Source organism: Macadamia integrifolia, unplaced genomic scaffold (genome assembly GCF_013358625.1).
Source record: "Macadamia integrifolia cultivar HAES 741 unplaced genomic scaffold, SCU_Mint_v3 scaffold1310, whole genome shotgun sequence".
NCBI lineage: Eukaryota > Viridiplantae > Streptophyta > Magnoliopsida > Proteales > Proteaceae > Macadamia > Macadamia integrifolia.
Window position 1 is genome coordinate 50,457 of NW_024868155.1, and position 72,089 is coordinate 122,545.

General features: G+C 38.9%; 4 protein-coding genes and 1 non-coding gene across 5 annotated transcripts in view; 2 read left to right on the forward strand and 3 right to left on the reverse strand.

The window, feature by feature from the left end:
• LOC122063400 overlaps positions 1-96 on the reverse strand; it is a 3,362-nt gene extending 3,266 nt beyond the window's left edge. Inside the window, exon 1 of the mRNA XM_042627109.1 lies at positions 1-96. This exon is cut by the window's left edge and continues 153 nt beyond it. Within this exon, the coding sequence (XP_042483043.1) occupies positions 1-96 (96 nt within the window).
• A 3,016-nt stretch (positions 97-3,112) lies between these two features.
• LOC122063404 lies at positions 3,113-3,219 on the reverse strand. The gene has a single exon (XR_006135324.1). It is a non-coding gene; the product is annotated as a small nucleolar RNA R71 (small nucleolar RNA).
• Positions 3,220-37,346: 34,127 nt separating this feature from the next.
• On the reverse strand, positions 37,347-40,855 carry LOC122063401 (probably inactive leucine-rich repeat receptor-like protein kinase At5g48380). Its single transcript, XM_042627110.1, has 4 exons — positions 40,715-40,855; positions 40,432-40,625; positions 39,025-39,966; positions 37,347-38,653 (listed from the first exon to the last, which is right to left on the reverse strand). Exons 3-4 carry the CDS (start codon positions 39,889-39,891, stop codon positions 37,637-37,639), a joined length of 1,884 nt encoding a protein of 627 aa, XP_042483044.1. The 5' UTR covers positions 39,892-39,966; positions 40,432-40,625; positions 40,715-40,855; the 3' UTR covers positions 37,347-37,636.
• A 151-nt stretch (positions 40,856-41,006) lies between these two features.
• On the forward strand, positions 41,007-46,045 carry LOC122063402. Its single transcript, XM_042627111.1, has 5 exons — positions 41,007-41,284; positions 41,592-41,632; positions 41,726-41,815; positions 45,241-45,583; positions 45,684-46,045. The coding sequence occupies exons 4-5, from the start codon at positions 45,251-45,253 to the stop codon at positions 45,933-45,935; spliced, it is 585 nt and encodes a 194-aa protein (XP_042483045.1). The 5' UTR covers positions 41,007-41,284; positions 41,592-41,632; positions 41,726-41,815; positions 45,241-45,250; the 3' UTR covers positions 45,936-46,045.
• A 65-nt stretch (positions 46,046-46,110) lies between these two features.
• Positions 46,111-47,490, forward strand: LOC122063403. The gene is made up of 3 exons (XM_042627112.1): positions 46,111-46,257; positions 46,639-46,890; positions 47,006-47,490. Exons 2-3 carry the CDS (start codon positions 46,639-46,641, stop codon positions 47,246-47,248), a joined length of 495 nt encoding a protein of 164 aa, XP_042483046.1. The 5' UTR covers positions 46,111-46,257; the 3' UTR covers positions 47,249-47,490.
• The last annotated feature ends 24,599 nt before the right edge of the window (positions 47,491-72,089 follow it).

Below are 72,089 nucleotides of genomic sequence, written 5' to 3' on the forward strand. Positions count from 1 at the left end.
AATGAATCTCTCTATATTTTCTTCTTTTATTCGAGCCAGTTCGTGAGCTTCGATCCACTTCGTAAAGTAGTCGATCACCACTATAAAGAAATCCATGCTTCCTTTTCTAAGAACAAATTGTCCCAAGATGTTTGTCCCCTACATTGCGAAGGTGTGAGGGTAGCGGCCAGAGATGAGATTATCTTCTCTCTTCCCCTTTTGGGGGGGGGAAGGACTTGCATCTCGTCCTCTCTCCTCTCTTTCTCTTTCATGAGGGAGGGGTGTGTCATGTGTTGATGAGCACATTTATGTGCGAAATCTAGGGTAGTGAATCATGCATTTTACATATTTAGAATGGAGCTACCTTGGGTTTTACTCTCTTTTTGCAGGTTTTATACTTTCAATGCCTTAAGGACTATCGGGTACTATATCTCCAATTTTACACGTAAAGAGGTCCTATTTCTTTTCATGGTTACGAAGAGGACAAAATTCTGAGCAAGATGGATGTGTTCAATTAAAAGTACACATTCGTTTGGTCAACCATACCAGTGATTATTCTTTTCGGGTAAGAAAAAGAATAATAGAACAGAACTGAACCGAGATGCAGAACCAGCCCGTCTGCAGTTGTCCCTAGGGTATAAGGAATATTTCAAATACCAACAAGGATCAATGGATCACATCCTTAAGTGAAGATTCGTTTTTGGTAACAACAACTACCTAGCGTAGTTGGTGAGTTGTGGTGTGCAAAATCTCTTCCTTATTAGGAGGTCTCAAGTTCGAACCTCTTAGCTGCTATTTTGTTGAGGTTTGTTTTAGAATATTTTCTCTCTCCTACTCATCACTCAAAGGAGGTCAGCCAAGATAGTTGTACGCAAGTTTGAAGAAGAGAGAGAAAATAAAGACAAAAAATAGGAAAGAAGAAAAAAAAGGAAAAGAAAAGACAAGGGCATGGATGGAATTTTCCATTTAAAATAGAATATTGTCCAAATCCAAGCAAGGAAAATCGGCCAAGGGGGGTTTCTTGTGCAAGAAGAGAGAGAAAAATAGAAAAAAGAGAAAAAAAATAGGGAAAAAAGGTAAGAAAATCGTGGGAGATCTCTCCACACGTTTTCTCTCTTCTCTCTCCTCCACCTCACCACAAAATCGTCCAAGGGGATCCACCCTTGGACGTCCTTCTCTCTCTCCTATTCCCTATAAAAGGGAGTCCACGAAACTCTAAAAAATTGTCCCTCTCTTCCTCTCTAATTCATTCTTCTTCTAGGGTTTTTTTTTTTCTTCTCTATCTCTTTCTCTAGTTTTCTCATTCTCTATCTCTAGTTCTAGGTTTATGCTTTAAACATGATTGTAAGTTCTTTTATTCAATTAATGCAAGCACTTTTTATTTTGATTCAGTCTTTTATTTTTATTATTTAAGTAATTGAAGTTGTAATTTTCAAGTTCTAGTTCTAGGCTTAGTTCTAGGTGACAAGAACAAGCTATGAAGCATGTCTTTCAAGTTCAATTTTTTTCTTCAGATTTGTTTTCTCTAGTACTAGAAATTTCAGATTTGGTTTATTCTAGATCTGGTTTTTAGTACTGGTAGTATCTCAAATCGATCAAGTTTTCAGTTTAAGGGTTGAAGTTCATGTAAGTAGACTCCCTCAATAGTCTTCTCTCCCCCCTCTCATTCCCTCTTCTGACTACCCTTTCTTTCTTAATTTAGGATTTTAATTTCAGTCGTTACATTATTGCTATCCCTTTCCCCCAAGGTTCATGGTTAGTGTATGTGTTGGCTTTGCCCCTCCTAGCCATAGAACCATCAATTTATTGCTTTTATTTTAATTGTCTCCCTTTCTCTAAAATCAAGTAGAGTAACCCTTGTAAGAGTGCCTCTCTGGTCAAGTAGGGAAGCTCATATTATGATGCATCCCTCGGGCTAAGTAGAGAAACCTACCTGTGAGTCTCTCTCTAGTTTTCTCCCCTTTCTTTTACTTTATTTTTATTTCAGCAATTTTTTTTTCTTTATTTTTAATTGCGTGGGTTGTTTATTTTCACTTATTTATTTATTTAATTTTAATTGCGTGGCTTGTGTCTTTAAATTCTTAGATGACGAATGGTTAGGATGTTATTTTAGATACATATGTTTAGGATGGCAATTAGAATTAGATCACAACCATTAATAGGTTCACTTTTGCATTATGAAAAGAAAAAAAAATAAAGTGGCTGCTCTCCCTGAGTTTGACCCGTAGGTACACTGATCCATACGCTTGCGGTTACATTTAAAATCTCAAACAAGTTTTTGGCGCCGTTGCCGGGGAAACAATTCCATGTTATTTTTCACTTTCTTTTGGTAAATCAGAGTGCTTTGTTTGCTTTTTTTTGTTTTTCTTTTTCTTTTATTGAATTCCTGAGAAGAACAACTTGCAATAATAGTTGTATCAGTGGAGGTCGCCATGCCTTACAGTATGATACAGATAGGTTTCACCCTGTAGCAATACCTTAGGAATTGACCTGAGCAACCCCAAATCCCTGCCGGTAAGCTCTAAAAGAAAAACAAAAAAAATCAAAAAAATAAAAAACAAATCATTAAAAAATCATAAAAAAAAAAGTTTTTGCTATCCATTCTTTTGTGCTTGTCTTACTCTAGTTGTGGGTAGTTTTCTGTTGCATGAGTGTTAGGTGGGTACGTAATACTAAGAATCGGTTAGAAAGAAGAGATCCAACAAGTAGTGACCCTATACGTTTGCTCTCTTTAAAACCCTTCAATATGGGAGACCAACAGCAAAACCCTTCACCTAAATCTCTGAAAGATAGGTTCTACCCTGCTAGAACAGCCCAACCTTCCTGCATAGTTCTACCACAAGCCCAGGGCAATAATTTTGAACTCAAATCTCAATACATCACTATGTTGCCCCACTTCCATGGGTTGACCTCTGAGGATGCATACCTATTTCTAAGGGAATTTGAAGAGGTATGTGTTCTAATTAAGATCCAACAGCTTTCTGATGATGCTGTTAAGCTTAGGTTTATCATTTTTGTATTGAAAAACCAAGCTAAGAAGTGGTTATATGGGTTACCCACAAATTCCATAACCTCATGGGAACAGTTCACAGTTGTCTTCCTTAAGAAGTTTTTCCCAACTCATAAGACCAATAAGCTTAGAAGTGATATCCTTCAGTTTAGGCAAAAGCCTAGTGGGTCATTTTCCAAACTTATAGAGAGATTCAAGGATCTACTCCAAGAATGCCCTCACCATGGCCTAGACCTATGGCATTTATGTCAAATAATTTATGAGGGAATTGATTACCCAACTAAACAAATGATAGAGTCTATGTATCCTGAGGGATTCACATCCTTTACAGATGAAGGAAAGGCATGGGAATTCTTACTTGACTTAGCTGACAAAACTCGTGAGTGGAAATCAACCCAAGAGAGTGAAAGAACCATAGGAGAAAAAGGATATTTTGTGGATGGGATAGTAGCCAAGGAAGCCCATTTGGATAGCCTAATCCAGAGAATTGAGACTATTGTTCCTAAGAGCTATTGTTCCTAGAGAGCCATCATCAGTCAATTTGGTTAAGATTTGTGCTTGGTGCCAGTCCCCTGGACATGTCATAGAAGAATGCCCCAACACCTCTGGGGGCACTTCTAATGATAGTGTTAATGCCTTATACCAGAATAATCCATATAGTAACACCTACAATCCAGGATGGAGAAATCACCCAAATTTCTCTTGGAATCAGGGCAACCAAACAAGGGCCTTCCAATTTCCATAATCAAGGTCAACCTGGACTCCAAAGGCCTCCCTTTGCACAACAATATTTTTCTCAAAATACTTTACCTAGGTCAAATGTAGGACCTCAGGCTAGTTTTCCTAGGGCCCCTCTCCTATCATCTTATCAGCAACCCCCTGGGTTTACCAACACTGAAGAGGCAAGTAGAATAAGTGACTTGAAAAAAAATATGGCCCTCCTCATGACAAGCCATCAAAATCTTACGAGAGAACTCACTCAAATTGTCTCAATTATGCGTGAGAGGGAGAAAGGAACTTTACCCAGTCAACCAGAGCCTAACCCTAGGTATCATCAGCCTGTTAGTTCACAAACATCAACTAATGCACCACTGAATATAGTACAAGGTCAGACCCAACAAGGGCCCTCTAACCAATGTAATGTTGTTTATGCCCTTAGGAGTGGTAGAGAGTACCAACAGAGCGTTCCTAAATCTTCCTCATCTATTACTCATGTTAACTCTCCTTCCGTTGAGGACACAAGTGTGCCTCTTGTTTCAGGTTCGTCTGATGAACCTAAAGATTTTTCTGAAACTAAAGATGATTTAGTTGAGGAAACCAAAATTGATTCTTCTGAATAGGGGCAAATCCCTAACAGTCCTTATGTTCATCCTGTCCCATTTCCTAATCGCTTGGTAAACAAAAGGAAGACTGCTTCCATGGATAAAATTTTAGAAGTCTTCAAAAAGGTAGAAGTGAACATCCCCCTTTTGGATGCCATATCCCAGATCCCTGCCTATGCAAAGGTACTGAAAGATTTGTGTACTCACAAACGTATCACTAGTGTACCCAAAAAGGCGTTCTTGGCAGGTAACATTAGTTCCATAATTACTCAGTCTATAGCAGCTAAGTATAAGGATCCAGGGAGCCCTACCATATCTTGTGTCATAGGCAACACCTACATTGAGCATGCCTTACTTGACCTTGGCGCAAGTGTGAATCTTTTACCTTACCATGTCTACAAGCAACTTGGATTGGGAGAATTGAAAGCCATTGGAACTACTCTTTAGTTGGCAGATAGGTCTGTTAAAATTCCTAAAGGGATGGTTGAGGATGTCTTACTAAAGGTGGGGGAATTTATTTTTCCTGTTGATTTCATTGTGTTAGATACCAAGCCCTTCTCAACCAAGGATGAGATCCCAATAATTCTAGGAAGACCATTTTTGGCTACCAGTAATGCATTAATCAACTACCGGAATGGTTTCCTAAGATTATCTTTTGGTAACCAAACTGTTGAGTTTAACATGTTTAGGATAGGCAAGCAACCACATATGGAAGAAGAGATTAATATGATTGAGGATTTTCTGGATTTTTCTAATGAATTAATTACCAACTTTGATATTAATTTTGATTCAGAATTCCAAGAGTGTATGGATGAGTTGGATGATGATAGTGAAAATTTCTTTTCTGAAGTCTTGAGTCTTCACACACCTGTGGAGCCCTTAGGACCCCTTTCCAATTCCATTCCTAAACCCTCCATAGTTAAGCCCCCTAAGCTAGATCTTAAGGAGTTGCTATCTAATTTGAGGTATGCTTTCCTAGGGCCTGACCAGACTCTTCCTGTAATAATTTCTTCAAATTTGACTTCTAGCCAGGAAAATGAGTTACTTAAAGTGTTAAAAGATAATAAGGAAGCCCTAGGTTGGACCATGGCTGATATCAAGGGTATAAGCCCTTCTATTGTGCAACATCATATACATTTTATGGAGGATTCCAAACCATCCAAGGAACCCCACAGAAGAGCAAACCCAGTGATGATGGAAGCTATTAAGAAAGAGATCCTAAAGTGCTTGGATCATGAAATAATTTATCCTATTTCTGACAGCCAATGGGTAAGCCCAGTTCACGTAGTGCCTAAGAAGTCTGGTGTGACTGTAGTTCCCGATGCCAATAATGAACAAATTCCAACCCGTGTCCAATCTGGGTGGAGAGTGTGCATAGACTACAGGAAACTTAATGTGGTAACCTGGAAGGACCACTTCCCATTGCCATTCATTAACCAGATGTTAGAGAGGTTAGCTAGACATGAATACTATTGTTTTCTTGATGGATATTCCGGCTATAACCAGATCCCAATTACTTTAGAGGACCAACATAAGACCACTTTTACATGCCCATATGGAACATTTGCTTACAGGCGTATGCCTTTTGGGCTTTGTAATGCCCCTGCTACGTTCCAACGATGCATGATGAGCATATTTTCTGACTTGGTCGAAAAATTCTTAGAAGTATTTGTGGATGACTTTTCAATTCATGGGAATTCCTATTCTGAATGTCTTCATCATCTTTCTCTAGTTTTGAAAAGGTGCATATCTAAGAATTTGATTTTGAATTGGGAGAAATGTCATTTCATGGTTAAATCTGGTATTGTTTTAGGCCATGTAATATCTAAGGAGGGAATTAAGGTAAATAGAGCCAAAGTAGATTTAACTGATAATTTATCACCTCCTCAATATGTTAAGGATATCCGATCTTTTTTAGGGCATGCAGGCTTCTACAGAAGGTTTATTAAGAACTTTAGTCAGTTAGCTCGACCTCTCACTTCATTACTTGCCAAAGATCAGACTTTTGAGTTTTCCAAAGAGTGCCTAGAATCCTTAGCAACTTAAGAAGGAGTTGACCAATGCACCCATTGTTCAACCACCTATTTGGACTGAACCTTTTGAACTTATGTGTGATGCTTCGGATTTTGCCATAGGAGCAGTTTTGGGTCAAAGGATTAATAAGTTGCCCACTGTTATTTACTATGCTAGTAGGACCTTAAATGATGCACAACTCAATTATACAACCACTGAAAAAGAATTTTTAGCTGTTGTGTTTGCATTAGAAAAGTTTCGGTCTTACTTAGTTGGTTCACATGTGGTGGTGTATACTGATCATTCTGCTCTCAGATACTTAGTTCAGAAGAAGTATGCCAAAGCCCGTCTCATTAGGTGGGTTTTACTTTTGCAAGAGTTTGATTTAGAAATTAGGGATAAAAAATGAGTTGAAAACCTAGTTGCAGACCATTTATCCCGGCTTCCCAATTCCTTACTGTCGATTCTCTAGTCAAGAGAACTTTCCAGATGAACTTATTTGCAGTGTCCAATGAACCATGGTTTGCTGACATTGCCAACTTCTTAATTTCAGGTGTGACTCCGGATCACTGGTCCACCCAAGATAAGTATAGATTTCATTCCCAAGTTAAGCACTTTTTCTGGGATGATCCTTATTTGTTTAAGATATGTTCGGATCAGATTATTCGACGATATGTTCCTGATCATGAGCAACATTCTATTATCTCTTTTTGTCATGATCATGCATGTGGTGGACACTTTGGACCTAAGAAAACTGCTGCAAAGGTTCTCCAATGCGGATTTTATTGGCCCACTCTTTTTAGAGATGCTTTTGATTTTTGCAAGGCTTGTTCTGCCTGCCAGTCTTTTGACCATATCAATAAAAGGAACATGATGCCCCTCAACCCTATTTTGGTAGTTGAGATCTTTGATGTTTGGGGCATCAATTTTATGGGACCATTCCCTAATTCCTTTAGGAATTTGTACATACTTTTGGCCGTTGATTATGTTTCTAAATGGATAAAGGTCATACCTTGTAAAACTAATGACCACAAAGTAGTGGTCCAGTTTCTAAAAGAAAACATTTTTTCCCACTTTGGTGCACCACATGCAATAATTAGTGTAATCGACCTTTTGAGGCCTTAATGAAAAAGTATGGGATCACTCATAAGTTATCTACCCCTTATCACCCCCAAACTAGTGGCCAAGTGGAGGTGTCTAATAGACAGATCAAACAAATCTTGGAGAAAACTGTTAATCCCAACCGTAAGGATTGGTCCCTTAGGCTCATTGATGCATTGTGGGCCCATCGGACTGCATTCAAGACCGACCTTGGTCAGTCTCCCTACCGTTTGGTGTATGGGAAAGCTTGTCACTTACCAGTTGAGTTGGAGTATAAGGCCTTTTGGGCCATCAAGAAGCTCAACTTTGATTTGCCTGATGTGGGAATTCATCGTAGGCCCCAACTATCTGAGTTGGAGGAACTTAGGAATGATGCCTATGAAAGTTCTAGGATTTACAAGAAAAAGACCAAAGCTTTCCATGATAAGCACATTCTGCGTAAATCTTTTACAATTGGTGATAAGGTCTTATTGTACAACTCTCGATTGCATCTTTTTCCTGGTAAACTTAGATCCCGATGGGATGGCCCATTTATTGTCCATAATGTATATCCCCATGGGGCTGTGGAGATTTTGAATCCAGGAACAGGAGTAATTTCGAAGGTTAATGGTCAGCGTTTGAAACCGTTTCTCGAGTTTCCTACTACTAGTAGTGAAGAGGTCATGAATCTCCATGAACCTCTTTACACTGATGACTAACTTTTAATCAGGTATGACCCCCTTGCATTGTCTTCGTTTTTAATTCTTTCCATGCATTGAGGACATTGCATGACTTAAGTGTGGGGGAGGGAAACCAGTTTTTGTTTTTTTCACTTTGTTTTGTTTGTTTTTCTTTTTATTTTTTTTGGAGCTTGCTAAAGGATGAAGTCCTACTTTGGCTTTTGGCTTTTGTTTAATGATCATACCATTTGGTTGCTTGATGTATGAAAATAAAATTTTTGACTAAGGTACCCATTTTGAACGTATAAAAACCCTGTTGAGAAGAAAGAAACAAGCATGTGTCTTGAGATGGGACTTTCTTTTGAAAAATAAGAGACCCCTGTTTTATGGTGATGGACCATATGTAAGTCTGTGGGTTCCTTGTACTTTTGATTTGGAGTTGAGACCTTCTTTTTAATTTGGCATGGGTTGACAAATGCACAATTTTAAATGAAATGTGAAATGTGGTATAAAGAAGAATAAGAGTTGATTCCCTTGGAACTAGACAGGGCATTGCGCCTCAGGAAGCATGGTGTCTTGATCGAAATTCCTTGGGAGGAAACTTCTGAAGTAACTCTAGCATCATTGTCTTTGTGGGCATATGCAAAAAGCGAAGCTACATAGTAACTTGGGTGTCTGGTGTTTGCTCCACCATGTCATTCAGGCCAAAAGTAGTGGAGTAGAATAGAGTTTAAGCGAAAAAAAAATGAGAAAAAAATGTGCAAATGTCATTAATGCTTAGGAATATGTTTTGGTCAAAAACACTCCAACGCCTTAGTCATTGGTTCCCTATTTCTTCACAAGTGGTTTTGCCTTAAGATAAGGATGTTTTGGAAGAGACGAGGTGAGTTCCAAATTAAGAAATATGCTAGTGCCTAGAATTGATCAAGGGTAATAAAAGTTCAAGTGTGGGGGTCCCTTGTAAGAAAAATTATCTTTGCTTTAGATCAATATGAGCCTTACCTTTAGCCAAGGTTGGGATTTATTTATTCTAAATTTTGGGTGTATATTCACTGCAAACACCCACGAGACACAACTTGTCCACTAGGGTAACTTAGGGGTTTAAAGGCTTGTTGCACATGCTAAGTGCAATCGTGATTCCTACGAAAGTGAGTTAGTTTTTTTTTTTTTTTATTCTTTTTCTTTTTGTTTTGCTCGAGGACTAGCAAAGTCTAAGTGTGGGGGAATTCTAATGAGCACATTTATGTGTGAAATCTAGGGTAGTAAATCATGCATTTTACATATTTAGAATGGAGCTACCTTGGGTTTTACTCTCTTTTTGCAGGTTTTATACTTTCAATACCTTAAGGACTATCGGGCACTATATCTCCAATTTTACACGTAAAGAAGTCCTATTTCTTTTCATAGTTGCGAAGAGGACAAAATTCTGAGCAAGATGGATGTGTTCAATTAAAAGTACACATTCGTTTGGACAACTGTACAAGTGATTATTCTTTTCAGGTAAGAAAAAGAATAATGGATCCGAACTGAACCGAGATGCAGAACCAGCCCGTCTGCAGTTGTCCCAATGCTATAAGGAAGATTCCTTTCTGATTTAATCAAGATTGCAAGATATTGGTTAATATTGCAAGGAAGGAATAGAATTTGTTAATTTTGGAAATGGATTTTCTCTTTCCTCACACAATGTCTCAGAGAATGAGGATTTTTTTAGAATATTTTCTCTCTCCTACTCATCACTCAAAGGAGGTCGGCCAAGATAGTTGTTTCCAAGGGGGGTTTCTTTTCTTGAAGAGAGAGACTTGTAAAAGGAAAAATAGGGAAAAAAAGGTAAGAAAATCATGGGAGATCTCTCCACACGTTTTCTCTCTTCTCTCTCTCCTCCACCTCACCACAAAATCGTCTAAGGGGATCCACCCTTGGACATCCTTCTCTCTCTCCTATGTCCTATAAAAGAGAGTCCACAAAACTCTAAAAAATTGTCCCTCTCCCTCTCTTCACTCTCTTTAGTTTTAGTTCTCTCTTTCTCTATTTTTGCTTTAATCACTTTTGTAATATTTTTTTTATGTCAATTAATGCAATCATTCTTTTATTCTTATTCAGCCTTTTATGTTTATGATTTATGCAATTGAGTTGTAATTTTCAAGTTCTAGTTCTAGGCTTAGTTCTAGGTGACAAGAACAAGCTATGAAACATGTCTTTCAAGTTCAATTTTTTTCTTCAGATTTGTTTTCTCTAATATTAGAAATTTCAGATTTGGTTTATTCTAGATCTGGTTTTTAGTACTGGTAGTATCTCAAATTGATGAAGTTTTCAGTTCAAAGGTTGAAGTTCATGTAAGTAGGCTCCCTCAGTAGTCTTCTCTCCCCCTTCTCATTCCCTCTTCTGACTACCATTTCTTTCTTAATTTAGGATTTTAATTTCAGTCGTTACATTATTGCTATCCCTTTCCCTCAAGGTTCATGGCTAGTGTATGTGTTGGCTTTGCCCCTCCTAGCCATAGAACCATCAATTTATTGCTTTTATTTTAATTGTCTCCATTTCCCTAAAATCAAGTAGAGTAACCCTTGTAAGAGTGACTCTCTGGTCAAGTAGGGAATCTCATATTATGGTGCATCCCTCGAGCTAAGTAGAGAAACCTACTTGTGAGTCTCTCTCTAGCTTTCTCCCCATTCTTTTACTTTATTTTTATTTCAGCAATTTTTTTCCTTTATTTTTAATTGCGTGGGTTATTTATTTTCACTTATTTATTTATCTAATTTTAATTACGTGGCTTGCGTCTTTAAATTCTTAGATGACGAATGATTAGGACGTTATTTTAGATACATATGTTTAGGACGGTAGTAAGAATTAGATCACAATCATTAATAGGTTCACTTTCGCATTATTAAAAGAAAAAAAAATAAAGTGGCTTGCGGTTACATTTAAAATCTCAAACATGTGTGCTTTTCTTGCTGGCCCTACACCACCATATCGCCTCCTGGAGATACATGGAGGCCTATTTCGTAAAAGTGTAAAGTTTGTCATTCGAGACAGGGATTTGATGATGGTCCAATACGGGGATTGGGATCATGCAAAAGGAGTTTGGAGTCACCACCTAGGATTATGGCCCTAAGACCCAAAGGTGGGCCCAATTCTTGAAAAAAGGGCCCGAATGTTAGTCTAGTCCAGAGATTTTGGGTAAGTGTCAGGTTATAAAATTGGGAAGGTGTTAGGCACCCAATCAGCCCGATTCAACCGGTCTTCCTACTAGATGCTTAAGAACGAACATTTTCCACGGTTATTCCTATTCCGTATGCATGGCTAAGTTATCACACATATGTACACTGACTAAATTTAAATGATTATATACATTAAAACAAGGTCAATATAAAGTGTACATTATGCTAATTTGGGTAAGAAATTATACCTGAGCTTGACCCCTGTTTCGGGTCAAGAGGGGTGGATCCCCTGGTTGATGCTAGTATGAACTGGTTTCTAGATTACCCTGGCTCAGGGGAAGATGGTCTTGACCGAAACTTCCTTTCTCGAGAGATGCTAACTACGATAATATTCGGGCAGATTTCTGGCTAGGAACTATTACTTTTGATTTTGAATTCGTACAGAGCTTCGACTAGGGAAGGCTATTTCCAGGCTTAGGCTGAGGTGATATTCCGATAGAGCTTCCGCTAGGAATGTGCTACTTCTGGGTTTTGGCTGAGGTGGTATTCGGACATAGCTTCCACTAGGGATGAGCTACTTCTGATTTTTTGCTGAGGTGGTACTCGGACAGAGCTTCCATTGGGGATAGACTATGGGAGGGCTAGGCTGAGGTGGCACTCGAATAGAGCTTCTGCTGTAAATGGCTATTTTTGGAAAGATTCTAGGGGCACTCAGGTAGAGCTTCTGCTAGGAATGGCTATTTTTGGAAAGAAATAGATTAACCTAAAAATGGATTGAAGATCTCCAAAGGCCCGAAGAACACTTTGAAGATCCGAACAGAACTCCAGATCTTGACAAAGATCCCTTCATAGACCCGAAGAACCTCAAGTGGGGAGGAATTTCTACTTCTGGCAAAAACCAAGAACACTCAAAGGAGGGAGGCTAAAAACATACTATTTTTTTATGAGGGATGGGAGCTGGAATCCAAGACCATCTAATACTATCCAACTTATACAGACTTGGGGGGCACTTCCTCCTTTAGAAAGGCTACACCATATGGATTAGGACAAGGTGGTTTGGAAAGGAAATTCCAAGGGGAAATTCACCATGAAATCAACATGGGAAATTATTAGAAATAAGAGGAAAAAAGTAGACTGAGTGAACTCCATTTGGTTTAATGGTAATATTCCAAGGCAATCCTTCACATATTGGAGATGCCTTATGAATGCACTACCTACTAAAGATAATTTGGTAAAAATAAATGACGGGATTGATAGTACATGCATCTTCTGTTAGGCTGGTGTTGAAAGTAGGGATCATCTTTTCTTTCAATGTCAGTTCAGCTCATCCATTTGGAGAAGCATTATGGCTTTATGTTCTCAAAATGGAATACAATCTTTAACCATCACTAGCATTGTTGTTTGGATAAAGTATGAATTTCATGAAGATGATGATTTCAAGGTTGTTGGGAGGTTAGGCCTATGTGCTACAATTCAGCATGTATGGTAGGAAAGAAATGCAAAAATATTCAAAAGGAAGGTACGAACAAAGAACCAGATTGTATCATGTATTATGGATGATGTGATAAATAGGTGCAAGGCCATTGATTTCAAAGCTATTTGCAATGGTAAAAATCAGCTTTTGGTGAATAGTTGGAGGTTGAGTATTACATGGACTAGTATATTCCCAAGAACCTGTCAATGGGTACTTCCATCAGATCAAATGTGGGCAATCCATTGTGATGGTTCTCTTACAAAGGTGAGGGCAGGCTATGGTGGAATAATAAGGGACAGCAGTGGACAATCGATTCTGGCATTTGCTGGAAAGGGGGTATTAAAATTTATTTTATATATGGAGCTAATGGCAATACTAAAGGTGGTTGAGTTATGTAGAGAATTGAATCTTACGCATATATCAGTTAGATCGGACTCAAAGGTAGCTATGGAGATCATAAATGGTCAGGTTGAAGGACCATCGGAGATCCTATAATACCTTTGATTTTTTTTTTTTTACCTAGTCCAACCCTAACCTGAAGTGATGAGTCAGCTGATGATGGGGTAGTCAAAGTTAATGTCTGTAATGGATGACATGGTCGTCAAAATGTAAACTTGTTGACCAAAGTCCAAAATTCTTTGGCCTTGTCACCACTCTATTTTTGGTAAGTTTTTAAATATTTTTAAATAGCAAAATTTCTTTTTTAGACTCATACCTTTTATGGTAACTATGTGGTGAGGCATAACTGTCTTTTTGGTTGTCGGTCACTTATAGAAACTCCTATTTTTACCTTAAAATTACTTGCCTATTATAAATCATATTAAATATGGTATTTTATCTTCCCACCTCACATTATTTCTTTATTTTGTTTATATACTTAAGGTTGATTTTCAAACCACCCTACCTATTAAGCTAATTATTCAAATTCATGCACTTATGATTTGACACCTAGATTAATATTCTTTTAATTATACTAACTTAATAATGTATTTTTCCCCTTCTTGTGAGATTCAAATCAAGAGGGACAAATTATCAAATCAAGAGGGGTAAATTGATTATCCTTTTTCCCCTTTCTTATAAGACTCAAATCAAGGGGGGGAAATTGCATAATCAAGGGGTATATGGACAACACTTTTGGCATTTCCTCTTAGCCTTGCTAAGAAAATTGACAATGGGGAAAGATGATTGGCCCTTAAAGATTTTATTCTTTCTTTAAATTAGGAAGAGAGCTTGGGAAATAAAAAGAGAATAAGGTAGGTTGGTATTAGGATTTAAAATGTAACACAAGCGTACGGATCAGTGTAGCTATGGGAGAACACAAGGAGAGCAGCCACTTTATTTTTGGCTTCTTTTAATAATGCGAAAGTGAACCGATTAATGGTTGTGGTCTAATTCTAACTACCGTCCTAAACATATGTATCTAAAATAACGTCCTAACGCAACTAAAAAGCAATGAAAGAAAAAAATTACTGAAATAAAATAAAGTAAAAGAAAGGGGATAAAACTAGAGAAAGGCTCACAAGTAGGTTTCACTACTTAGCCCGAGGGATGCATCATAATATGATCTTCTCAATTTGACCAGAGAGTCACTCTTACAAGGGTTACTCTACTTGGCTTTAGGGAAAGGGAGGCAATTAAAATAAAAATAATAAAATGATGGTTCTATGGTTAGGAGGGGCAAAGCCAACACATACACTAGCCATGAACCTTGGGGGAAAGGGAAAGCAATAATGTAATGACTGAAATTAAAATCCTAAATTAAGAAAGAAAGGGTAGTCAGAAGAGGGAATGAGAGGGGAGAGAGAAGACTATTGAAGAAGCCTACCTACCTGAATCAATGCTTGAACTTGAAAGCTTGGGCGATTTGAGATACTGCCAACCCTAAAAACCAGATCTGGAAAGAACCAAATTTGAAATTTCTAGGCTTGGAGAAAACAAATCTTGAAAAAAAAAATTGAACTTGAAAACGAGATGCTCCACGGCTTGTGATCTTGTCACCTGGATCTAAGCCTAGAATTATAACTTAAAAATTACAACTCAATTGCATAAATCATAAACATAAAAGGCTGAATAAAAATAAAAGAGTGTTTGCATTAATTGAAATAAAAATCTATTACAAAAGCTATTAAAGCAAAAACAAAGAAGAACTAAAACTAAAGAGAGTGATAGAGGGAGAGAGAGAGCAACTAAAAAAAACCTAGAAGAAGAATGAAGTGTCCCCCCCTCCTCTCACATGAATTGTATTTATAGGGAATGGGGAGGTAGGGTATCAAATTTCTCTTTCCTAAAAGGGAAAAACTCACAATTGGTAAGTGAGATCTTTTGAGACTAAAAGTGCTAAGGTGGAGGAGAGAGGAGAGAGAAGAGAGAAATAAACTTGGAGAAATTTCATATAATTTTTTTGCTTATTTTATTTCCTTTTTATTTTATTTATTTTTCTCTTCTTTTTCTCCCTCTCTTCAAATCTTGCGCACAACCCTTGTTGGCCAATTTTTTTTCTTTCCCTTGGATGATTTTCCTTCTTACTTTGTGTGATTTGGACAATCTTATGATGATGATGTGGAGGAGAGAGAAGATTTGGACAAGATTTATTTCTCCCTTTTTTTTTCTTTTTTTTTTTCTCTTCTTGCTTCTAATTTGATGTAGAAATCCCTTTGAAGATTTGGACAATCTTCTAATTTGATGCGAAAATCCCCTCCATGCCCTTAGTGCTTTAAGTGAGTGAAAAGTAGAAAATTTTCAATAAAATTCTCCAAAAAAAAGACAACCATGAGATTCAAACTTGAGACCTCTTGGTGAGCGAGGGAATTTTTCACACCATAGCTCACCAACTACACTAAATAGTTATTGTTAAAGAGATATGTCGCCCGATAATGCTTAAGGCCTTTAAAATACAAAACCTGCAAAAAGAGAGTAAAACCCAAGGTAGCTCCATTCTAAACATGTAAAAATACAAGCTTTACTACTTAGATTTCACACATAAATGTGCTCATCAGTTGGCAGCCTCTCACAAGGCTGCAGATTTTGAAAAGAGAGAAGAGAGAGAGAGAGAGAGAGAGAGTGCGACACCCGCATCTTTTTCCCCTCTCTTGGTGATTCAAGTAAGAAAGAGAAGAAGAAGATAGAAAAAAAAGGTTCAAACCCCCTTCCCTTGGCTTCGCTTAATTAGGAGGGAGACGTTCGTTCAAGACCTTATATGTAAAGGTTTTTTTTACCTTCTATGAAAGTTCCATAAGTGGTTTAATTCACTCTCTACACATGATTTTTTTTTTCTTATAATTATTAATATGTGATATAGGGAATTAACTTGTATGTTTATATATTAAATGACTTGTTTTTTTTTTAGAATTGTAAATTTAGTTCTCTTGAAATTTCTATCTCTTTAATGGGTGTGGCATTTCACACTTAATAAATGAAAGCATATTAGAAATTCTGATTTATATTTATTTCATTTTTTTTTTCGGATTTGTGATTGTCACATTATGTCTCTATGTGGATTTTTGGATGATGTATGTTATCATTGAGCACATTTTGTTTGTGCGAAAACCTCACTAATGATCAAGGTCACAGTATGATGTGAGCTATAGTATGATACGGGACGATAGGGTGTGTATTACGCCTTATAAGAACCAATGGTCTGATTGTAATATCTTGCATATGGGATGGATGTGGATCATGGTCACAGTATAATGTGACCATAATACGGTATGAGGGCAAATGCCATTCCCATATGTCTGAACTATAATTGAGATTACGAATTACGTAAATGGGTTAACACATCAATCAAAGTCATAGTACGGTTTGAACCATAGTACGGTATGGGATGGTGGTTTTAAATTTCATTAATCATGATTTATGATATCTATTATTGTTTGAATGACTCGTTAATTTTTTCTTTATTTTCATAATAGTTCACATCTCATTCAAAAGAGAAAACTTTATTTCTTTTGTTTTCAAACTTCTATAAATTGTGATTTCCGCCATTTACTAAGCTTCCCCAAAAGCTTACCCCTCACAACATTTCAGATGATGGGATTGAGATTCATGGAGAGGGAGATGAAGAGCCTATTACATACCTATGGTCTAACAAGGATGAGGGTGGCTTTGACTCAGGCAGAGGCTATTTCAAGTTTCTTGATGATTCTATTTTCTTTAGCATTTTCTTTAAAGTCTTTTATAGGGCTTATTGACTTTTAATGTCATCTTCATTTTAAACCTTCCAATTGGGGAAGTGTCTTTTATGTTGTTATTTATTATTTAAGACTTCCGTTGTACATTTCTATGAATTAATTACATCTTTTATTTTTTTTATATGTTTTTTCACATGATTTGTGAAAATTCATACCGATTTATTCCCTAAAATGAAATCGATCTTGGACGGCCAACGACCAAACTCCTAGATCGGATTTGGGGTCGTTACAATATGGTATCAGAGCAAAGTTTTAGGGAATCCATGAATCTACAAACCTATTTTAGGTAAGTAGATGTTCTTACCTATTTTGATTTGTAGGGATTTTGAATATGATCCTGATTTTTAATCTTGTGGTAATTTTCAAATATTACACAGCACGACCTCCCCCAAGTAGAGAAATCCTCACTTGTTTACTCGAGGATCATAGCACAAGTCACTTGTATTTTCAAAATTTTATATATACTTGATTTAAAAAAAATAATTATGATTATTCACCTTGGTAGCTACTTCCTAGGCATATGCCTGATATTTTATGATTTATTCGACTATTTTATAAATGTATTTACAAGCTGAAAATTTTATTGTAGTTGTAAAATTATGTTAACGTTATCTTCATAAAATTACATGAAGTTTTAAAATGTTTTGATAGGCCAAATAATTCCATGATCAGAGAGATATGTACTGTTTCTGGAAAAATTTTGTACCTAGGAATGAGGAGGTTAGCAGAGGCATTTAGAAATTTATTTTTGGACTGATTTTTTTTCTTTTTTTTTTTTTTACCATAGAAGCATTAATAAGTCTTCTGTTTACCAAAAAGAAAGAAAGAGGGGAACAATTTGAGTTGGGAAAGTTAATTTTCACTTAAAAATACAGCGAAAGGTCCGAAACTGGCAGAATTAAAACAAAGAACTTTAAGTGAACAAAAACCAATTTTATAAAAGTCAAAATGATAAGATCTTTTACAGTAGGTGAAAACTATGAGTTGGGATTTCGTAAAATCTAATTTCACCTAAATTAGAGTTCCAAAAGTATTTATTTGGTATTTTACCTCAAAATATGGACAGATTCAATAGTTGATATCCTAATAAACAATAATGATTATGTCACCATTATAAACTTTATTAAATCTTTACAACTTATTTAATAGGCGAAGAGCATCACCTTAGTTTTCACATGATTTAAATTGGTGATATATTTCGAAGTTAGATTTCAAATCCAAATTAGAATAATTTTGACCCCAAAAATAAGCAACATTGAATGGACCAAAGATGACACACCGGTTAGAGAAATGGCGTGCCGGTTGGTCAAGAACTCCAAAAGTCTCTTGAAATGGCATGCCGAATGAGAGCCGGTTCAATCCAAAAACCTTCTATTTGTGGATGTAATTTCATAAGCACTAAAACACGGCAGTTATAAAATGTCACGTCGGTAAAAAAATATATATATATATTAATATTAATATAAATAAATAAATACATAAATAAATGCTACCTTATATGCTCTTGTATTTTGGAGTCCCTTTATTCTTAGTCTGTACTCTTACATAGGAGTCATGAACACAAGGAGAACTAATTGGAACAACACCAATGGTCAACCCGAAAGGAGGCAACCAACATCGAGGAACACTACACGTAACAGAATTGAAAGGGAAACACAATTGCCACCCTATTGACTTCATGGGAGCTTTCACTCAATTCTTGAATGTCATGCAACAACAGGCAACTGCAGGTGGCAATAATAACCCTTTTCATAACAACTAGAATGACCCCCAAAAACCTCAAGCTACTAGGGAAGACGATCAAAGCATAGTTCTAGAACGGTTCAAGAAACTCGGTCCACCAAGTTTCAAGGGCGTTAGCACTGATACTCTCTAGCCTTCAAGATGGATCCAGGAGATGGAGAAAATCTTTAGGGCTCTAGTCTGCACTGACTCATAGAAGGTAGTTTGTGCGACCTTCATGTTACAAGACGAAGCATACTCATGGTGGATGACACATGAGTAGATCTTATCGGCCACAGATTCGATCATTACATGGGTGCGTTTCACCACGGCCTTCTTTGACAACTATTTTCCCCACAATATCAGGGAGGCCAAGGAAACTGAGTTCTTGCAACTAAGGAAGGGACCTGGCTCGGTAGAGGACTATAGGAAAAGATTTGAGGATCTTTCCATGTTTGCACTTGAACAAGTGGATACAGAAAGTAAGAAGGTGAGGCGATTCCTGAATGGGATGAACTCGCACTTGAAGGGACCTCTCTCTACACACAACATCACTGCCTGTACAGACTTATTATGGAAAGTCCTAGCAATGAAGGAGAATCTAAAGGATCCAACAAGGGATCTTTATGGAAAGGGGAAGAGACCAATGGGAAATCAAGCTGCTAAAAATGCTCTACCTTAGAAGACTCAGCAGACTTATGAAGCAGGTACCAACTCACAGCCTTCCGTACCTATAGTAGATTTCACGCGGGACCGTGTCGGTATTCAAATATCTCCTACTATAATTGTGGAAAAAAGGGCCATACATCCAAGGTTTTCCATAAGCCTAAAAGATTGACCCCACTACCCCCTCGGACAAATCAGCCACCAATTCAGGGCTAGCCTCTACGCCAACCTTATCAGGGGCACCTACATAATTCACTTGCACTAGGAAACCAAGCTCCTAAGGCTCTAGCCAGAGTCTTTTCTCTTTCAATGGAGGAAGCGTAGGAAAACACTACCGTGGTGACAGGTACCCTTACTCAATTTAAGTTTAAAAGTTTCTCCTTATTGATTGAACATAGTACCATGCAACTAGGAAACAACTGTACTTGCACTAACAATCAAACAGGAACTATTTTTGTTGCTTCTCAACCTGCTTATGCACTTTTTGATACTAGAGCAACACACTCCTTCACATCAAAGAGTTTCGCTCAAAAGTTATCCTTGAAGCCAAGCCCCCTTGAACATAAACTAGTTGTATCTCTACCTTTAGGAGAGATTTTAATTTCCGACAAGATGAATGCATCTTGCCCTATCCAATTAGGAACAAAAACTCTAATGGTAGACCTGGTACTGCTAGAAATGAAAGACTTGGACATAATTTTTGGCATAGATTGGCTATCCACTCATAGGGCAACAATATTATGTTGTGAGAAGGAAATCTTGTTTAGACTCGATACCGGGAAAGAATTTAAATTCTCCAGGGTGAAGAAAGGCAAACCAACCCCGCCTATCATTTCAGCCGTGAAGGCAAGGAAGCTACTCACTCAGGGATGTCAAGGATTCCTAGCGGCTATAGTGGAGCAAAAGAAGGAAATCAAGATAGAGGATCTTCCCCGATGTCTTCCCAGTAGACCTCGATGGTGTACCATCAGAAAGGGAAGTTGAATTCTCAATAGACCTGATCCCCCATACGGCACCGATCTCAAAGGCACCCTACCGGATGGCTTTTGCAGAATTGAGGGAATTGAAGGAGCAACTACAAGAACTGTTACAGAAGGGATACATCAAACCGAGTGTATTGCCATGGGGTACACCAGTCCTATTCGTGAAGAAGAAAGGCGGGACTATGCGGTTGTGTATTGACTACCATGAGCTAAATAAGGTCACGATAAATAACTGATACCCGTTGCCAAGAATTGATGATCTTTTTGATCAATTGCAAGGGGCGAGCGTATTCTCTAAAATAGATCTGCATTCTGGGTACCATCAACTTCAAGCGAGGAAGGACATACCAAAAGCGGCGTTCGGAACACACTATGGACATTATGAGTTTGTAGTTATGTCATTCGGTTTAACCAATGCACCAGTTGTGTTCATGGACCTCATGAATCATGTCTTTCATGATTACTTGGATTATTTTGTGATAGTGTTCATTGACGACATCCTGATCTATTCCCAGAACAATGAGGACCATGCTGAACACTTGGAGATCACATTACAGAAATTGTGGGAGAAGAAATTATATGCCAAGCTGAGTAATTGAGACTTCTAGCTCAATCAAGCGATGTTCTTAGGTCATGTGATCTTTGGAGAGGGAATTTCAGTCGATCCTGCAAAAGTCAAGGCGGTAACCGAATGGGCTATACCCACCTCAGTGACTGAGATTTGAAGCTTTTTAGGAATGGCTAGATATTATAGAAGGTTTATTGAATGCTTCTCCAACATTGCCATACCATTAACCACTTTGACCAGAAAAGGGACAAAGTTTATCTGGACGGAAGCATGCAATAAAGCCTTTGAGGAGCTGAAGAAAAAGTTGGTGGTTGCGCCTATCCTAACCTTACCAAAAGGGGGCAGGTGGAATGATGATCTATAGCGATGCGTCCTTGAGAGGTTTAGGCTGTGTGCTGCTGCAGCATGGAAGGATTATAGTTTACACTTCTAGGAAACTCAAAGACTATGAGAGGAATTATCCTACTCATATCTTAGAATTAGCGGTAGTAGTATTTGTACTGAAGATTTGGAGGCACTACTTGTATGGTGAGAGGTGTGAGATATACACGGATCACAAAAGCCTCAAATACATTTTCACTCAGAGGGAGTTGAACATGAGGCAGCGTCAATGGCTGGAATTGATCAAGGACTACGATTGCGACATCCTATATCATCCAGGAAAGGCTAATGTGGTTGCTGATGCACTCAGTAGGAAACCACAAGGGTTGTCCGCAGCTCTGTTGGCTAAACGAGCAAAATTGAAAGAAGAGATTGATGACTCCGAATTGGGCTTGATTGTTGGTAGACCTAAGGCCTTATTTTGCCACTTGGTTATCCAAGAATGGTCTTTGATGGACCAAATCAAAGAGGGATGTTTGAATTTTAAAAGTAACAGCAAGCGTACGAATCAATATAGCTAACGGGTCGAACACAAGGAGAGCAGCCACTTTATTTTGAGCTTCTTCTAGTAACGTGAAAGTGTATAAATTGATTAATTGTGATCTAATTCTAACTACCACCCGAACACAAATGCATCTAGAAACATCCTAACCAACGCATCTAGGGAAATTGGAATTGAAATTGCAATAAAAATTGAACGATCTAACCATTCACATCTAACCCTAACCATTCGTTGTTTAGGAATTTAAATACTCAAACCACGCAATTAAAAAGCAAATAACTGAAAGTAAAAGTGTTGAAAAGTAAATAAAAGTGCAAATAAAATGGACAAAGTCAAAGAGAGGCACACAAGTAGGTACCTCTACTTAGCCCGAGGGATGCACCATAAATAATATGAGCTTCCCTACTTGACCAGAGAGTACTCTTACAAGGGCTTTTCTACTTGGCTTTAGGGGAAGGGATGCAATATAAATAATCAAAGTAAAAGGATGGTTCCATGGCTAGAGAAGGGCAAAGCCAACACATGCATCTAGCCAAGAACCTTGGGGGAAAGGGAAAGCATCAAAGTAAAAACTGAAATTTAAATCCTAAATTAAGAATGAATGAGTAGCAAGAAGAGGGAATGAGAGGGGGGTGAGAAGGCTTATGAAGAAGCCTACTTACATGAACTTCAATACTTGAACTTGAAAACTTAGTTGAGATTTGAAATACTAGCAGCCCTAAAAACCAGATCTAGAATGAACTGAATCTGAAATTGCTTAGCCTAGAGAAAACAAAACTAGAAGAAAAACTTGCACTTGAACAGAGATGCTTCAAAACTTGGGTCTTGTTACCTAGATCTAAGCCTTGAACTAGTAAACTAAAATTATTACAACTTGAATAACTTGAATTGCATGAACAATAAAAACTTGAATAGCATAAATAAAGACTTGCATTAATAAAAAAAAAAAATTACAAAAGTGTTTGCATAAAAAAAAAATCTAAGAAGAAGAACTAAAGAGAGAGAGCACAACTAAAAACCTAGAAGAAGAGAGGAAGAGAGGGACACTCCTTTAGGGGTTGGACGATCCTCTTATATAGGGGATAGGGGTATTTTAGTTTCCTAAAAAATGGGATTTTGGACAATCTATTGTGATGAGGTGGAAAATAGTAATTAGGAGAAAAAGGGAGAGAAAATAGGGGAGAAAAGAGGAGAATGCCCAAGGGTGGATCCCTTGGGCGATTTTGTGAGGTGGAGGGGAGAGAATGGAGAAAAAAATAGGAAAGAAAATAGGAGAGGGAGAATCCCATGATTTTGCTTCTTTTTCCTTTTTTTCTATTTTTTCTCTCTTTTCTTCAAACTTGCACAAAAACTCTCTTGGATGATTTTCTTGTCTTGCTTTAATTTGATTTGGACAATCTTTTATTGGAAATTCTGCCATGCCATTGTCTTTAAATAGGTGGAAAGAATCTTCAACAAAATCTCCTAAAAGATAGGAGAGAGTATAAATTGCACAAGGGGAGGAGAGAGAATGCAACGCCCCATGTGGATCTCTCCATCCTTGTTGGCATCTTGAAATATCTCTTATACCCCTGGAACAACTGCATACTGGCTAGTTTTGCATCTCGGTTCTCTTCTGGTCCATTATTCTTTTTCTGGCCCAAAAAAAAATAATCGTGTGTATGAGTGTCAAAATGAATGTGTACTTTTAATGCAATACATCCATCTTGCTCAGAATTTCATCCTCTTCGCATCCATGAAAAGAAATGAGACCTCCTTACGTGTAAAATTAGAAATACCTCACCTAATAGTCCTTAAGGCCTTGAAAAGACAAAACCTGCAAAAAGAAAGTAAAACCCAAGGTAGCTCCATTCTATATATGTAAAATACATGTTTTACTACCTAAGATTTCACATATAAATGTGCTCATAAAGGGTCAATTGAAGGATGAGAGATTAACCAAAGTTAAGTAGGTGATTCAGGAAGAGAAGGTCACACCATTCAACATAGCCACCAATGGCATCATCAGAATAGGTGACCGACTGTGTGTACCCGCCAATGAAGATATAAGGATGATGATTCTAACCGAAGCTCATAGCACACCTTATTCCATTCACCCTGGGAGCACCAAGATGTATCGTGATCTGAAAGAACGATATTGGTGGGACAATATAAAGAGAGATGTTGCCAACTTTGTTAGTGAGTGTTTGACTTGTCAACAAGTGAAGGTTGAACATCAATGACCTTCTGAACTCCTGAAACCATTATACATTCCACAGTGGAAATGGGACTCCATCGGAATGGACTTTATCACTACATTGCCCAAGACTCCAAAAGGTCATTATGCTATATGGGTTGTGGTGGATCGTCTAACTAAATCTGCTCATTTTATTGTCTATTCCATGAGGTATACAGTGGAGATGATAACTCAATTGTATGTTGATCAGGTATTATGCTTACATGGAGTACCCTTATCAATTGTATCAGATAGAGATGCCAGATTCACCTCTTGATTCTAGAAAGGGGTGCAAGAGGCTATGGGAACGGAGTTGAAGTTTAGCATTGCTTTTCATCCTCAGACAGACAGACAGACAAAGAGGTTAAACCAAATCATTTAAGACATGCTTCGGGCCTATGCTTTAGACCTGAAGGGTAGTTGGGAGAAGCATCTTCCTTTGATGAAGTTCGCTTATAACAATAGCTTTCAAGCAACCATTGGAATGGCTCCTTATGAAGCCTTGTACGGGAGGAAATGCCGCTCACCCTTGTTTTGGGATGAGGTTGGGGAAAAGAAGTTGACCAATCCTGACTTAATCAATGAGTCACAAGAGAAAGTCCAACTTATTTGGTTGAGGATCAAAAAGCAGCCCAAGACAGACAGAAAAGCTATGCTAACACTAAAAGGAGAGAACTGAAATTTTCTGAGGACAATAATGTGTTCTTGAAGATTGCACCGATGAAAGGAATAGTCAGATTTGGGAAGAAAGGCAAGTTGAGTCCCCGCATATTGGACCTTTTAAAATTTTGAAAAAGGTTGGAATTGTGCCATACCAGCTCACTCTACCACCCGCCCGATCTGGAGTACATGATGTTTTTTATGTGTCTTTACTACAGAAGTATGTAGCAGACCCATCACATGTCTTGAGTTATGAGTCGCTGCAATTGGACTCCAATCTGACTTATAAAGAGTTACCTATACAAATCCTGGACCGCAAAGACCAAGTGTTACGATGACATACTATTTTGTATGTGAAAATTCTCTAGAAACACCATGGTACTAATAAGGCTTTGTGGGAACTAGAAGAGGATATGCGAGCTAGATATCCACAACTATTTGGTGAACCAGGTAAACTTTAAACCTAAGTACATATCTCAAATTACTGTTACGCTCAGGCTAAGTTAAATCTAAGTGTGTCATACCTTAATAGATATCAGCGACTTAAGATCTATAACAATCGAGGGAAGAGAGGAAGATAGGATTCAAGCTATGGATCTTGAGGTAACTTTTTTTTCTCTAGAGAAATTTTAAATTTCGAGACGAAATTTCTTTGAGGAAGGAGGTATTGGTGTACGATGTCTTACATTCCATCATAGTTTAATCCAGGAAGTACTGGTACAGTGCCTCGACAGGTAAGATGGCAGTCCCGCTATCCGATTAGCAGGCCATGGGGTTGCAAGGGGGCAGGAGGCCCCCCTGCATAGCGGGGGTGTAGGGAGGTACAGCCCCCCGCTCAAATTGTTTATTTGAAGGCAGTTGTGTACTTTTCGGATTAAGGTTTTTCACTATATATTTATAGCGAGGGTTTATTTCTCTGTAATGCAAGCATTACTAAGAGGTATGAGGGACGAGCATTGTAAACCTATTCTCCATTAATAGTGAAGCAAGATCTTATCTCACCGAGGATGTAGGCAATCTTGTCGAACCTCGTAAATCTGTATGCATTGCTTGCTCTTGTTTTTCCATTACTTTTTGCATCGTTTTAGGATTACGTTTCTACAAGAGGATAGTAATACCCTTGATTTTTCTTTGACTTAGTCCAACCCTGACCTAAAGTGATGAGTCAGCTGATGACAGGAAATCGAAGTCAATGTTTGTAATAGATGACGTGGCGGTCAAAATGTAAACTTGTTGACCAAAGTCCAAGATTGTTTGGCCTTGTCACCACTCTATTTTTGATAAGTTTTTAAATATTTTTGAATATCAAAATTCCTTTTTTAGACTTGTACTTTTTATGATAACTATGTGGTGAGGCATAACTGCCTTTTTGGTTGTCGGTCACTTATAGAAACTCCTATTTTTGCCTTACAATTATTTACTTATTATAAACCATATTAAATATGATATTTTATCTCCCCACCTCACATTATTTCCTTATTTGGTTTATATATTTATGGTTGATTTTCAAACCACCCCACATATTATGTTAATTATTCAAATTCATACAATTATGATTTGACACTTAGATTAATATCCTTTTAATTATACTAACTTAGTGATGTATTTTTCCCCTTCCCTGTGAGATTCAAATCAAGAGGGAAAAATTATCAAATCAAGGGGCGTAAATTGATTATCCTTTTTCCCCTTCCTTGTAAGACTCAAATCAAGGGGGGGGGACAAATTATCAAATCAAGGGGCAAATTGCATGATCAATGGGCATGTGGGCAACACTTTTAGCATCTCCTCTTAGCCTTGCTAAACAAATTGATAAGGGGAAAAGTTGATTGGCCCTTAAAGATTTTATTCCATTTAAATTAGGAAGAGAGCTTGGGAAATAAAGAGAGAATAGGGTAGGTTGGTAGCCTCTCACAAGGCTGTAGATTTTGAAAAGAGAGAAGAAAAGAGAGAGAGAGAGAGAGAGAGAGAGAGAGAGAGTGGAACACCCCTATCTTTTTCCCCTCTCTTAGTGATTCAAGTGAGAAAGAGAAGAAGAAGAAGAAGAAAAAAAAAAAAGGTTCAACCCCACTTCCCTTAGCTTCGCTTGATTAGGAGGGAGGCGTTCGTTCAAGACCTTATATCTAAGGGTTTGTTTGGCTTCTATGAAAGTTTCTATAAGTGGTTTAATTCACTCTCTACACATGGTTTTTTTTTTTTTTTATAATTATTAATATGTGATATAGGAAATTAACTTGTATCTTTATTTATTAAATGACTTATTTTTTTCTTAGAATTGTAAATTTATTTCTCTTAGAATTTCTATCTCTTTATTGGGTTTGGCATTTCACACTTAATAAATGAAAGCATATTAGAAATTCTGATTTATATTTACTTCATTTTTTTTTTTTCGGATTTATGATTATTACATCATGTCTCTATGTGGATTTTTGGATGATGTATGCTATCATTGAGCATATTTTGTTTGTGCAAAAACCTCACTATCAATCAAGGTCACAGTAGGGTGTGAGCCGTAATACGGTACGGGATGATAGGGCGTGTTTTACGCTTACAAGAACCAATGGTATGATTGTAATATCTTGTATATAGGATGGATGTGTATCATGGTCACAGTACAGTGTGAGCCATAGTACAATACAGGGGCACATGCCATTCCCATAAGTTTGAAAAATTATTGAGATTATTAATTATGTAAATGGGTTAACACACTCATCAAAGTCATAGTACGGTATGGGACGGTGGTGTTAAATTTTATTAATCATGATTTGTGATATCTATTATTGTTTGAATGACTCGTTAAATTTTTCTTTATTTTCATAATAGTTCACATTTCATTTAAAAGAGAAAATTTTATTTTTTTTTGTTTTCAAACTTCTGTAAATTGTGATTTCCGCCATTTACTAAGCTTCCCCAAAATCTTACCCCTTACAATATTTCAGATTATAGGATTGAGATTCATGGAGAGGGAGATGAAAAGCCTATTGCATACCTATGGTCTAACAAGGATGAGGGTGGCTTTGACTTGGGTGGAGGCTATTTCTAGTTTCTTGATGATTCTATTTTCTTTAGCATTTTCTTTAAAGTCTTTTGTAAGACTTATTGACCTTTAATATCATCTTTATTTTAAACTTTCCAATGGGGAAAGTGTCTTTTATGTTGTTATTTATTATTTAAGACTTTTGTTGTACATTTCTATGAATTAATTACATCTTTTATTTATTTTATATGCAATCCCATGGTTTGTGGAAATCCATACCGGTTCATTCCCTAAAATGAAATCGATCTTGAACCGCCTACGACCAAACTCCTAGATCCGATTTGGGGTCGTTACAGATCCAAATTCTTAAAAGTAAAATCTTACATTTGCTAAAGGAATTTGGAAGGAAAGAGGTAATGTATGTGTGGAGGGAAGTCAAAAGTCCAGCTGACTTTATGGCTACATATGATACAGGAAAAGGTGAAGTTACCATTCGGCTAGAAGATTTTCTACAAGATTTGTAAAGTTTTGTGCACTTGGATGCCAGCTACACTGTTTACTTTAGGAAGTAATGTAATGAGGAAGTGATGTATAATCTTTTACATTGTATTATGCAGGGTTTATCGCTTGTTAAGGGACTTCCCTACCCCTTTTTAGGTCTGTCTAAAGGGGGAAGGTGAGGTTGCTTCTTTTTGTATTTCTTTCTTTCTTCGATACACAAGGTTACTTATCAAAAAAAAATCCAAGACCCCCTCTTGTTCAAAGTATTGGGGGCAAAGAGGGAAGTGTGTGGAAAATATCTCGCCTTAAGAATCTGTGCCCTTGGGGAGGAATTCTCCTTAAGTAGCTGCCAACCCAGCTTAAGAAGGAGAGCTTTATTTTGGGTCTAAGCATCTCTCAACCCCAGATCACCAAAAAAAGTAGGAGAACAATTTTTTTTCCACGAGATAAGATGAAATTTCTTTGAAGAAGAATTCGATCCATTCCAAAAATGAGAACATATAGAGTTAATACATTGACATGTCTTTTTAGGAAGAGCAAAGCAAGACATCAAATAGTTAGGGATCAAATAAAGAACAAATTGTATCAAAATCCTTCTACCAGTGAAAGATAGAAGATTTAGATTTCCAAGTGGACAATCTTTTATCCACTCTGTTAACAATATTCCGGAAACCCAACACACGACATCGGGGAAGAAGAAGATTCATGCCCAGATAAACAAAGTCCTTACTCATTTCCTTGATACTAAGGAAATGAACAAAGTCGGGTTTTATCAGAGCTGGATAGATTGCTACTGAAAAATAAACCACTTTTGAAAAATTAACTTGTTGACCCGAAAGATCAGAAAACATATCAAGCACCGCTTTAGTAGTCAAAAGATCATCTGACATGGCACGACAGAAAATAAAAAGATCATCTGTAAACAAAAAGTGGGAGACCTCAGGAGCCACGAGCAATTTTGATTCCTTTGAATAAGTCAAGCTCTCTATAAGCCGCAAGAAGACAAGAAAGGACTTCCATCGCACAAATAAACAAGTAAGGGCTCCACGAGCAACCCCATCTGATTCCACTAGAAAGTTCAATGAAGTCAAATGATGGTCCCTCCAATTTAATAGAATAGGACACCAAAGACATTAGATAATAAATTCAATCACACCAAACCCTTCCAAAACCGAAGAAATAAAAAATAGCCTTGGTAAATCCGCATTCAATTCTATCATACGCTTTGGCCATATCAATTTTAATAGCCACATACCTAATCTGCCTCTTTTTTTCTTTTCCAGATAATGAAAAATCTTATAAACAATGACAATATTGTCCAATATTTTCTACCAGGTAAGAATGCTGCTTGAGAAGGAGAGATAAAGGAAGATAGATGGCTCTTCAGACGATTAGCCAAATTTTTTGCAATAATTTTATAGGATACATTACAACGGTTGATTGGGCAAAACTCTTCAACCCAGAGGCATTTTCCGACTTGGGATAAGACAAACCAGCGTATGGTTAGTCCCAAACGGAAGAGAGAAATTAGTAAAAAAAATTATGAACAAATTGGTAGACATCATTACTAACAAGGTCCCAATATCTTTGGAAGAAACAAACTTGGAAGCCATCGATTCTAGGAGCCTTGTAAGACCCAAGCGAGAAAACTACCCTTTTAATCTCTAACATCTCTGGGATTGGACACAAAGAATTAGCACAATCCTCCAAGAGGATTCGAGGAAAGAGACACTCCACAAAGGAGGGATCCAAAGGCTTAGAAGAAGAGTATATATTAGACAAATATAGAGAAAAGACCCGTGCATTATTCTGAGTTCCTTCAACTCTGACACCATCAAGGTCCCAAATGAAAGCAATGTGTCACCTTCTATTATGATGTTTGGTAATTGCATGATAAAATCTAGTATTGTGATCACCTTCAGAAATATAAAGATGTCTCAATTTCTGAAACCAAAAGGTCTCTTCCGCATCAAAAATCCATTTCAAGTTACGATTTGTATCAAACAAGGAAGAAAGGCAAAAAGAAAAGTAGTCTCCATTATCAAAATTATGATATTTGTTGAACAAATCATCTTTAAGAATATTAATATGGCCAAAAACATTCTTGTTCCATGTTGCCAAAAGATGGCCAAAACTAGCAAACTTGTAGGCAAGATTGGTTGATGGATCATAATCCCAATTAGAAAAGCAAAAAGGTTTGAACTCCGAGTGAAAGGACCAATCATCTTGAAAATGAAATAATTTTTTAAAAGATGGTCTAGATCCAATCAAGGAAACAACAATAGGGTTATGGTCTGACCCAGTAGTTGGAAGTCTAGAAATGGAAGCATAAGGAAACAAGACAGACTAAGACGGGTTACTGAAGCAACAGTCCAAGACCTCTTTCATCAGTTTGGGAGGTTTTTGTCTGTTAGACCAAGTAAATCTAGAACCATAGGGTTTAATCTCACTAAGATCAAAACAAGAAATAATGGGCAGCAGCAGAAGGGTGAAACGGGTTACCACCCAACTTGTCATCACCAGAAATCACTTCATTGAAATCGCCAATTAAAAGGAAAGGACAAGTAAGAGAATTGAGAAACTGGAGAATATTGTGCCAGCAAGTAGCGCGAGAATTAACTTGTGGGGGAGCATAAACACAAAGTAAGCACCAATTCCCCCATTTAGAGTCCATAATGTGCATGGCAATAAAGTTAATGAAGACATCAACATTATGAATAGTAAGAGAATTGAATGACAAAAGGAGAAGACCACCTTTACCCCCTATCACCAACACTATCAACAAACCAGCGAGAACTAAAGATGTCGAGATCTTTGGGCAAAGTGAATGCAGCGTGGTCCTTGCACTTAGTCTCGCAAACAAAACCGAGCTCAGGATGCCATATTTTGCAAAAATACAATAGGCATTTTTGGGTAAATTTGCCATGTAGGCCACGAACATTCCAAGAGAGAATATACATTAGAAAAAAAAAAAATTAATACCAGAAAAAAAAATTAAAAAAAAATAAACCCCATAGAACAGGGGAAAAAACAAATAAAATAAAGATAACTAGTTAAAAGCACCAAAGTCTAAAATAGAGAAGCAGTACAATAAACAAAACAAGAATCTAAAGTTGACCACTTAACCTAAGCCAGCGGAAAGAAAGACCAAGAAGAACAATAAAATGGAAAGCAGAAAAATTAGTAAACGAAGATGGATAAATGGAAGATGTTACCCGGTCTGGTAAAGCTGCATCACCCAATTCTCCTGTCGAGTCAAAACCCTCTCTAGCCCGATTCACTGAAGCAGTAGCATTACCCAAAGGAGAGGGGTCATTTCCAGGCAATAGTTCAGCGATCCAAATTTTGAGAGCAGAAATAAGCACAGCAGGTTTTGAAGAGCTTGAAAGGTAGTCCAGAATCAGATTTGGGATGGCTCGAAGCTTAGGTTCAGATTGTGTGCAAGGGTTACATCCCTCTTGCGTTTCTTACAAATCCATGTCGGGTGCTCAAACAGGTTGTTGCCCAGGCAAAGTATCAAACAAAGCACCCCATGTAGGAGGGTGATCGATATTACACGTGGCTGCAGGTTGAGGTTGACCAGGCGAGTTCTTCACAGGTTGAGAAGAGGACCCTTGCATAGTTGAATTCCCCGAATAGAAGTGCTGATGGATCGTCACTGAAACCGGCTGGTCAATCTTAACTCAAGGAATATCAGTGTTCTTCAAAATAGAAGAAGAATATGGTTGAAGAGTTCCAAATTGATTCAGCATGGGAACTGCAGATGTAGTAGCAGAAATATTACCCAAGGGGGGAACCGAACCAAGAACCATATCATTGCATCTTGAAGCATCAGATATAACAGCAGAAAGGAATAAAACCATCTCAAGAAGGCCCTTGGCCACAGTCTTCTGAGCAGCATCTAATTTAGACGCTGATCCAACATCAATTTGCACAGGAGAAGCATTTATGAGAGAAGTCCAATCTTCATTCCATTTCCAGAAATTTGCCATCACAGGGAGGGGGAGGGGGAGGGGGAGGGGGAGGGGTGGGGGGGAGAGCATCATTAAAGTAACCCTGTGGTGGCAAACGTACAGCAAGGGACTCTTTCACAAGAGGGAAAAATTCCGTATTGTGGTATATACGACCACAAGCTATGCATACAGAATAAAGTTCATACTTAATAGCCACCGATCTGACTTCACCATCCAATTTTCTAAATTTAGTTGTCAAACATACAGGTCGCTTTCTTTTGAAAGAAATTTTAACTCGAGCAGTAAAAGGAGGGAGTCCTAGCTCCACAAGGTTAAGAAACACCTCAAGTGGTTTTTCAACATTTGAGATGACAAATTTGATGGTGTTTTCAGTAAAACAACATTCCGGAATATCAAAGATTTGAATCCAAATAGGCAGGAACTCCTGTTCTAGATCATACGCATCATCATCCAGGGAATGCGACACAATGTGCATAAGAGATTTGTTAAACCACCATAAAGCGGCGTCAAACACCAAATTACGGACTTTACTGTTCCAGAATTCCACAAAGAAACTCCCTTTCTCAAAGCAACAAATGTAGGAAGCTCCTCTCGGTTCCCACAGAGAGACATGAAAATTTCTAAGATCATCCCTACTTGGTTTAGGGAAGCCCACAATATAGCCAAAAAAAGAGAGAGGAGAGGCAATGCATCCTCTGATCTGAGAAGAACCCACAGCAGCCAAGCCGGAAGAAGAAGATCCAGCAAGATTACCTCCAGCACCAAGCACAGGCGAGAAGGAAGATTTCCATATAGAGCGAAAAGCCCTGAAACGTGAACCAGTGCGACGCGATCTGCTGCCAGAAGGTATCAACGCAGCAGAACCACCAGGCACAGGGGCAGGTGATGATCCCAGAATACCAGTAGACGTCGGCACCGACGACATGATAACCAGACAAACACACTCGAGCGAAGAAGAAGACAGGATGAAAGCACCACTACGATAGAACCTGAGATAGAACCAGGACAGATAAAAAAAAATGAGAACCAAGAGAGACACTTAAGAGAAGAGGCAACAAAGAGTAACAGGGAGGAAAAACCAAGAGAAATAAGGAGCTGAACGTCTCAGAGAAAAACTGGACAGCAAGAAGAGAAAGAGAGGAGACAAGGTGTATTAAGCAAGGTATTATGTGATTGACGGAAATCCATTCAGAAAACAGCTAATATCAGTCAGAAAAATGAACCGGTAAGAACAAACAAAGGAGTAGACCAGTAAAAAAAGAAAAAAACGAACCCGGAAAGATGAGAAGGGTGTAGAAGTTTCAGTGCTCCCCAAGAGATCAAAGGGACTATTGCCAGAAGAAAATCGACAGGAGAGTAGGGATGCAACTCACCAAGACCGAGTAAAAGGAGAAACACTACAAGAAGAAGAAACGAGGGGAAGGGAAGGGAACCTGTTGACAACTAGGGAAGAAGAAGAGGCTCACAGGAAGGAGAAGAAGAAGAGAAAAAGGACACGTAGCTCAGCTACGACTCGGGCAGAAGCAGCTATGACCATGCTCAAGAGGGCCTGCTGCCTATGTATTGGGATCAACATCCGGTGCGTTGGTCTTAAAGTTGTCCACGTGTCACGTTCTACAAGTAGCAAAACAAGGAAAAACAGGGATGAGAAAAACAGAGGATTATTTTCCTATATTATTTTGTGAGTCGCATTTCATGGCCGATGTGCGCATACAGCAGGCCAACTACTGTGCCTTATGGCTTAATTGCACCCCAAGCCCACTCACTCGTGATAACGTTTCCCTGTGTGCTTTGTGCACATGCTGCCCTCATCATCCACGCTTCTACTGCTCATCCTTGCAAGTTCCGACCCTTCGCTGCCATGAGATGGTATTCCAAGCCATAGCAATGTATCAGCACCCAACTGTTGGCTTGTATGACCATTGTGGTTCTGTTGGTTCAGCATGTATTTGGATTTCGAACAATAGGTTTAAAATGAAATAAAATAAACGAAATTGGCTGTAGGCCATGAGGCAGAAACTGGTTTGCACCATTCACCCACAAGACACGGAAAATAATCCTCTGTTTTTCTCATCCCTGTTTTTCCTTGTTTTGCTACTTGCAGAACGCAACACGTGGACAACTTTAAGACCAATGCATCGGATGTAATAATCCTCACCCGATCTTGACCGTTGGTTTCCTTGTTGTTCACGTGTCGCTTTCTGCAAGTAGCAAAACAAGGAAAAACATGGATGAAAAAAACAGAGGATTTTGATCCAACAATACATCGGGCCTGCTGGTGCTTGCTACGGCCAGCAGGTAGAGACCCTACCCAATTTTTTATTTATTTATTATTTTTTTTTTAAATGAAAAGCAAGGATCACTTGAATGAAATATGGAACATAATTAAAATATTCATTGAAGACCCCCCAACTAGTAAAGAGGCTCTGATACCCCATTGTTAGTATCCGTGAAAGCGATTTTGATCGTCCTACTGATAGGGACAACCATACAACAAATAATCAATACGAGAGTTTCAATGGTTACCTGAAACTCCACGTGTGCAAAGACTCTATGTAATCTTAGCCTTTTCCAATGATTTCTTTCCCACACATACAGCTTTGCGTGCCCTTGGATCTAAGTTCCTCCACAAGTATCAAGATTTTTACAAAACCCTAAACCTTACACTCAATCACTCAAAGAGGGAGGGAGAGAGAGAAGAGGAAGGTGGCACGATTAAGGAGGGAGAGAACCGTGAGAACTATTCTCTTATGTTATATCAAAACTAGAAAATCCCTAGTAAGTAGAGTTTTTTTATCAACCTATTTTGTCATAGGTTTCCTAATTATAGTCAATTACTCACCAACAAATCTTATCATAATAGATAAGATCTAAAATTATTAGGAAATACATATTTTAAAATTCTTTTTCCCAACAACCTCTCAAGAAAAAAAAATTAAATAAATAAAAAGAAATGCATGTTTACTCATTCACAAGAAAACGGCTACAAAGAAGGCCACGACTTGACTTTGGGATCCTTTAACAGAAGCTGCATATCATTTATGAATGCAAAAACCCCAATTAATTTCTAGTTACCGTCACCCATTACTTGCAACTGTTTGACCAGCCTAGGGATTTTGGCCATTGAAACAAAAGAAACTGCTGTAACAGTTCGAATCACCAATGAAGAAATAACCCACCAAGTAAAGATCCTCTTGAAACCAAGTATAAAATCTTCTATGGCCCACCGAAGAGGTGGCAAAGACAGTAGACATCTGTATTTAATAATCGCAGATCAAACGGCCCCAGAGTCTCTGAAGAGCGAACTTTGCTCTGTGATCCCTCCAAGGGATTGTATTTGTGACCCCCTAATCAAGTAACTATTTCAAAACCTCACAACTTGTAACATCCGTTTATTCATTTAGGTTGATAACGGATCATTGACCTCGAACGAGGACACAAAATCCAGTCAATAGACCATAGAACGCGACCATGTATACCAAATAAATGAACAAAGAAAATATCAAGATGAGGGTCAACTTCAATGGAAAAGGGGAAATCGCCGTTTCACAGCCAACCCCCCTCTACAACTACCTTTCGCCCTGATGAACAAAGACAGAAAATTGCGTAGATATGAGGACCAAACGAACCAACCCACTTGTCCTGATTGGAACGATTGCAAGGACAAATACACTCCCTCGTTTGCCAACATCAGATCTATATACAGTCTGGGTAGAAGTGATGGGAATGAAGCTAAATTACTAAAGCAAAAATGAATAGAATCTTTCCTAATTATTTCTAACAAAGATAATGGAACAAACTCAAAAAAAAATTATTAGTCTACTAATTCAATTTTTACTACAACCGTTAAGCAGTGTTCCTTGGGTTTAAATATGAAAATTATGAATCCACTAGAAAAGTTCATTTACCAAATTTGAGGCATTCTAGGTTAGTATTACACACGCAATCATGATTACAGAAGTTTCAACTTTTAATTAATAAAACTTCCCTTCATTTCCCTTCTCCGTGAAAGCATAAATTTTCCACATCCATTCAGCCCTGAAACATCTCACTAGCCTCCGATTGTAGTCAAAACAAAACTCTCTAGAAAACAAAAATCAATGCTGCACAAATACATCAGGATTCAACAGCTTTGCCAAAAGGACACAAAAAGGGTTATAATCTACCAGGTGTTTCAATATCAGTCACATGTCACATAATAATTCAACAAAACAACCAAACAGGCTAAAATACAGCACAAGGAGAAGCTACCAGCTCACACAGAATCTGCGACTTTTCAACAGACATTAGCGGATAGGTCCATTACCATTTGCAATGTAAACCATTATACCCAAATAGTTACTGCTCAAAGGACCATCATCCAGCTTAAGCAAGATCATTGTGACAGTTTAAAACAGTCAGTTGCAGGTGGGAGTACATAATATATAATTCATAATCATAAAGACGTGTAAACAGTGCAGTTCAAATTCAATGATTTCAGAAACACAGAAAAGCACAAAAGAAGTCCGAACAATATTACCAATGAGATATTTGTTGTTATCTTATCAAATACTACACCATGTCATACCTTTTCAGATTCAACAGTTGGGCCTGTGACTGCCAAGCCGCAACAATTTCAAATGCACTGTAATGTACAATTTGCAGTGAAATAAATTTAGGTGTTTTACACCCTCATGAGTTCCCTAATTATCTTTCAAGGCTATTGGACAGGGACGCTATAGGATGTGGATATAAAAGCTGTAACCTTGCTGCTTGAATAAATTCTTTTCCCACAACCACAATATAAACCACCAACAGAAGCAATATCATAGCTGGTAAAGATAACAAGAATAGATCATTTGTATCAACCTTTTTTTTTTAATAAATTTCAACCATAAATCAACAAAAATTTATGAAATAAGGACACACCTACTCTTCATTTTCTGGCCGACTCCAAAAGCATAGGACAAATACTCATGAAAACACTGTATTGCAATTCATCTTTTTATTACATAAGAAATGAAAGAACGAGAGGGAAGGAGTGGGGAAGAGAAAAGGAGCTTGCCTGTAAAGGAAAAAATAATTATATGTATTGCATAAAAAAAAAAAGGGGTATGTGAGCAGGGGACCATCGGGTCTACCTATCCACAAATTTGGGCCCGATCCAGTCTGCCACGTAACAGATATCTGGGCCACAAGGCCATTCTGGAAATTTTTGCCCTAAATATATGCCTGCACACGTTCTTGGTGTCAGGTTATCAGATTCTCCATGATAGACAAATCATAACTATGTCCATGCCACACAACAACAAAAAGAGGAAAGAGACTACCTCTCTACGATTCTTATAGGTATCTCTTACACAAAAAGACATAATGGGACCAGATATACATGTTGAGAAGCGAATGTATAATCTCTCAAGGCTGCTGGGTAATTAGAAAATATACAAGTAAGCTTCCAACTTCAGAAGGCTAAAAGCAATACTTAAGACTCTATAAACATAAGGGGCATAAGCATCCTGTTGAAAAGCTACACCAAGGACATTATGCATTGATTATGGAGTTTCCATTTGTCATCTAGAACTACATTTTACTTTATCGTACCTTCTCAGTGCAGCTCTTTCATTTCCCGAGCGACAATAAGCTCATCAGGGTAATCAGTATTACTCGTGTCAGATGGCACAAATATCTCATCATCAACTGTGAAATTGTATCTCTCCCCAATTGCTCTAAGAAGCTGGTAAACTTCAAACATCGTAGGTCTTTCCTTGGGAGTTGGCAGGACACAATTGCGTCCAACTTTAAGAAACTGGAATAGCTCACCCTCAAAACCCTTCCCAACCAACGACTTATCAATGGCCCCCTGGAGATTAGAGTTATTGGACAACTGAGTAACCCACTCCGCCAAATTCCCTTTGAAGCTTTCAGGGGCATTAGCAACATGGGTAGGCTTCTCACCAGTAACCAATTCAAGAAGAACAGTTCCAAAACTATAAACATCCCCCTTAGGAGTAGCAACGAGTGTCCGCGGGTACTCTGGAGCAACATAGCCCAAGTCCCCAAACTCCCCATTCACAAAAGTGCTCAAATGAGTGTCAATTGGATTCATGAGTCTTGCTAGCCCAAAATCAGATATTTTCGGCTCAAAATCCTCATCCAATAAGATGCATTTTGAGCTTATGTTTCGATGAATAATGCGGGGATTGCAGCTGTGATGGAGCCATGCGAGACCTCTGGCAGCCCCTATCCCAATTCTGAGCCTTAGGGGCCACTCCATAGCCCTCCCCTCAGGTGGCACGACATGCAGACGATCATAGAGGGTCCCATTTGACATATTCCTATAAACCAGAAGCTTCTCCTTCTTTGCCATGCAAAAACCCAAGAGTGGAACCAAGTTCCGTTGTTTCACATTCCCCAGAGTAGTCATCTCAGAAATAAACTCTTTCTCAGACCGTTGAGAGTCTTGCAACCTCTTAACCATTAGGGCAGAACCATCTGGAAGCATTGCCTTGTACATTGTCCCAGTTCTTCCTGACCCAATGATATTGTCTTTGCTGAAATTGTTAGTAGCCTTCATCAGATCACTCAACCTCATTTTTGAAACTGACCTCTCGAACATGGAAACCTGAAAAACACAACTTCCCGTTCAGCAATTTGTAGTAAAAGTATCTGTAGGGGGGAAAAGCAAAAGAAAAACATAGATAAATAAGAAAAGAACCTCAAGTACCAGAAAGCTTCTTTCCTTTGGTTGTGGAATGTGTGTGGGTGCATGTGTGCACACGTGCTTGTGCTTGTGCTTGTGCTTGTGTCTGCGTGCGCGCTCTCGCGCGTGCGTGTGTATGTGTGTGTGTGCGTGTGTGTGATTTTTTATTTATATTTCGAGTGTGTGCGTTTGTGTTCCCATGCGCATGTGCATTAAGAAGGTAGGGGTGGATGTAAGCTGAAAAAACAATAATCTTTAAAGGATCCTATGAGATACAGATTAGATCAGCTTACCTTGATGCCTTTGGTTCCCTTTAAACTCTTGGCCCACTTGTTTCCTTCAGGGTCATCATCTCTCTTCTTAATAGACACTTTACGCAACCAGAAGATAAGGACAACTCCAACAACAAACAATGTAACCGCCACCCCCACAATTACCGATCCAACAATTACTGCACCATGAGACTTACTCTGAAGCACCTTGCAGGGATCCAAAGGTTTCCCACAGAGCCCTGGATTGTTTGCATAGCTATCTGCTGCAATTGTAGCATTGACAAAGCTGGGAACTTGCCCGGACAACAGATTATTTGCAACACTAAATGTCTTTATCCGATTGAGCAGGCCAAGTTGCAGAGGGATCTGACCAGTTAATCGGTTGTTGTCAAGTTTGAGGATATTCAGATAGGTACAGTTTGCCAGGCTCAGTGGGATCTCACCATTGAAGCCATTCGAAGAGAGATCAAGACTTGTCACATATGGAAGCCTTTTAGAGATATCCGATGGGATGGGTCCAGTGAGATTGTTGCTAGAAAGATCTAAACCTGTCAAGCTAGTGCAGTTCTCAATACCCCGAGGGAACTGGCCCTTCAGCCCCATGTCTGAGAGCCTGATGTTTAGGACCCTATTCTCGTCAGGGTGCCAGCACTCGATGCCGGTAAATTTACAGATGAACCCCTCTGTATTATTGTTAAAAAACCATGACGAATTTAGGTAGTTAAAAGGGTCTTCCACCGAGTCTTTTAGGGTCCTCAAGCAATAAATATCAGTAACGGTACCATTGCTTGTACTAATACTCAACAAGAAGCAAAAAGAAACACCAAGGAGAGCAGCCAGAGCACTGTTATTCATGGTCACTTGCATGAGTAACCCTTTCTTTCCCATAAAAATGCTGAACACTGGAAATTAGCTTCCCTTGAACTCAATTATCATCACCCGTCAGAATCAACGAAGATACAACTACAGCCACAGAGAACAATAGCAAAATATAATTTCAAATCAAAGACTCTGCAATTCCACGCATCACTGACAGCAGAAACACCTGAACCGCAAAACCCTAACCCCAGAAAAACACAAATAACCAACAAAATTTTGAAATAAATTCTGCACACTGAGGACAAGAGAAGAAGAGAAAAACAAGCAAATTTAAAGGCTACCCAGATGTAAAGGGAAAACGTAATTACAGTCGAGCAATAATAAAAGATGAAATCAACAAACCCTCTTAATTTCACACATAATTACAAACGATGATGACCTAACAGAGGCAGAGGTGCCGAACCTGCATCTTTCAGAACTCTTAAACCCAATCCGATTCTATCACTTACCCCACCCCCCAACAATCAAAATAAACGAAGATTCAGAGATAACCAGATATGGAAATCGAGAAATTTAAGCAAAAAGAGCAAAAGTAGCTCAAAAACTGACCTGTTATTGCCACGCCATACCAGTGATAAGAGAAGAAATGGAGCTTCACCCTAAACCTAAAAGCTTTGGGTCTTTGAAACCGCAAGGAAACGTCGCTCTTAGTCACGAAGACTTTCTGGACTCTCTCTCTTTCCAACCACCCGAAGACCCCCAAAATCCATAAAGGCAAGTCTTGTTAGAAAATTCAAAGCTAGCTGCAATACAGTAAAAATCAAAAAGCAATTACTGTGAGAGTGGGAAAAAATATATATATATATAATTCCACTCGCTTTGCTTTTTTTACCGATTGGACTGTTTTTGCTTTTAATTAGAGACGAAGATCCGGGTCAATCACGAAATGCCATTTTCTTGCAAAGCATTAATACTGGCTGCACGACGAGAGTGTTTTTAGAATCTGCCTCAAGAGAGAATTTTTAGTTACGAGAGAGCTCAGCAGAGTTCAGATTCTCTGGTTTCAGACTCAAGACTGTTTATTTGCTTTCATACTTCACAAATGTGTGATCTCTCTTCTACCTGGCTGAGACCTGAGTAAGGCCCGTATGGGACGATAAGGGGGCGTTTGGTTCGATTTATCCATCGGACCAGATCCCAGGGAATCAGTTTCCGATTTAATTTAAACCGTTTGGTTCATTTTTGTGAAAAATCGGTTCGGAGTCATGGTGGCCAGTAGAATCAGGGTAACCAACTAAAAACCATGATTCATCCGGATTAACCTCAATAGGTTAATCCAGAATCGAGTCACGGTTCCGGAGGTTCGTATAAAAGCGATGGATTCAAGTTGAATCCATTTCCACATCATCCTGCGATTCTGCCGATGAAGTCCGACCGAGGTTCAGCGACGGTGAAGCAACAGGTAGATTCTTCTTCTCCTTCTTCTTCTTCTTCTTATTCCTCTTCTTCTTCTTCTTCTTCTTCTTCTTCTTCTTCTTCTTCTTCTTCTTCTTCTTCTTCTTCTTCCTCTGCTTTCTCGTCTTCGTCTTCTTCCGCTCATCTTCTTTTGCTTCGAGATCTTCTTCCTCTTCCTCTTCCTCTTCCTCTTCGTCTTCGTATTAGTTTTCTTCTTCTTCTTCTTCTTCGTATTTTTCTTCTTTCTTCCTTCTCTTTTTCTTCTTCATTATTTGTGTCTAGGGTTTCTAACATTTACCCTCTGGCCATGACAGCTCGCATCTGAGAAGAACACCTAAAACCGAGTTGATTGAAGGTGAGATTCCCCTCTTATTTGTATTTTTCTTTGTATTCTTGAGCTTCATTTGTGTTTTATTAGGATTATTGAAGTTCGGTTTCTATTTTTCAGGTTGTAACTTCATATCTAGGGTTTACCCTATTTCCAAATCAGACGATCGACTCCAAGGTTTGAAGAACTAGAATCGAAGCTTGATTTAAGGTTAGATTTCGACATTTATGTGATTTTTTTCTTCTTTGGAACCGTGTTCTTACTGTAATGTAAATACGGTTTCAGTTTTTCTTCTTCTTCTTCTTCTTCTTCTTCTTCTTCTTCTTCTTCTTCTGAATGAATGAATGAATGAATGAATGAATGAATGAATGAATGAATATGAGACGGTTCCAAAATTATTCCACATGACACCAACATTTTCCTTACTGAATGAATAACAAATGTTCTGCCATTCGATGCCCCCAACTTGAATTACAAACTACCCCTACTGAACCTCATCTCTGACAGAGCAACACATCACAGGATTGGAATTAAAAAAATAAATAGTGAGGAAGAACACATCAGGAGCTCCCAAAAGAAAAATCTTGAAATGGTTTGTTTGGTTACTCAAGAAACTTAACCGTGAATTGGGAGTTTACACAAGTTAGTTGGAGACCGAAGGCATACAAATGAGTTTTCGAGGTAAACTAACAGGGAAAGAAAGATCCTGCAGTTCTGAAAATTTTGTGCCACTGATATCAAGCAACTCATGATTGAAGAGCTAGAGAACCCATTACTGCTTCATTTGTTTAATCTGTTTCATTGTTCACTACATTGGCCTCTGTGTGGATTCACTTCGCAGGGAAGAACAAGAGTCAGAGACATGGACTGTAAGAGCTATTCAGTAAACACATGAGCATTTGCAGTAAGCTAATTAATGATCACTCTTTCATGGAACCCAACAGTTGGTTTGTTCTGTCTCTGCTACTACTCACTCTTGGAGTCCTTAGCAGTTGGAAGGTAGTGCTGCTGGACAAGAAGAGTAAGAAGACTATTTCTTCACCAAAAATAAAAGAGAGAAATATAAGCATAGATAAATAAAATTTCTTTGTCAGTAAAGCGCCTAGTGTATCATGTGGCTGTAAATAGAATCCAAACAAATACTTATTTTTTTTCCCTTCATTTGTCATGGCCATTAAAATACCTCAACCTTTCTTACTTGTTCTGAGCAATATTCCTTTTGGTTGATCTTTGTCGTTATATATGTTCAAGACCTTTAGGCTTGATAGTGAAAAACTACTACTTTTAATAATACCTTTTATATTAATAATATAGTATAACATCATTGAGCAAAACTATTATTTAAGATATCAAAACTGATATGAAAAAAAATCAACACATAAAATTATTTAAGATATCAGAACTGGTTTGAAAAAACAAACTTAGAAATGAGTTCAGTCAATTTCTTATAAGTAATATGAATCCCATAAAATTATCTGCTCCTATTACTATGATTCTATTTGTTTATTTCTAGTAATATGAATCCCATGAATTTTGGTTTCATGTTCTGTTTTTTGGGTCATGTAGACAGATGAATATCTGACATGGTATGTTATGGAAGCAGAAAAAAATGTTGAATCTCACAACCTTCCCGTGGGTACTCAGTAACAATTTGTTTTTTCTTTGCCATTGCTTCTTTTTACCCCATTACATGAGCTCTTGATGTCTGTTACGATTTAGGAAGAGTCCCCTATCTTCTGTCATGTGTGAATCTTTTAATTTTTTGTTCTACATCAAACATGAATTGCATTTGAAAACTTGATTTCCAATTTTGTATAGTGATTCCAAGATAGGTGAGTAGAAGACAATATGAGTACCATTTCCAAATTTGTATAGCACCAATTTATTATTTTTTCAATTTGAATGTAGATTTACTTTTACAATGGAGTTTGATGAAGGCTACAGGAGGCGAAGGAAAATCATAATCTTTGCAGCGACTGCTGTTGTTATAGCAGTCGATCAGTATATAAAAAAATATCTGAAGAAAGAGCCATACCATTGTGAACCCCTGCGTGGTATTATTGAAACAGAGAGAATTATCGGTCACACTGATAAAACATGTCGAGAACAAATAAGGTTAAGCAAGAGGGCTCTTTTTAGCTTAAGTCATTTGATTAGGGAGAAGGGTCTACTGAGGGATAGCAGATCTGTGCAAGTGAATGAACAACTAGTTATGTTTCTACATACAGTAGGACACAATGTTAAAAATCGCGTCATTGCACACAAGTTTGGACATTCTGGTGAGACTGTCAGTAGGTACTTTAACATTGTATTGGGAGCAATCATTAAATTGTACCCAATACTATTGAAACCTCCAAGTGTCGCAGTGCATCATCGGATAACAAATAATGAAGGAAGATTTTACCCTTATTTCAAGGACTGCATCGGAGCCATAGATGGGTCCCATATCCCTGCGTGGGTGCATTTAAGCGACCATCCGAGGTTCCGTGATAGGAAGGGTGATATTTCCCAAAATATCCTTGCTGCCTGTGACTTTGACATGAAATATACTTACATTCTTTCTGGTTGGGAAGGATCAGCATCAGATGCTCGAATCTTAGACAATGCATTACATAGAGACGGCGACGGAAAATTGGTGCTGCCACGAGGTAAATATTATCTCGTTGATGCTGGGTATGCTAACCAACAGGGGTTCTTACGTCCATATCGAAACGTTCGATGTCATCTGAAGGAGTGGAGAAATATTGATCAGTCACCAACTGATAAAAAGGAATTGTTTAACCTGAGACATTCACAATTAAGAAATGTGATTGAACGTTCATTTGGCCTCCTGAAGTCAAGATTCAAGATCCTGAAAAACCAGCCAGAATATCCTTTCAAAACACAATCGAGAATTGTGTTGGCATGTGTGTTGTTGCATAACCACATTCTTACACAGAATAATGTTGAAGAAGAAGAACGATGGCTTGATGAAGAGGATGAAGAGGTTGAAGAAGCTAGTACTAGTACCCAATCCACTTCTCACCAAGTAAACGATGATGTTGAAGATGATAGTTCTGATGACGAGGATCATGCGCTGGAGAATGGTGATTGGGATCTATTTCGAGAACAAATTGCTGACCATATGTGGGCTGATTGGGTTGCAGCCGATTTGTCCAACTCAGATTGAGTATTGAAGAACTAGAATATTTGTTATTCATAATATTGCAATTTGGAATGTAAATTTTGATGTGGACAAATTTAAATTTTTTTTTATTTTGCATGGTTTGGGATGACTGTATAAACATACTTGGAAGCAGATTTTATTGTAGTATGTGGACTATTATCTAAATTGCAATATTAGGTATATGGATTCCAATATTTAGTAATTGTTATTATTGCTTGATTTAAATTTTTTTTGTTGTGGGATGCATGTATGTGGACTATTATATAAATTGCAGTACAAGGTTTATGGATCTCTCAATTAGTAATTGGGCTTCTTGCTTGGTGTCAAATTTGTGCTGTGGGATGCATGTATGTGGACTATTATCTTTATTAAGAAACTATTAGGTTTATGAATTTCCCAAGTAGTAAGTGTTAATGATTGCTTGGTATTAATGAAATATACTCACATTGTATATGGTGTATTTTGTTAGTTTTGATGTGATGGAACCAACAGGAGATTCTAATAGTAGGTCACGGGACATTGCTTCATGGCCTAGCGCCGTTTCTCATTACATGTTGGAGTGTGTATTGAAGCAGTACAAGAGTGGTAAGGGTGGAGATAATGGACTGAAAAAGGAGCAGTTCATTGCAATTGCCAACCAACTGAAGGAGAAATTTTTTACTAGTTACGACTGTGAACAAGTGAGAAACCACTTTCGGATTTGGAAGCAAAGGCTTAGAGCATTGAGTGACCTACAGAAGCAAAGTGGATTGGGTTGGAATGCATCTGATATGAGATTTGATGCTCCTCAACACTTCTGGAATGATTATAGGGTATAATGGGATTCTTTAAATTGTTCTTTCTATATAATTGTGCGTTTTTTGTTTCTTACTTACAACATAAGCACATTGACATTGTCCTTTATATTGCTAGAAAAAAGAACAAAAGTATTGGAAGGAACATAGTGTGCTCCCAATTCACCTTGAAGTTGGAGCCTTGCTAAGGAAAGAGATGGCAACTGGGAATGATTCAACAGTCCCCTCTGAAGCTGCCACTGAAGTTATGATGGACGTGACAGGTACTCATGTTGAGGGAATAGGGAACAATGATGGTGTTGACTATGAACATATTGAAGAAGAAGAAAGTGTTCCTTCCACTCCCATTGGTAGTACCAGCCGTTCGTGAGGAAGACCTCGTGGGTCCGTCAATAGTGGCAGAGAAAAGAGGAAGAAGGGTGTAGCTGAAAAGGTGGTAAGTCCATTGAAACAGATTGCTAACTCAATCGAGAAGATGGTAATGAGTGAATCTCAGACTGAATTTGGGAGAGCCATTATAGATGCTGTTGATGCCATTCCAGACCTCAATTTTCAACAAAAGTTTAAGGCCAAGGAAAATTTCATGGCCAAGCGGAATTCTGCCATTATCTTCTTGGGAACAAAAGTAGAAGATAGGCGAAATCTGCTTGAGATGTACTTGCCAGAGATTGAGAAGAATTGAGGTGATAAAAGTAAGTGTTTGGAAGGATATCCGACAATGGTTTTATTGAGCAAGAAAATGTATCTGTTTGGTTTAAGTAACTTTTTGGTTTATGTTAAGTCTGTGACAATGGATTAAATGTAGTATTAAGACAGGTTAAGACAATGGTACTTCATATGTTTCTATCTGAATGATTTCAAGGTTTAAATATGGACAACATCATTCTTATTTGTCCATTTATATTTTGGTTTATTTGGTATGGTATATATAAGGAGTGCATAAGAAGCCAATTTATTTGGTTTATGTGCCATTGAAGTCTCCTATTTTTTGTCCATCACACTCAGATGGAGGGTGTACTTAATAGTATTTTCTATGCATATAGACTATTGAAAATGTTTGTGTTAACTTATAGATGACATCGAATATATCCGCTTGTGATATTGCAAAGTGTGATTACTGTGGGAAAGGTTGCTCAGTTTTCACTTCTAAGTCAGGGTCACATGTTGGAAGGAAATTTTTTAAATGTTCAATGAATTGTCACTTCTTCATGTGGGTTGACCATCTTAAGATGTGTGACTGTGGGAATGGTCAATGTAAGGTCAGAACTGCGAAAACAAGTGCAAATTATGGTCGATATTTTTGGTGCTGTCCACAATCAACTGGGGTATGAATTTTTTAAATTTTTTGTTTAATTTAATTTTGTAAACTTTTTTCAGATGTTTAAGATTTGAATGTTTATTTTCTTGTATTCTTATAAAATGATTATATTTGCTTTATAGGTTGAAAACAAAGGTTGTGGAATGTTTGAATGGATATCAAGTTCAAGCCCAAGTTGTGATACTTACCAGACTCCACCTAGGTCCATATGCTCAGAAACATCAACTTCATCATCTCCTTCCCCTTCATCAGACTATATCAAAGGATACTTGAACGGTGCAATAAAAGAATCTGAGGGTCATATGAGGATGTTGAGAGATGTTCTTGACGTAGTCAAGAAGCTTGATTTAAACAAAAATGTATGATGAACTTTTTTGGAACTTTTTAGAAAGAAAAGTCTGAAGCCATTGTAATGATATTGAGTTCATTATCTATTTTTTTTTTTTCATAGAAAGACTTAATTAGCATTTACTAGTACCTGGATGGACTCAGTACTATATTCGAGTATTTACGTGCTTCTTCTCTCATTTGGTCCTAAGGACCTATATTACTGGCTTCTTGCTTGGAGACTGTTGTTTATAAACACTTTGAAGCATATATATCTCCATAAACCAAATCATCCGCTGGTTTGGACAATTTTCAGATCTGAATTATATGGTACACGATACCTATTTCGATTACATGAACTACAATACAATCATGTCTTGTAATGTTCTTCTTTTTGGCCTCTTCAATTTACAAAAAAAAATACAAATACAAATAAAAAAATAAAAAAAATAAATTACTGCACTACAGTATTAGACTTAAAGGTTTAGGGTTACACTTTTTTTTTTTTTAACATATTACCATAAAAAAGAAAAGGAAAAAAAATTAAAAATAAAGTACATGTGTGGACCAAATTGTATTTTTAGGTTTTGTTTGTGGGAATTTTTTTTTTTCAACAGAACATGGGTTCAAAGACTCAAAGGTAACCAAATAGTTTTACACTCAGAATCAATGCCCAGAATCAGGGTAACCAAACAGTTTTCACTTAGAATCAAGTGACAGACTCAGGGTAACCAAACAGTTTTCCACTTAGAATCTGGCCAGTAGAATCAGGTAACCAAACAGTTTTTTTAACGAGTTGAAATGATTCCAAAGAAACTCATTCATTTGAGTTAGATCCAGAATCCATATTCCATGGGATCTGATCCGATGGATAATTCGAACCAAACGCCCCCTAATGGGACCAAACCTGGAGCCGTGCTTAACACTCAAAATCGAGTCAACATGAAGGAAGTTTTGACCAAGCGACCCCCACCCCCGGCCCCCTCGCTTAACCGGTTTTTAAAGATGCGAATATGCAACTTGCACGAGAGGTAGACAATGGCTGTTAATCTCAAATAACCTCATTCATCAATCAATGACCTAACACCACGTTTACTGGTCTAATGAATTTTAAATTTAAATTCAATCATAATCGCCGGATCGGACTAGATCTGATTCCAATTTCGATCCAATCCCCCAATTGTGAACATTTTCCACTTTCTAGATCGGATTAGATTGGAATCACCCAGATTGAACATATGGCATCTTCTCAGAAATTTAAAGGAAAAATAAGGGAGGGGGAAGTTCCGAAGGAACAAAGGAAGAGGATGAATGAGATGAAGAGAGATCCAAAGATGCAGAGGGTCGGGGTGAGGAAGGGCATATTACACCTGTGTGTTAATTTGATTTATGATGTTGATCACCGATGAATCATAGAAAATTGACAGTATCAATGATTATTGGGTTTCAACAGTACAATGTAAAGAAGGGAGGAATGATCCTACTTATAAGTGTAGCTCCTGCTGGTTAAATTGGAGGGATTCAAGCCTTCGAAGAAACATGGATAAGTGTCCTAACTTGAAGAACATCCACATAATTAATGAAGGTTATGCATGCTTAAGTCATTGTACATAGTCTCACACAAGACCCCATGACCAGCAATGCAAGTGCACAAGAGAAAATCCAGTTAAATTGAAGATGGCGGCCATCCACGGTGAGCACCCACCACCGCAGTGAGCATCCACTAATGGTGTTATATTAAACCCTGGTTCAACCTAACACTTTCTCTGTGCCTAGGGAAAGAATTGGAATAAAGGAAGGCTGCAATGGGATGGTTGGCAGTGGTAGAATGCTTTGAGGGCAGAGATGATCCAACCTGTTGATGCTCAACTTGCCAGCACCATTGGAAATCTTTCTAGGAAGCATGGGCAACAAAAGTAAAATTTTAGTGGACTGACTATGGAACTCAGGAAGGGGATTGACCCATTTAACTTGAGCTGAACAGTAGCCACCGGAAGGTCCCAACCAGTTGGCTGGTGGAGTTGCCAAAACCCAAATTTTGACAGTTTGCAAGGTGGGGCCCACCCCTCTGTCCCACTATTCCCCATACTTCCCCCATGGGTAGAGGCCTATTTGTAGACTATAATGAATATTTTACTTTAGTGAGCAAGGAAATACACACAAAATTTTTAATTGTCAAAGTAATGGGTTATTATAAGGGTCCTAGCGAAACAGACCCTTGAGTCTGTTTTGGGCCGGACTATAAAAGGCTGTAACCTACAGATTTCTTACCCTAATTGAATTTGCTGCTAACAGTAAGTAGAAGAAGAAGGAGAGGAAAAGAAAAAGAAGAAGAAAGGAGAAGGAAAGAAGGGAAGAGGAAGGAATTGGGAAAGAATTGTTGCACTTGAGACTGCTTCTGGACAGTTCTACACCTAAGTGAGAATTTTGCCAAGTACAACAGTAAGAATGAATTTCAGTTAGGTTAGTAGTTAGGGTTAGGAATCCCAACTAATTAGAGACCGTAATCAAATCCCTATGAATTGAATAGCTACCCATTAGAAGAAACCCCAATTTTAGGAAGGGTTTTGGGACCCAACTTGCATGAAACCTATCTTTGTATACCCTAGACCAAAGGGCTTTCAGTATTTGGGTGAAATTTATGCAAATTGAAGTTGAATTAACGCTGAATATGATTTGAATTCTATAGTAAAGCAAGGGCATATTTTAATTGGTTAAGAATTGAGTTTTGGGATGTGCTGACCTGATTTTTTACTTCCAAAAATCAATTGTTGAACTCATTGAAGATAGTATGTGATTTTAGTGCCTGTATTCTGATTATTCCTAGTAAACTTGCATGTGCAAATGCGTGTTGGCATTCGATAAGTGGCAGACAAAAAGTACTTTTAACCTACGAATTTCTAATATTTACGCTTTTGGAAAATACTTTACGTTTTAACCCATAAATATTTTTTCCCAATTTTACACACACATAATCATTACAGGGAGTAGATTGGCCTCAAAAGAATTTGGCAATTTAAAAAGTTTTATTGATGAAATGGTTCTTAATTAGTTTTGATATCCAAGTAGAAACTTATACTGTTGGAAGTGATTGACTCTTGCAAACTTCCTACCCCAAATAATAAGTTATCAAAATACCCAAGTGTGTGGTCATGTTTGAGTTCTCTCTTTTATGTTCTTATCTTTATCCTTTCAAGTCCTCTTGGAATAGGTTGCATGCATGATGCTCCATGACAAGATGGAAAGTAAATCAGACCTTCTAATACCATTCTCAGAAGATGGAATCTAGATTATTTTGATAAATTTCAAATTAGAAAATGTATAATTTAAGTGGCAAAGACCACAACACTGATTAAGATAGGAAGTTTTTAAATTGGCCATATTATCTTTTTAGTTACCAAGTACAATAGTTAAATAGTTGGTGAAGAGAGATGCAAAGTTTAAGGCATACTAAATCAAGTTGAAAGCAAAGGTAATGAATAAACCATCTTCATATGTCTACACAGCGCATGGAATTTCAATAAAAAAAAAAGAAGGAAATTATAGAAATCAAACTCCAAAAGAATAATCTATAAAATAATGAAATTCTGCCTGCAGATTCTGCAAAACAAATTAGTGAATGGACTTTCAATCGAAAAATAAAAAGGAAAAAAACCATTGAAATATAAAGAAATCAAACTCGAAAACAATAACCTAGAAAAATATAGGAAATTATTGAAGGATGAATTCAGGTAGATCATTCAGTTGCTTACCTTGATGCGAAATAGAGATGTAAGAAAGGTTTCTTCGACAAAACCGACTTCAAAGAAAGGATCTTTTAGCCTCTCATGCCTTGTCTTGTCTCATCTTATATCGTCTCTTTTCTGCAAGGGCCAAGGGAGAGTTAACCAAGATGGAACCTATTTGGTTTCCTCAATTAATAGTTCAATCAATTAACCAAGATGAACAAAATAAGCCCTCGTTCAGCCTAAAATCCTCTTCAGCCACCTTAAGCAAAGACCGAGAGAGAGAAGAATCTTACCTTGAGGTAGAGAACTGGTGAAGTTCTAGAGGCTTTTGGGTTGCAGATGATGGTTGGGAACACAGTGCATGAGGGAGATACGATTGACTGTTGAGAGCTATAAAAATGTGTGTGTGTGTGTGTGTGTGTGTGTGTGTGAGAGAGAGAGAGAGAGAGAGAGAATCGTTCGGTGGTCTCCCTTCTTGGAGGCTTATAGCCGTGTTGTGTCTTTTGGTGGTCTGCCTTCCAAGAGGCTTTTGGTTTGCAAACAATGGTTGGGAACACTGTGCACGAGAGAGACCTTTCTTCTTTTATAGTTTCATTTGAATTTCTTGCTGGTCAGAGAGACCTTTCTTCTTCTATCTTTTTCCTTCCTAGAGCAGGGATTCTTTTATCCCTTATATATTTTAAATATTTAGATTTTATATAAAATAATAATAAAAAATATTTCTGAAATTAAAGCTATGTTGGAGTAACCACGGGGTGAGGTGGCAAGCGAGATTAAGGATTTCATACTGATCCCTATTATTTCCCGATCCCCCAATAATGATCCCACGATTTGATTCCTTAATTCCTAATTATTAGGGATTTTTTGTAATACCCCAAATCTCACCTCTTTACATTGACTGTGAACAGACAAGAGTAGCAGATTGGAGAAGCCAACACTAGCTTAGCCAGCAGCAGTGGAATGTCAGGAAGAGAAGGATGACCCAACATGTACCTGTGCCTCCTGCCAACAGTGTTGGAAGAGTCAGCAAGCAAAGTGGGCCAACAGGTAGTTATTAACCCTTAAAATGGATTAGAAGTGATAGGGAATACAACAGACCTCAAGGGAGAGCATGTCTAGCTCAACCGGCTAGAGGATTCTGAGCCCGTCATGTGAAAAGAATGGCCAGAATTGGCTGAAAATGGGTCCCACTCTTGAAAACTTGACATGTGGACCTATTCCTATGGGTTTGACATGGATAAGTGAGTTAATTAGTAAATCATAAATTAATTTAATTTCCAAATAAAATTAGTCATAGTTATGTAATCATGTATATATATATATATATATATAATTGTGCCACCACTGACCACTCTTCTCACATTACACTCATTTGGATAGCAAGAGGAAGAAAGAAGAAAAAGAAGAAGAAGAAGAAGAAGAAGAAGAAGAAGACGAAGAAGAGAAGAGAAGAAGAGAAAAAGAGAAAAGAGGAGAAGAAGATTAGAGAGGAGACTTCTGCTCTTAGGATTTGATTAGAAGATTCAACTACAAGGTAAGTCACATTACTCACCTATATTAACCTGTAGTACGAGGAATTTTTCAGAAATTGGAAAGGAATGAACAAATTCTGTTTAAGGAAGAAAATCTGGAATTTCAGACATAATCTAACTATATGGAGTTTAAATTTTTATTGTTCTTTGATGGATTAACTGAAGGACTATGAAAATTAGAAGAATGGTTCCAAGAACCATGACCAATTAGGGTTGGAATGTGAGAATTCTCACCCAAGATTTTAAAAGAGAAAATTTTTAAAAGAAGAAATGAAATCTCTCTTTCTATTCTGTTCTCTGAAGACTATAATGGAACATGCAAAGTAATTGAGGCCAAATCCTTCACATACAAAGTAAAATTTGTGAAGATATACATGCATGCAAGTTTAGATTGGACTTGGATCAAGGTAATTGATGTTAATTCATACATATGAGTGGAAATTCTAAGATTCTGGAGATGATTTTGGGAATTATTGCTAAAATTATGTAATTAATCAAAACTAACTTGTGGATTAGTGAATTGATAATGTAAGTGAATGAAATGTAGTATTGTGATTCTGTAGTAAAATTTCAGTACAGAAATGAGATAACAGAAACCAAATTCTTGGAGGAAACCTGCAGGGTGAGCATACAGAAATGAAGTTCTGTAGAAATGGAACGACTGGTGGGAGACATCTGGCTGGCCAGATGGGCCAGGGTCTCCAGCCAGTTAGGCTTCCAGAGACCTTTTTGCTCTTAGACTTTGATAGAAAATTGTAAGTGTCACGCCCCGTTCACATAGAACTGGACCAGTGACCAGGTTACCTCCGGTCCTTGCCCACAACTCGACCTATGAGCTCTGTCAGGACCAATGGACCAGGAGCGACAGGCCAGGTGCCCACCGGTCCATGCCCACCGGTTGGGCTAAAAACCCAACCAGGATAGGCGAACTCCAGATTAGTGGGTCCATCACTTCCAGGGCACCCACCAATCAGAACCGAGATTTTTCTGTTTACTTTTATTTCTCATCCTGCCTTGGGGAAATCACAAGGGGTTGATTCGACCATATTTTTCACACATCTAAGGTCCTATAATGTGATTCTAACCTAGATTTAGGGTTGATTCAAAGTTTTAAGCACTGATCTTAACTCTTTGCTCAAGAACACCTTCAAAACTCCAAATCCCTTCTTTAACTAACGAAATCATCAAATGCTTCTCAAATCTTGAAATTTATTCACCTAAACCTTCAAAGTCAACCTGTAGGTCTTCCATTAAACCTTAGATTCATTTTCTCAAGTGGCAATAATAAGATCTAAAGGATTCCTACTCGAATCAAAGGGTTTCACTTAGGTTTTCTTGAGGGTTTAGGAAATATAGCCTTTACTCACCTCAAATCGTAGATCTCAAGACAAGGATCACTTTTCCAGTGCTAAGATGGAAAGATCTAACCTCGGCAACGCACAGGGAGCATTTCTTCTTCTTCTTCTTCCCTTTTTCTTCCTTGCTTTTCTCTTTCTTCTTTACTCTTCTCACCCACCTTGTAAAACATTAAATAAGGGAAAAGAAGGGTAATAATTTCTTTTTTCTCTCTTCTTTACTCTAATGACAAGATTGGTAGGTCACACTGGTGGGTCCTACCCATCTATGACCACCCACTAGTTGGCCAAAACTTAGCCAAATAATTGAAATTTTGATGGGACTCGGCTCCCGACACGTGTCTCACTCCTGGTATATGATTTATAATACATACTCGTCTTAAAATATAGCTATGTACCTCTATTGTCAGTACATGGCCTTGTGATACGTGCAAGTGCATGGCTTGGGTATGCAGACTTCACTAGGCACTGGTTCAGATTCACTTGGCCAACCCGAGTTTAGAGTCACTCTTGCCATCATGTTCCATAGGGTACCCATCTCAGCTTGAGTTTAAGTCCTTCCTGCAGTTGTCCACATAGCTCTTTTGGCATGATTGCGCTGCTTTAATCCTCTCTCGATTGACATCAATCTTTTCACATGTCATCTGTATCATTTTTTATCCTAGCATCCGACGCTCACCTACTTCATCCCAATATAGGGGTGTTCTACACTTTCTGTCATACAGTGCCTCATATGGAGCCATCTCAATTATGGCTTGATAGCTGTTGTTATAAGAAAATTCCATAAGAGGCATGTATTCCTCCCAAATGCCACTCATTTCCATTGCATAAGCCCTGAGCATGTCCTCCAGTATTTGTATAGTTTGTTTTGATTGACCATCGGTCTATGGGTGGAATGCAGTACTCAGATTCACTTGTGTCCCCAAGGCTTGCTGGAGACTCTTCCAAATTCTAGATGTGAACCTTGGGTCTCTATCTGATACAATGCTCACTGGCACTCCATACAAATGGACTATATTATCCATATAAAGTAGTGCTAGCTTGTCCATGGAATAATTGGTATTGATTAGAATGAAATGAGCAGTCTTGGTAAGCCTGTCAACTACCACCCATATTGCATCCATATGCGATAGTACGACTATGTAGTGCTTCCACGTCCTATTCTACGGTGCATCAATGCATTCGTTTCTAAGCCGACTACGGCGTCTAATCTAGCAATTCATCACGTATCTAACAAATCATCATTATCCAATAATTGAAATAATCCATGCTCATAATTTAAAGCAAGTAACAAGTGTTTGAAAATTTAAAGATACAACATAACGATTCATAAATGCATCCTGCAGTAGACAAGACATATGCATGAATATGGCATCCATAAATGGAAAGATGATGTATAAAATGAAAATGCTACAATAAACGCTCCAAAATAAAATCAACGTCATCTCCCCACTTACCTATTCATGTACAAGATTGTGCACACATGGTACGAGTAAGATCCGATGTGCGAAGACGAGGGTCACAAAAATCTAACTCAGAAAAGAAGCTTAGAATACGTCCGTTCTGGGACCATAAGAAAATGAAAGACATGGTCACAACATGTTTAATAATGCAAGGGAGATTGTTCATAAATTTTGAGCTCAAACGAAGCTCATTTGACCACAAGTGGGTCATACAGAAGGATAGGAGGACCCATCTGTGCAAGCTGCCCATGCAGACAACACCAAGACCACACTGGCAGGTGCTACCAAGGGGTCTGAATACCCACTGGTCCTACCCGTTGATAGGACCCCAGGGCCCAGCCAAGACAGGTGGGTGCTACTAGTGGGTCTAGGTACCCATCGGTAGGCTTCAAGGCCCAAGCAAGATTGGTGGGTCGGGTTACCCACCGATGCCACCCACCAGTGTCCAACGGGTTTTACTGTCCAAATTCCCTTCTTCACCCCGCCTTTTGGGGGACCCAAGGGGGTTATTTCCTTTGTATTTCCCACATATTAAAGACTTCATCCACATGAATACAACATAGAACTAGGTTTAAATCAAGATTTGGGAACAAATCATACCTTCAAGTTTAAGAAAACCCCAAAACCTAAGATCCTTCCTCCAACTCAAGATATCACTTAAATTCCTTTAGATCTTGGTTGTTCCTCCTTTAAAACCTTCAAAGACATCACATAGGCTCTCTCTTAACTCTTTGATTTGACCATACAAGAGGGTTTCACAAGATTTAATGGATTTTACACTTACCTACCTCAAATTGTAAATCTCAAGGTTCCAATCACCTTTCTGGTGTCAAAATGGCAAGGTACGACTTTGACAACAAGAGGGGAACACTTTCCCCCACACTCTCTTCCCTTCTCTTCCTTCTTCTTCCCCCTCTTCTTTACTCCTCTCCACCAACCTTGCTGAAATAATAAATGGGAGAAGAGTAAATGCTATTTATAGTTGGGTCATAAATATCTACTAGGGTGCGTTTGGTTTCGACACCCTATGGCCCGAATCTCATTAAACTGCGATACCGAGCGAAGTAGTTGAAAATACCGGGCACACATGACTCTACTACAATGGGGAACTCGAAACACATGTGATCACCCAAGTTGGGCTTCTTGGGGCCCACATTTCCCCTCAAGTGGGTCGCATAGGAGGGTCGTTGTGATACTCTACTTTCTAAACCCAATTTATTTACCCGATTGGTTCGGTTTGGTCATGCAGGATCTGAACCCGATCGAGCTGAGATGGATACCCTATGGAACATGATGGGAAGGGTGACTCTAAACTCGGGTTGGCCAGGCGAATCTGAACCAGTGCCTAGTGAAGTCTGCATACCCAAGCCGTGTACTTGCACGTATCACAAGGCCATATATAAAAAATAGAGATATGTAGCCATATTTTATGATGAGTATGTATTGTAAATCATATACTGGGAGCGAGACACGTGTCGGGAGCCGATTTCCTTCAAAATCCCAATTATTTGGCTAAGTTTTGATAGACTGGTGGGTGGTTATAGATGAGTAGGACCCACCAGTGTGACCTATCAATCTGGTCATTAGATATTTTAACCCAGGTATAAATTGCAATTATTACCCTTCTTTTCCCTCATTTAATGTTTTACAAGGTGGGTGAGAAAAGTAACGAAGAGAGAGAAAAAAAAAAGGAAGAAAAAGGGAAGAAGAAGAAGAAGAAATGCTCCCTGTGCGTCACCGAGGTTAGATCTTTCCATTTCGGTGCCGAAAAAGTGATCCTCATCTTGAGATCTACAATTTGAGGTGAGTGAAGGCTATATTTCCTAAACCCTCAAGAAACCCTAAGTGAAACCCTTTGATTCGAATAGGAATCCTTTAGATCTTGTTAATCCCACTTGAGAAAATGAATCTAAGGTTTAATGAAAAGACCTACATATTGATTTTAAAGGTTTAGATGAAGAAATTTCAAGATTTGAAGAGCATTTGATGACTTCTTGAGTTGAAGAAGGGATTTAGAGTTTTGAAGGTGTTCTTGAGCAAAGAGGTAAGGTCGGTGCTTAAAACTTTGAATCGACCCTAGATCTAGGTTAGAATCACAATATGGGACCTTAGATGTGTGGAAAATATGATCAAATCAACCCCTTGTGATTTTCCCAAGGCGGGATGAGGAATAGAAATGAATAGTAGAATCTCGGTTCTGATTGGTGGGTGCCCTGGGAAGTGATGGACCCATCAATCCAAAGCCCGCCTATCCTAGTTGGGTTTTTGGCCCGACTGGCAGGCAAGGACCGGTGGGCACCTAACCCTCCACTCCTTGCCTGCTGGTCCTAATAGAGCTCCTGGGTCGAGTGGTGGATAAGGACCGGTGGGCACTGGCCCACCACTCCTGGCCCGTTGGTCCTCACAGGGCCCCTGGGTTGTGCCCACTGGGTGACCTACCAGTGAGGCTTATCGGACTTCGATAGGGCCCGAATTTGTCGGGCCACCTTCTTTCACAATTTTTAACACGTTTTGAACATCATACTTCATTGACTTTGACCCCAAAGTGGTGAAATGCTAAACTCACTTGGTTATGTTGGGTTCTACTAGGACCTTGCGTCTTCTCACGCCGGATCTCGTTTATACCAAGCGTGAGCTATTGTACATAACAAGTAAGTGGGGAGAGGACGTTGACTTTACTTTTGGAATGTTTTTGTATCATTCCATTATTGTTGTAGATTAGCAACGTCATCATTTTATTACTATGTGTAGACTAGCTATCCAAGAATGCCATTTGCATGCATTGCCTTGGGCATTTCGAAACTCGTTTATGATTTATTATGCTGTAACTTTAAATATTGAAAGCTTAATTCTTACTATGGATTATGACACAGACGATTTCAATTGTTGAATATGATGCATTGCTAGATTAGATGCCATAGTCGGCTTGGAAATTAATGCATTGGTGGCCTGTGGAATGGGACGCGGTTGCACTATGCAGTCATTCTATCTCATATAGAAGCATGCAATTAGGAATGACATCTCTCTGTGCTATGACCCTTCCCAACAGGGGTTTAGGTGTTGGGTACATCACTGGGGGGAAGCCCGAGATTGTATACCACCAGTGGTAGTTAGAAGTACACCCGACTGATCACTAGGACAGTCGGTAACTTTGGTGATATAATCAGAGGGCCAATCGTACTACTTTTACTTTAATGCAGGGCAAGGCCCAATTTACTTTAATGTTACTAAGGAACAACAATTTACTTTAATATCATTGAGGAACAATAATTTACATTTTCGTTACCCACGGCTGGCCTTCTCCACAACCTTATAGGCATATCGCCGGATGGGGTATGCGACTTATACTCGAGGCATATGCGCACTGTGGTTGTGAGTAGCACATAACCTATGACTTAAAAATATTGCTTAGGAGATTTAGGATAATAAAAATGGATTTGCATGCATATAGGTTCATTTATATTGCTTGGTCTTTCTTTTCACTTACTGGGCTAGTGAGCTCATCCTATGTCCACACCATTTTTTTTAGATGATCTTGCAAGTTATCTAGCTGAGGAGCTAGAGCTGGGACCCACTGTAGAATTTCCAGCTAAGGGCTGGTGGGTCCCTAAAGATTTTGGGTACGGTGCTGAGTGCCCGTGTGAGAGTTGTGCTGCAAGACAGCAATAGTGATACCTGACCTGAGATTTTTTTTTATTCTTTTGTTATGTTATCCCTTTTGTGCTCTGGATATTTAAATTGTATTTCTTATATATATATATATATATATCACGTCATCGGGCCCACATGTAAATGTACTAAATAACACAATTTAGGTATCAAGAGTATTGGGGTATTTATAGGTATATAGATTTAAGACTTTCACCGAAATACAAATTTTTCTTTCTTTAGTTGTGCGTATGCTGTGTTGTGGTTACTGCATCAGATGATCCTAGCAGGTTTTGGGTTAGCAGGAGTTAACTCAGTCACCAACCCGATTCTGAGAGAACAGGGTGTGACAACGGTGGTATCAGAGCGTGATGCTCTACCCACTCACAGCATGCAAGATAGATCCCTATAGAATTTTATAATAGGACATGGGGTTTGGTAAATATAAAAGCTTCAAAGAATTAAAACCTGTAATGAAATAAAAAATTTTAAATTCTTGCATTCCATTAGATGCATGAGGGTAGAACCTAATCAGATTAACAAATGGCCAATTGACCGATTCCATAAACTATTGATTGCTAATTCTAACAAAATTTCGGTAGCATAATGACGCTATGTTTAGAATACCAAAATTTTGTAAAGTTTACCACCTGATAGACCATAAATATAAACATAATAAACAAAATGCACTGACCGACATAGTCACCGCCAAATTACAACAAGTTAAATCAAAATAAACTAAACTATCCAAAAGATAACAAATATCATCCTAACCATATCACCAAGTCCCAACCATGGAAAATGTGTTAAAATATACAAACCACAATAGTTTCATAACCACCAAATAGAGAGATAAGGGAATAGAAGATAAGGTCAGAAAAGAAAGGGAAGTGAAGAGTAGGCAAGCCCGCTACCCTATCAATCATCATCATCATCAACAGTGAATGTCTCCCCACCTTTAGGCCTCTAGTAGATGTGGAGGCACCGATCATAATAGTCAAACCTATCATTAGTCAACGTAACCTCCTTTTTCACTTGATGGAAATCAGATGCAATCCTGTTGGAGACTTTATCTAATTCCTCAGTTAGGGGTTGGAAGTTAGCCTCCACCCTCCCAAGCCTATGCTGTAATGCCAACTCATGGGCTGTACTCTCCTCCACCCTCTTTAGGATCTCTGCCTTCCTATCCTAAAGTGCCCTCTCCCTTGTGGCACTCTCATCTAATCGTCTCAAAATTTGATCTTGCCCATATTTTAGGGCTTTCATGCTATCCATCATGCTCTGAAAATCAAATGCCCCACCAGAAGATGGTGGAGCTCTGAAATGCAGATCTGCATTCCTCATATTAAGAGGCTCCTCCTCAAGGATCTCCTCATCATCTATATCCTTCTCATTATGATGAGGGATGTAGTCTTCATCCTCCTCACTGTCATCCTCACCTTCCATACCCACATGCTCCTCACCCTCTACTCCCTGAGCTCCTGCCCCCTGAGGTTCGCCCATACGACTTTGTAAGCCCATCCTTCGTAAGTTCTCCTTGGTGAACCTATCCACAGTATACTTTCTAATCTCGCCTCGCAGGTCCACCTGGAAGTACTCAAAGACCTTGGTGAGTGACCTGTCATATGGGAATCCTGCGTCCTTGGGGTGTGCTGTATGATACTCCATGGTCTTCAACATGATATATGGGAGGCATAGATGCAAGGCACCCTCCTCCAAGGCCATACAGTAAGCCAATTAGGCTGCCATGAAGTTAACTTGGTTTCTGTTATCTGCTCTAGAAAGTAGGTTGAACTGAGCCAAGCAAGCAAACACACAGGCATCTGCATTGTAGGCTATCTCAGATAAGGGACACACTTTGTTGCCACTAATGGCCTCATAAATATCCTCCTGCATCTCTAGACTCAAATCTGGGCCCATAGCCTTTATCCTTGGAGCACTGTAGAAGTGGGTATCCTCTGCAGAAATACCCAGGATCCCCGCCAACAAATCCAGAGTCAATATAATGTTTACTCCCTTTACCATGCTGGTAAAGGAGTACTCCCCATTCTCAAAAGACTTTACTAGGTTATAGTAGAGATACCAGACTAGATCCTCATAGCAGGGTTGGTTGGGGTCAAGCATAGATTGCCAACCCAGTGCCGTGAACTTGTCCATCATCTAAAAACCCTCAAAATATTCTACCCCCACTGTTTTCTTCATCATAACCGACTTCCTAGAGAAGATTGGCCAAGATACAGCCGCCTCCATACTGCGGAAAAGACCCTCGTCATAGTCTTCAGGGTCTACAGGAGCTTCTCTCCTATGCTATGTGGGTTGGGAAGAGGAACTTGACCCCACACTCTTCCTCTTGGAGGTCGTGGCTTTGCACCTTCCAGAGGATGAAGCGGCTTCTTTACCCTTTCGAGATGACATCTTGGAGATTTTCAAAGGAAACATAAAAGTAATAGGACAAGATTTAAGCGAACATAGATAACCAAAAGAATAAATTTTAGACTACGCAAATAGCACCGCAAGTATGGATATGACAGCGTAGCAATGATCTATCATGAAAATCATAGTATATATCTCAAGGTGAACATGATATGGAATATTATAAAAAGGGGGGGGGGTGCTTGTAGCATTAAAAGAAGGAAAACCAAGGAAAGCTCCCAAGTAAGTTTCTACTACCCAAGTGCAAAAAATTAGGATGACGACGGTTATGTTTGATATAATGGCGAGGAATAAAATAGAATCATGGATCGGAGGCACATTGTATAATGATTGGTTTTGATGATGAAATGGATCAATGAAGGTATAAAAATGTGTAATTAAGTGAGGATGTGATATCTTGGTATTATCAAACCAACCCATGAGAAAGAGATATGAGAGACCCACATCAATGCACCATCAAAAATGGGTAACTAAATTCATTTACCATATGGAGTTGCAAGAACAAGAGGAGAAATAGAGAAAACCCCAAATTTCAAGGGATTTTAACCCAAAAGAGAGTAATCTCATGTCAAAAGAATTGAAACAATATGCACACATGGATGTAAATGATTTTTCTACTAATGTGTATGTGCATTAAGAGTGAAGAGTCTCATTTAAACCATCAATTTATAAGAGAAGAAGAGAAATATAGAAAACCCCAAAACATAGAAATTAGGGCAAAATTTAGATCCTCTCTTTATAAACCAATCAAGCAGGGCCAACAAGCAATATAAATCACAAATGAGTCATCACATTGTCAAAGAACAAACATTCTACGGAAGAAACGAGATTTTTAGGTTTCTATAACAAAAGCACACCAAAAACACAGTCTAAGGAGAAAAAAGGAAGACGAGGAACTTACTTGATGATTGGAGAAGATGAGGAGTGATTTAAACATGAAATGGTTGTGTGAACTTGTGAGTGGAGTCATTGGAGTGGTCCCTCAAATTGCCCTTGCTCTAAGTCTTAGTGAGAAGAAATGAGAAAGTGTAAGAATAGGAGTTTTAAAACCCTTTTTAAGTCAACTCAGTCGCGTGGCCCCAGCCTGGCCTTGCCCACCAGTTTAACCCGTCGATTTGGGTTTCAAGGCCCAAATCACCCTGTGTTTGGAATTTCTCATATTTCGTGCCTATTAGGCCCCAATTAGGTGCCAATGGGAGTGTTTTGTCACATAGTTTAGGCATTGTTCTATGACCAATTTATGTCTTGATAATTAAATGCGGGTGCATAAGGGCCTGTGGTGTGATGCAACAATGTAACATGAGATATGAAGTGCAATTAGTTATGAGCGTATATATAAATGTTGTGGCACTTAATCAATGTTTACATTTTGGTATAATCTAGGTACAGAACACTATGGTACGCACCAGATCCGGTAGCAATGCTCGAGGTACCACTCGTGGTCCCTGTCTTGTTTGTAGACCACCAAATCCCCGTGGACCTCAATCCGTGGGGCAATCCTCACACCCACCACCACAAGTGAACCCTGGACCTGAAGACATTCAAGGCAACCCACCTATGAATGAGATTCCAGGTCCCCCACTTGTCATCACTCCAGGTGATATTGCGACACTCATTCAACAGTTGCAAGAGGCATTTTAACAGCAGTTGCTCTAATAGCAACAAAATTTTATGCCTGCTATGCAACAGTATCTGAACCCTACTCAGCTGGGTTAGCAACCTAGAGTGGTTGTCCCATAGGAGCCACCCGTGGGGTCAGGTGCTAGAGCACAACAGGAGGAACCCCACCTGGGGTAACACCACAAGATCAACCAAATGGAACCCCACCGGTTCCACCATTCGGCACTCCACCATTCATGATGCCTCCACCTTACCCATACTATCCGACCTATCCACCTTATCACTCACCTATTACCAGTACGACAAAGGGGGTTGAGTCTTTTAAGAAATACATGCCACCTATCTTCAATAAGGTGGGTAATGATCCATTGGAGTTGGATCGATGGATCTAAGAGCTAGAGAAGATATTTGAAATTGTGGATTGCACAGAGGCACAGAAGCTCATCTGTGTGGGATTGCAACATAAAAATGAAGTTGATTCATGGTGGAAAGCTTCTAAGCCTATTTTGATGGTAACTCATCCAGAACCTACATGGCAGCAATTCAAAGAATTGTTCTTGTCAAATTACTATCCTCGAAGCTATAGAGACCATAAGGAAGTGGAATTTATAGCATTGACCTAAGGGAGCAAGATTGTTCTAGATTATTAGCAACAATTTGAGAGCTTGTTCTATTTTTCTCCTCGCCATATGAAGACAGTAGAGGAAAAAGCCCAGAAGTTTCTTAAGGGATTGAAGATATCCATTGGTATAGTGCTAGAGGCATTGGATCTAACCGATTATGCTAAGATTGTGTAAAAAGCCAAAGTAATAGACGATAAACAGAGGAGAGAGAGCCATCCCTTACACCAGGGCTTTGGAAGAGGGAAAACCAATTTACCGGTATGGGTGGCCCGAGCAAGAACTTCCATGGGTTATATAGCTATGGTCCCTCTTATAGCAGCCCTACAGGCCATCGGGTTACCTTTCCCGACCATTTAGTGAGTCGGGCACTACATCTTTCTGCCCAAACACTAGTGTGGTGCCTATGGCCCTAAGACCACCTCGTCCTTCGATTGTATCAGGATCAGTACAGAAAGCCCCTGCTCCAGTTCAGGCATCCCATGACCGATGTTATAACTATCATTCGTACGGGTATTTCACTAAGGATTGCCTGTACAAATCAGCTGTAGCCCCAAATTAGCCCCCTGTCTATAGACCCGCATTGACCCAGGGGAAGCAGCCTCAGGGGAGGATGTATGCCTTATCAGCTGAGGAGGCTGAGGCCAACATGGAGGTACACTTTAATTAAGAGATTTTGTGATAAATTTTGAGTAGTATGTTATACTTATATGCAATGTGATGCTAGGTGTCTTATCTATATCTGGTATACCAACATATGTCTTATTTGACTCCAACACTTCAAATTCATTTGTGTCTAAGAGATTTACTAGGAAGCTTGATGTGCCATCCAAGGATTTAGAATGCAAGTTAATTGTTAGCACGCTTACAGGCATGGTGGAACGGTTGAAGGAGGTATGTGGGCCGTGTTCAATTGAGATTAGTGGAAGGAAGCTGGATGCCCAGCTTATCAAATTCAACATACAAAATTTTGACGTCATTCTGGTCATGGATTGGCTGTCAGCTTATCGAGAAAATGTGATGTGTGCCGAAAAACAAGTTAAAGTGATGGATGATGAAGGAGAAGAGCTTGTATATCAAGCTAAAAGGGCAAAGCAACCTAGAAAGACTATTATCTCTGCCTTACAGGTGATAAAACTATTGGAGAGTGGATGTCAGGGCTACCTAGTATCAGTACTAGATGTAGATGCAAAGGTTACATAGCTAAAGGAATTGGAGGTAGTCAACGAATTCTTGATGTATTTCTAGATGATCTAACCCAGCTACCGCCTAATAAAGAGCTGGAGTTTATGATTCATTTAATTCCTGGAGCTACCCCAGTGTCAAAAGCGCCATATAGGATGGCACCAGCTGAGTTAAAGGAACTATAGACATAGTTGCAAGATTTATTGAAAAAGGGGTTTATACACCCAAGTGTCTCTCTTGGGGGTGCACCAGTCTTGTTTATTAAGATAAAGGATTGTAGTTTCTGTATGTGCATCGACTACTAGGAATTGAACAAGTTAACCATCAAGAATTAGTATCCGTTGCCGTGCATCGATGATCTATTTGATCAACTGCAAGGTGCTAAGGTGTTTTCAAAGATTGATCTTAGATCGGGTTATTACCAGCTCAAGATAAAAGGGCAGTGACATACTAAAAACAGCTTTTAGAACCATGTATGGTCATTATGGATTCCTAGTGCTGTCTTTCGGGTTGACCAATGCACCGACTTCTTTCATGGATTTAATGAACCAGGTATTTCATAATGTCCGTGATAAGTGGATCATCATTTTTATCGATGACATCTTGATTTCCTCGAAGTCTGAAAAAGAGCATGCAAGACACTTAAGGATGGTACTACAAAGACTGAGAGAACAACAATTATATGCCAAGTTCAGCAAATGTGAGTTTTAGCTTAAGTAAGTTGGATTCCTAGGACACGTGGTGTTTGAGAATGGGATCAAAGTGGGCTCGGATAAAGTGAAGGCTATAGTAGAGTGGGAGATACCCAAGAATGTCACAAAAATTAGAAGCTTGTTGGGCTTAGCAAGCTACTATAGATGCTTCATTGAAAATTTTTCTCGGATTTCTACGCCGATGACCAAGTTGACCAAGAAGGGTGTGAAGTTTGATCGGTTAGAAGAATGTGAAAATAACTTCCAAGAATTGAAGAAGCGGTTAGTGTCAGCTCCTATGTTGACCATTCCAAATAGTTTAGGTGGGATGACAGTCTATACCAATGCTTCCAAGATTGGGTTAGGTTGTGTTCTCATACAATACGGTAAGGTGGTAGCATATGCGTCCAGGTAGCTTAAGGATTATGAGAAGAACTACTCCACTCATGATTTAGAACTGGCGGCAGTCATCTTTGCTTTGAAGATCTTGCATCATTATCTATATGGGGAGAAGTGCGAGATATACATTGATCACAAAAGTCTTAAGTGTTTCTTCACCCAAAGAGATTTGAATATGAGGCAGAGAAGATGGCTTAAACTTATGAAGGACTATGATTGTGACATTCAGTATCACTCGGGCAAAGCTAATGTGGTGGTAGATGCTCTAAGTCAGAAGGCTCAGACTTGATCACTTTCGTACTTAGCTGTCAGTCCATAACTTATACAAGAGGTGGTACTGATGGATGAAATTATTTTATATGAGGAAGCAACCTTGGAGCTCGAACATCAGACAGATGGTGTTAAGTAGTTAACCATATCCCTGATAACCCTACTGGTACATCCGTCCATCAGGAAGGAGGTGATAGTGAAGCAATCTTTAGATTCTGAGCTGCATAGCATCAGAATAAAAATTCAGGAGCAGACAATTACTGACTCTGATTTCATAATAGCCAATAATGAGGCATTACTGTTTTGAGGCAGGTTGTATGCCCGACGACATAGAAATACAGGACGAGATAGTGAAGGAAGCACACAGTTCCGAATACTCACTCCATCCCAGAAGTACGAAGATGTACAAAGATTTTAAACAAAGCTATTGGTGGCCAACAATGAAAATGACTATAGCCTTGTATGTGGCATAGTGTCTCGCATGTCAGAAGGTTAAGGTGGAATGGCATTGACCATATGGCACTCTTCAGTCACTCCCTTTACCTAAGTGGAAATGGGATAGGACCACCATGGATTTTGTCATAGGGCTACCCTATACACCCAAAGGGATGGATGCAATATGGGTGGTTGTTGACAGGCTTACCAAGACTGCTCATTTCATTCTAATGATGACCAATTATTCCATGGACAAACTAGCACAACTTTATATGGATAATATAGTCCGTTTATATGGAGTGCCAGTGAGCATTGTATCAGATAGAGACCCAAGGTTCATATCTAGATTTTGGAAGAGTCTCCAGTAAGCCTTGGGAACACAAGTGAATCTGAGTACTGCTTTTCACCCATAGACCGATGGTCAATCAGAACAAACTATACAAATATTGGAGGACATGCTCAGGGCCTATGCAATGGAAATGAGTGGCATTTGGGAGGAACACATGCCTCTTATGGAATTTGCTTATAACAATAGCTATCAAGCCACAATTGAGATGGCTCCATATGAGGCACTGTATGGCAGAAAGTGCAGAATGTCTCTATGTTGGGATGAAGTAGGTGTGCACCGGATGCTAGGATCGAAAATGATACAGATAACATGTGACAAGATTGATGTCATTCGGGAGAGGATTAAAGCAGCCCAATCATGCCAAAAGATCTATGCGGACAACCACATGAAGGACTTAAACTCAAGCTGAGATGGGTACCCTATGGAACATGATGGCAAGGGTGATTCTAAACTCGGGTTGGCCAAGTAAGTTGGGAGAGGACGTTGACTTTACTTTTGGAGTGTTTTTGTATCATTCCATTATTGTTGTAGATTAGCCATATCATCATTTTATTACTATGTGTAGACTAGCCATCCAAGAATGTCATTTGCATGCATTGTCTTGGGCATTCTGAAGCTCGTTTATGATTTGTTATGCTATAACTTTAATTATTAAATGCTTAATTCTTCCTATGGATTATGAGATGGATGATTTCAATTATTGAATATAATGCATTGCTAGATCAGATACCATAGTCGGCTTGAAAATGGATGCGTTGGTAACCTGTGGAATGGGACGCGGTGGCACTATGCAGTCGTTCTATCTCATATGGAAGCCTGCGATTAGGAATGGCATCTCCCTGTGCTACGATCCTTCCCAGCAGGGGTTTAGGTGTTGAGTATATCACTGAGAGAAGCCCAATATTGTGTACCAATGGTGGCGGTTAGAAGTACACATGGCTGATCACTAGGACAGTCGAAAACTGTGGTGATATAATCAGAGGGCCAATAGTACTGTTTTACTTTAATGCAGGGTAAGGCCCAATTTAATTTAATGTAGGGTAAGAACTAATTTACTTTAATATCACTGAGGAACCTCAATTTATTTTAATGTCACTGAGGAATGACAGTTTACTTCTTCGGTACCCACAGCTGGCCTTCTTCGACAACCATATGGACGCATTGCAGGATGCTGTTTGTGACTCGTACCTAAGGCATACGCTCACTGTGGTTGTGAGTAGCACATAACCTATGACTTAGCAATGTTGCTTAAGTGATTTAGGATAATAAAAATGGACTTGCATGTATATAGGTTCATTTGTATTGCGAATGCTTGCTTAGTCTTTCTTTTCACTTACTAGGCTAGTGAGCTCATCCCACGTGCACACCATTTTTTTAGATGATCTTGTAGGTTATCTGGATGAGGAGCTAGAGCCAGGACCCACTGTAGAATTTTTAACTGAGGACTGGTGGGTCCCTGAAGATCTTGGGCACGGTGCCGAGTGCCCGTGTGAGAGCTGTGTTGCAGGACAACAACAGTGATACCTGGCCTGAGATTCTTTTTTATTCTTTTGTTAAGTTACCCCTTTTGTGCTCTGGATATTTAAATTGTATTTATTGTGTATAAATCACGCCTTCAGGCCCACACGTAAATGTACTAAGTAACACAATTTGGGTATCAAGAGTATTAGGGTATTTATAGGTATATACATATAAGACTTCCACTGAAATACATATTTTTCTTTCTTTAGTTGTGCATATGCTGTGTTGTGGTTACTACATCAGATGATCCTAGTAGGTTTTGGGATAACAGGAGTTAACTCAGTCACCGGTCAGAATAGGGTGTGATAGTCGTACCCACTTGTGACTAACCACCAATTTGCCAAAACATGGCCAACCTTGCTGGATTTCGGTGGGAATTTGTTCCCAACAAGTATTTCACTCCTTCCACTCGTCATGAACCAAATTCTCATCATCTAAAATGACAACATACCTTCCCTACTCGTACATAGCCTTATGTTACGTGCAAATGCATAGCTTAGGCATGCGGACCACATCGGGCACTGACTCAAATTTGTTCGACCACCCCACATTCGAAGTCACCTTTACTGTCATATACCATAGGGCACGGACATCAACCCTTGTCGATTCGGACCCTACATGACCAAAATGAACCAACTGGTCAATAAATCGATTTTAGAGAGCAGTGGATTACAGTTAGCCCCCCCCCCCTTTTTTTAAATTTTGTCCTTGAAATTGAAGTTACCTGGTAGTCCGAATAGATGAGGGTATTTAGCTTGGATTTCATCTTATTTCTCCCAGGATGCCTCCTCAAGTGAGTGGTTAGCCCATCGCACCTTTACAAAAGCAATGGAGTGGTTATGAAGGGTTTTTATTTTCCGATCCAGGATTTCAGCTGGCTGCTCTTCGGAAGTCATATCAATTTCTAGGTATTCTGATTCCACTTCTAGCACATGCTATTGATCATGTATGTATTGCTTCAACATCAAAATATGGAAACATTATGAACGTTGCTGAGTGAAGGTGGAAGGGCCAGCAAGTACGCTACGGAGCCAACTAGCTTCAAAATCTCAAACGGGCCAATATATCTCAGACTCAACTTGCCCTTCCTGTGGAACCTATGTAAACCCTTGGTAGGAGAAATTTTAAGAAATACCTCTCCCTTGCCTAAAACTCAATGTCTTTTCTGTGGTTGTCTACATAGCTCTTTTGATGTGATTGGGCTACCTTAATCTTCTCCCGAATGACATCAACCTTATCACATTTCATTTGTATCATCTCCGGTCCAAGTATTCGGCATTTGCCCACATCATCCCAATATAAGGGTATCCTGCATCTCCTACCATACAATGCCTCATATGGAGCCACTCCAATTGTGGCTTGATAGCTATTATTATAAGCAAACTCCATAAGAGGTATGTTTTCCTCCCAGTTACCACTCATTTCCATCGCATTGGCCTTGAGCATATCTTCTAGTATTTGTATGGTTTGTTTGGATTTTCCATCAGTTTGTGGATGAAAAGCAGTACTTAGGTTCACCCGTGTTCCCATGACATGCTGGAGGCTCTTCCAGAATTTAGATTAGAATCTTAGGTCTCTATCTGATACAATACTCACCGGCACCCCATACAAGTGAACTACATTATCCATATAAAGTTGTGCCAACTTCTCTATGGAATAGGTAGTCTTGATCGGAATGAAATGAGTAGTCTTGGTAAGCTTGTCAACTATCACCTAGATTGCATCCATCCCCTTGGGTGTACGAGGTAGCCCAGTGACGAAGTCCATGGTAATCATATCCCACTTCCACTCTAGTACTGGGAGGGGCTAAAGAGTGCCATATGGTCAATGCCACTCTGCCTTAACCTTCTGACATGTGAGACACTGTGCCACATAGAGGGCCACAGTAATCTTCATCCTTGGCCACCAGTAACTTTGTTTAAGATCCTTGTAAATCTTGGTGCTTCCGAGGTGAAGTGTGTACTCTGAGCTATGTACTTCCTTTACTATCTTATCCTATATCTCCAAGTCATTGGGCACACACAACCTGCCCCGAAACAATAGTGCTCCATACTAGCTATTGTGAAATCAGGATCATCCACCATTTGCTCTTGAATCCTAATTTTGATCTTCTCCAACTCAGGATCCAAAGGTTGTTTCATGATCACCTCCTACCTGATAGATGGTTGTACCTACAGGGCTGCTAAAGATAGAGTTAGCTGCTTAATACTATTAGGCTGATGATCAAGCTCCAAGGTTGCTTCCTCATATAAAAGGACTTCATCCATCAATATTGTTTCTTGCTTAAGTTGTAGGTTGGTGGCCAAGTATACAAGTGATACAGTCTGAGCTTTACGACTCAATGCATCCACCACCATGTTAGCTTTACCCGAATGGTATTGAATGTTGCAGTCATAATCTTTCATAAGCTCCAGCCATCTCCTATGCCTCATGTTCAAATCTCTTTGGATGAAGAAGTACTTGAGACTTTTGTGATTGCTGAATATCTTGCACTTCTCCCTATACAAATAAAGGCGCCAAATCTTCAAGGCAAAGATGACTGCCAACCTGCCCCGAAACAATAGCACCTTGCAGTTGATCAAAGAGGTCATCGATGCACATACGCAGACTCCCATCCTTCTTAACAAATAGAACTGGAGCACACCCCAAGGAGAAACACTCAGGTGTATAAACCCATTTTCCAACAAGTCTTGCAACTGTATCCACAACTCCTTCAACTCAGGTGGTGCCATTTTGTACAGACACTAAGGTAGCTCCAGGAACCATGTCAATAGCAAACTCCAATTCTTTATCAAGCGGTAGCGGGCTTAGATCATCCGGAAAGACATTGGAAAACTCCCTAACTACTTTTCATTCCTCTAATGGTGTGACCTTCGCTTCCACATCTTGTACTGATGCAAGGTAGCCCTAACATCCACCTTCCAGTAATTTCACTGCCTGCAGGGCAGAGATGAGAACCTCTCTAGGTTGCTTTGCCTTATTTGCTTGATACAATAGCTCCTCTCCTTCGTCACTCACTAACCTAATTTGTTTCTCGTCGCACATCACGTTTTCCTAGTGAGCTGACAACCAGTCTATGCCCAGTATGACATCAAAATTCTGCATGTTGAATTTGATAAGTTGGGCATCCAGCTTCTTCCCACCAATTTCAACTGAGCATGGTCTATACACTTCATTTAACTATTCTACTTTGCCTATAGGTGTACTAACAATCAACTTGCCTGCTAGAGTCTTAGGTGGCATATCAATCTTCCTAGCAAACCTTTTAGATATAAATGAATGCGATGCTCTAGAGTCAAATAATACATAAGCTGGTATACCCGAGATAGATAGGATACTTGCTACCACATCAGGGCTGGCTTTAACCTCCTTGGATAATAATACATACATCCTTCCTTGAGGTTGGCCCCTTGAGCCAATGCGGGTCTAAAAATATAGGGTTAATTCAGTAAAATGGCTGGTTTGTATAGGAAATCCTTGGCAAAGTGTCCAACCACATGATAGACATAACAATGGTTTTGAGATGCTTGCACTAGTACTGGGGCTCTCTGTATCTGACCTGGTACAATTAAAGGATGAGGCGGCCTCGGGGCTGTAGGCACCATACTAGTATTTGGGAAGAAAGATGT

Bases quoted from the DNA above. Each gene is read 5' to 3' on its own strand.
- LOC122063401 (XM_042627110.1), bottom strand. From the start codon at position 39,891: ATGGGAAAGAAAGGGTTACTCATGCAAGTGACCATGAATAACAGTGCT. The intron at 38,654-39,024 runs GTAAGCTGATCT...TGTGTTTTTCAG, and splicing joins AGGGAACCAAAGGCATCAAG to GTTTCCATGTTCGAGAGGTC.
- LOC122063402 (XM_042627111.1), top strand. From the start codon at position 45,251: ATGGAACCAACAGGAGATTCTAATAGTAGGTCACGGGACATTGCTTCA. The intron at 45,584-45,683 runs GTATAATGGGAT...TTATATTGCTAG, and splicing joins ACTTCTGGAATGATTATAGG to AAAAAAGAACAAAAGTATTG.
- LOC122063403 (XM_042627112.1), top strand. From the start codon at position 46,639: ATGACATCGAATATATCCGCTTGTGATATTGCAAAGTGTGATTACTGT. The intron at 46,891-47,005 runs GTATGAATTTTT...TTTGCTTTATAG, and splicing joins GCTGTCCACAATCAACTGGG to GTTGAAAACAAAGGTTGTGG.